The 69,335-nt window shown below is 48.4% G+C and overlaps 5 protein-coding genes across 5 annotated transcripts in view; 4 read left to right on the forward strand and 1 right to left on the reverse strand.

Annotated features, from left to right (window-relative positions):
• Positions 1–3,939: 3,939 nt before the first annotated feature.
• On the reverse strand, positions 3,940–8,303 carry SLC2A10 (solute carrier family 2 member 10). The gene is given in 5 exon segments (XM_054274904.1): positions 3,940–4,220; positions 4,871–5,006; positions 5,516–5,638; positions 6,687–8,165; positions 8,168–8,303. Coding segments are annotated over 5 exon segments (1,971 nt in total). The 3' UTR covers positions 3,940–4,123.
• A 6,763-nt stretch (positions 8,304–15,066) lies between these two features.
• Positions 15,067–16,965, forward strand: TP53RK (TP53 regulating kinase). The gene is made up of 2 exons (XM_054274639.1): positions 15,067–15,463; positions 15,963–16,965. The coding sequence occupies exons 1-2, from the start codon at positions 15,082–15,084 to the stop codon at positions 16,439–16,441; spliced, it is 861 nt and encodes a 286-aa protein (XP_054130614.1). The 5' UTR covers positions 15,067–15,081; the 3' UTR covers positions 16,442–16,965.
• A 5,683-nt stretch (positions 16,966–22,648) lies between these two features.
• On the forward strand, positions 22,649–48,774 carry SLC13A3 (solute carrier family 13 member 3). Its single transcript, XM_054274587.1, has 13 exons — positions 22,649–22,759; positions 31,842–32,107; positions 32,416–32,579; positions 37,054–37,120; positions 37,841–38,026; positions 38,861–38,986; positions 41,388–41,483; positions 43,160–43,264; positions 44,249–44,346; positions 45,555–45,667; positions 45,943–46,104; positions 46,429–46,566; positions 47,154–48,774. The coding sequence occupies exons 1-13, from the start codon at positions 22,649–22,651 to the stop codon at positions 47,337–47,339; spliced, it is 1,818 nt and encodes a 605-aa protein (XP_054130562.1). The 3' UTR covers positions 47,340–48,774.
• Positions 48,775–53,914: 5,140 nt separating this feature from the next.
• Positions 53,915–58,080, forward strand: OCSTAMP (osteoclast stimulatory transmembrane protein). Its single transcript, XM_054274832.1, has 3 exons — positions 53,915–54,022; positions 54,916–55,954; positions 57,598–58,080. Exons 1-3 carry the CDS (start codon positions 53,979–53,981, stop codon positions 58,078–58,080), a joined length of 1,566 nt encoding a protein of 521 aa, XP_054130807.1. The 5' UTR covers positions 53,915–53,978.
• An 8,629-nt stretch (positions 58,081–66,709) lies between these two features.
• Positions 66,710–69,335, forward strand: part of LOC128936073 (thyrotropin-releasing hormone receptor-like) — a 4,221-nt gene continuing 1,595 nt past the window's right edge. The window contains exon 1 of the mRNA XM_054274761.1: positions 66,710–67,492. Within this exon, the coding sequence (XP_054130736.1) occupies positions 66,710–67,492 (783 nt within the window). The remainder of the gene's footprint in view (positions 67,493–69,335) is intronic.

Genomic DNA, 69,335 nt, shown 5'->3' on the forward strand with positions numbered 1-69,335 from the left:
ATTGTTCAAATTATTATTACTCTAATTGTATCACTATTTTTATAACCATTTTATCACTATTAAACTTTTAAAATTTTAAAAACAAGTGATTGGCATTTTTCACAGCCAATCAAATAGAATCTATTGTATCACTATAAAAACTGCACAGTTTTCTAGAATAAAGCCTTCTTTTGCTCTTTCTACAATACTGCCTCCTGCCTGTTCCTGTGCCATTATAAAAACTGCACGGTTCTCTTGAATAAAACCTTTTTTTTTGCTCTTTCTACAATCCTGCCTCCTGACATTCCTGTGTCACTCTCGGCACAGGAGTGACACGTCCCTGCGCCCAACCCGAATCCTCCTGCATCCTTTCCTCTCCATCTCTCCAAGGGATGCTCCGCCGATCTTTCCCTGCCCTCTCTGAGCAGCAGGCGGTGTGTGTGTGTGGGCTGGGCCTGGCGGGGCTCTGTGAGTGCCGTGATTATCCAGCAGCACCTCGGGGGCAGGCAGGGCCGATCCGAGCCGGGCTGGATGCGCGCCTGGACCATTTCAGCACCGCCCGCCCCTCGCACCCGCTCACGGCATCCCTCACCCAAACCTGCCTGCCTGCAAGGCTGTCTGCACAACCGGGGCAAAAAGAAAGGCATGACAGCACAATTAGTGAGAGCAAATGAAAGGCTGTTTGAAGGGGAGGAGGGAGGAAAGGGGAGAGCTGCAGAAATCCCTGGTGGGGTTTTGGGCTTGACATCAAAACCCCTTAACAGTGTATTACTTCAGCCCCCGATGTGGACAGATGTTGAGCTGTGGCTCAAAGGAAGTCAGAAATCTTTCCTTAGAAAAAATTTGGCTAGGAAACTAAAGAAAATATTGTGAAAGAAAAGGAAATAAAAGCCCACTAAAGAAGATTTATCACTGCCTCAAGCATTTCTGTATCCTCTGGTCTTATGAGGTCTCAGCCTCAGGGGAAGGAAGAAGAGAAACAGCCTGTTGCTATATTAATGGGTCAAAATTTGGAGTGGGGACACATTTGTCCAGTTAGATGATGATGGAGGGAGCCAACTCACCCAGGCAAGCCCTCCTGCCATCCATGCTGACCCCAGCCAGCCTTCAGGGGCCTCTGGCACCAGCCTGCAGCATTCCCCAGCACACCCAACCCAGCTGCCCTTTTTGCCACTCATTCCCATTTCTAAGAGTTTTACAGAAACTTTTGTCAATGGCAAAATGTGTTCATTCCTAAAAGAGTTTAGTATCATCCACAAACATGGAGATTTTGCTGTCCATTCCCTTGCCAACACTGAAGATGCTGAATAAAACCAGACCCAACAGAGATTATTGGGCAGTCTGGTTGCTGAATCTCATTTATCTTCAAAAACTGCCTGTTAAAGCTTGGACTTTGCTACCTACAAGACAGGAATATCCTTAAAGAGGTTACAATACATAAAAGAAGCATTGTTTCAATCCCATGGCAATGTAAGTGTTTTTTTTTTTAATAATTTTGACAAAATCTTTCACCTGTTCTGTCTATTGGGTCCTCCCTATTCACGTGAATAATTGATATATTCCTAAAGTCCCAGTATGCTGGCAAGGGAGGCTTTCCCTCTTTGGCATCCCTGTGTGCTGGCTCTGTCCCAGCTGCCCATGTGCTTGCTGCTGGTGCAGACCCAGGGACAGAGGTGACACTGACCCCTGCAGCTCCCAGGTCCCCTTCCAGAGCTTGGTTTGCACCTGAGAGCTGCACTAGAACCTGCCACCCTCTGGTGCTGCAGCCATTTGGGAAGTCACACTGATCCAGTGCCTCTAATTTACTGGCTGTGAGGTTCTTCCAAATTCCTGCAGCATTGCAGACCAACACTCAGTTGTGTCCAAGCTGTCTCATCATGTCTTATCCTCCCTGGCACCCTGGTGCATCTTTGTATTGAGCAATGGCTCCCCAGTCAGTTTCTTCCTTTTGATATAGTTAAATAAAGATTTTTAGAAGATACTCGCAAGATTTTTGCAAAATCTTCATGGTCTTTTTTAGCTGTCTTTTCTGTCTGCTCTTTACTTGGCATGTTTTATGGCTTTTCCTTTTCTCTTCCTGTGGGAAACCTTTTCACTTTTCAAAAACTGACCTTCTCCCTGTGATACCTCCTTAACCTTAGCAGTGAGTCAGGCAGGGTGATTTTTAGGACCTCTTAGTTCTTTTTTGAGTTGTGGCACATGTTTTGCTTAGGCTTTAACAGAGCATTTTTTAATCACCTCCAGACTGCTTGCAGGCTCCCTGCTTTCTGCCTGCTCCTTTTTTGGTTTGTTGTTATTGACTAATCACCTTCTTTTTTCATAGTTCCCTTTCTTGAAATTGTAGAGCCCCAGGCTGGATTTATTTGGTGTGCACTCTCCCACTACAGCATTAAAGGTTGTTTTGTGGTCACTAGCAGAGACCAGCTCTGCCACAAACACCTTGTGAAGCAGGTCCTGTGCACCTCTCCCCACCAAACCCAGAGCAGCAGCCCTCCCTGCACTGTTTGGTCCTGGAGACCCTTTATTGTACCCAAACCCACTTTTTATTCCTTCCTGATGGATCACTGAGCTGACTAACTTCTCCAATCTCACTTTATGTTTACCCTGGCCTCACTGAGCCCCCTTACCAGGAGCTGTCACAGCTTTCTGTACCATCACCCCAGCTTTCTGTACCATCACCCCAGCTCTGGGGCCAGCAGACTGGCACTGTCCTCAGCCCTGTCTGCTGGCCCCAGAGCTAATTTGGGTGTTCTCCCAGCACAGCCAGCCCTGCCTGCTGCCCCTGGTCCCTGTGACACCCCAGCATCCCCATCCTGTGCCTGCCTTGTCCCCTGTGACACCCCAGCATTCCCATCCTCTGCCGTGCCCCTGGTCCAATGTGGGAACCCAGCACATCCCTCTGGCTGTCCAGGATGGCCAGGACCCCTGCCAGGGGGCTCAGAAGCCCTGGCACAGAGCCCAAAACACCTGTGGGTTTGATTATGACCCGTGGAGCAAGTTACCAACCTTGTATGAAGATCTGCAAGCCACAACAGTTTAAGTAAAATATTAGTGAAGTTATCATGGGGTGAAAAAGTAGATTTTGGGGTTTCTAGAATGGGGGTTCAGGGGGCAAGATGGAGGGAACTGGGTGTGTCCAGCCTTTCTCCTTCTTCTTCTTGGCCTCCATCTACTGCTGTGATGGTGGCACTTTTAGATTGGTTTACAGTAGAAGCTCACTGTCTAAGACAGGTGATAGGTATTGGGAAGTAATTGTAAACATTGTATACGTAGTTTTTAGTATAAAGACATAACACTGCCCTGGGGCAGGCAGAGTGCCTGGAACTGTCCTGCTGGACGGACCTCGGCAGGGCAGGAGAAAATTTTTTATAGATAAGGAACAATAAACAACCTTGAGACCGAGAACTGAAGAGCTCCAACTCATTCTTCAAGCACCGGGCTGAGAAAAGAGACTTTTAACATTTCTTGGGGTCACAGCGACCCAGAAAGGCCCCGAGAGTCACCCTGATACCCCAGCATCCCCATCCCCTGCCTGCCCCAGGTCCCTGTGACACCCCAGCATCCCCATCTCTGTCTTGTCCCCTGCCCACCCCAGGCAGGGCACCCCCAATTCCCGCTGGCAAATCCCTCCTGCCCGGCCCCGCCAGGCCCTGGGGAGGCAGGGAAGGGGCTCCGGGGGTGCGGGGCTCTGATTTCGGGCATTGCGGGTCTGACCGGGCGGGCGGTGCCGGCTGCCCACTGGCGGCAGGGCCGGCGCAGTGCGGGGCGCCATCCCCGGCCCCATCCCGGTGTTCCAGAGACCTGGAAAATAACACAGCCTGCTCACAGCCTCAGAGATGGAGAAATTGTCAGCAAAAGCCGTGCTTTAATTGCTGCGTATAAAACCATGAATCTCGTAAATGCTAGGAGACACAAATGATTAAAAATTAAAATATATCAAAGTAAGGATGTGTTCCCTGCCTGGGAACAGAGATTCTCCAAGGACCCAAAGGACATGCTGTTTGTGTGTTCCCAGATCCAGGGCACTGCAGGGAGAATTGTCACTGACCAGAGTCACCAGTTCAAGGCCCCAGAGAAGTGTCCTGGTGGCGCAGCCTGCTCCTCTGTTGGTGCAGCTCCTCACACTCGATGCTGTGGGCAGGTTTCATGTGCTGCTGGAGTGCTCCACTCTCTGGTACAGTGCGTGTGTGCAGCTGGCTCCTCTTCCACGTCTCTGCTTCAACACATTTGCTTCCCACACCCTGCTGGGCAGTGATGAAGGTCAGGAGCTGCAGCAGCAGGAGCTGGGCAGGAGCTGAGCAGGAGCGGAGAGCAGCCACCCCTCCTGCCCCCAGGCCTGACAGCAGCCACCCCTCCTGCCCCAGGTCTGTGTGCTCCCTCCCCTTGGCATCAGCACCATCTCCCCTGCTCCAGCAGGGCCTGCCCTGCCACCTCCATCACAACCAGGATGGCAAAACTACATTTTGATCTTCCCTAGTCCATTACAAACTTTGTGTGAAAATCACCAGGTGGGAACCCATGTTCCAGGGCATGTCTCTGCCTCAGAGGAGAAGGATCAGCTTGGGATTATTCTAAAGTGAAAGGACAGGACCATCCTCCCCTCCTGCCTCCTCCCAGTCCTGACCTTCCTGTCCCATGTTGTGGTCCTGGTCTCCTCTCCTCAACCATGAGTCCTTGTTTTTAACACATTTTTCTTGAGTGTCACTACTGCCCTCCAGCAGCACGGGGCAGTGACTGCTGATGACGGCACTGCAGCTCTCCCACCCTGTCCCACAGCCCTGCGACAAACATGACATTTTCTATTTCCTCAGTAGCAATGGCACAGAGGCCAGGGGCTGGCAGTGGGCAGCCCCCAAAGGCAGCACTCCTGCTGGCACAGCAGCACACCTACCTTTTCCTGGAGAGCTGCTGCTCTATCTCCTCCAGGGACTGTCCTTTTGTTTCAGGCACAAAAAGGTAAATGAACACAACAGCCATCACTCCCATCAGCCCATAGAGGAGAAACATCCAAGAGAATCCAATGGCATCTGCAGAGATTCAGCTGTGTGAGTGTAGGAGTCACATTGTGGGGTACAAAGGAAACTGGTTACTTACTGTGAGGTGGTCACTGGTGCCTGACAGGGGCACCTTATTTTGTGAAGCCTTCAAGAGGGCTGGGAAACTCCTTAACTGCAAGGCTTGGGCTGGAAATTGGCAAAGGGAAAGGCTGGTGCATGGCAGGCTTTGCCAGCAGCAGGGGGAAGAGGGCAGCTGAGGGCCAGGGCCAGCAGTGCCTGCTGTAAAGCTGCTTGTGTGGAAGCTGCAGGCTCTGTGTTTCCTCAAACTGTGGTGCTACAGTGCAGCCCAGTGGGCAATTGGTGATTTTTATAAATGAGAGGCTCTGAGCAGAGCTGCTGGTGCCTGGCTCTCCTGCTCTCAGTAGCAAAGGGTCACACCTATTCCAGCCTCAAGTCCTCACTGTTCAAAATGCCACTTAAATCTCCAAATGCCTTATGGTGGCCTTCCCTAACCAGAGGGAGGGGAAGGGGCTACTTACCAACAAGGTCCAGGAAGGAGAGGCTGATCAGTAAATTAGCAGCCCAGTTAAAGCTGTTACAGAAGGCAAAGGCTCTTCCTCTTATCCCAGCAGGGTAAATCTCACTCAGGACCAGCCAGGTCACTGCACAGACCAGAGAGATCACAAAGACAGCGTGGAGTTAAGCAATTTGTTTGGGAAATGGGCAAGGGGGATTCCAGCAGGGGGTTTAAACTCTGGCTTCACCCAGCACCCACTGCTGCTGGTGTCAAACATTCATCGATCTCAGAGGCTGATCACAGCAGAACCCTTCAAACCTCCTGGGCTCAATGCTTCATGCAGGAATGAAATAGCAATAAACAGGCCCAGGGAGTAAAGGAGAAAGCAGGGTACCTGGTCATTCCATGCACAGGAGATGAAGAGATCTGACAGGCCTGCTGTCAGGTCATGCTCTTTGTAAAGAAATGAGAAAAGGGTGGAATTAGGCAGACAACATTGCATTTGGGCTAAAATCAGAGTTAAAGCAATACATATCTTTAAGTCTCTCTCATCCTAGAGGTTATTTTGCTTGAAATAATTTGCAGGGTGGCTATCAAACCCATGAGACTTGCTCACCTAACATTCTTTTCTTGAGTTAAATGCTGTTTTCTCACATCAAGGCATTTAAATGCCAGAAAATAGTAGAACTTACACGGAAGCAAGAACTAATCTTTAATCTCATCTGATGAAAAAAACCTAAAAATAAATAGAATAAAAGAACCCCAATTGGTATTGAGAAACTTCAAAAGAGGTTCAACTTCCAGTTCTGCACTGACTCTCATAATCACACAGCAGAAGCCCTTCAGTCTCTCTGTCCTCAGCCCTGTATTTTCCTCCTCACCAGGGTGACAGGGAGTTTATGTAGTGCTTGTAGGGTTTGTAGGATGCTCTGATTTTCCATTGAAATTCAGAGAAAAAAAACAGCTTTACAAGGGTAGTGAATAGCATGGAAGAGAAAGTTACCCCAGTGCTATAGCTGACAGAGCTGCAGTGCTAGAAAATGATTGAGGGGACAGGAGGGGACATATTTCCAGCTCCCAGACAGTGAGCTGCTCAGCACAGCAGATACACAAGGAATGGTTCAGGCAGGCAGCTTGCAGACCAGCCCTAGTTTCATTCTCTGGGTTAATGCAAGGATAAACACCACACTTACTTGGCCCAAATCCAATTGAGAAGGCACTCACAAAAGCCATCATGCTCAGCAGTGTAATCCAATTTAAGGCCGTATGTTGTTCCCAGGGAGCAGCACTGAGGGGAGGGCTGGTGCTTTCCAGTGCTCCTTTCCTGGACTGACCTGCCAAGTCCCTTTTCTGAGTGAGGGAAGGATCAGGAACAACCTCTTTGCTTTGGGTGCTGCCAAAAACTTCCGTGAGGCTCCTTGTGGCAGCAAAACCAGGGCCTGCCTGACTTCTGGCAGCACCTGACGCTGGTGGGACGGGTGACACAGCTGGGACAGGTGACACAGCAGCCTGGGGGAGCACAGGTGGGGTCAGGGGGTGCTGGCTGAGGCTCTGGGATGCATTGGGGCCCGTGGCTGCCCTGCAGTCCCTGGCCATGGCCAGCGGAGCCATGCGGCTGGTGAGGCCCAGGGTGGTGACAGACATGGCCATCACCACACAGCCTGCCATGAGCAGTACCCTCCTGCCTGCCTTGTCTGCCAAGGCCATGGCCACCAGCGTGGCCACCACCTTGATGGCTCCCAGCCCAACGGAGGCCAGGATGGCTGAGGAGTTGCTCTGGAACCCCACCGAGTGGAAGATTTTGGAGGCGTAGCCCAGCACATTGGGCTGCCCAGTGAACTGCTGGAACAGCACCAGCCCCAGGCCCACCAGAGTCCTCCTCCTCATGTTGTCTCTGGTCCTAAAGAGATCAAGAAATGAGTAATGCTTCTCCTGATAGGGCTCCCGCTTGGCTGCTGCTCTACCCTCTGTGTCCTGCAATGGGATGAGGCCCTTCTGGCAGTCTGAGTCCCACGAGCTTAATTTAACTGGGTTCACTGGGAGGAAGAGGATGCTGAGGAACTGCATGGCTGCCGGGGCAATGGCCAGCCCAAACATGTACCTCCACCCCTCATCCACGTCTGCAAAGACATAATTCAGTGCATAGGACAGCAGGATGCCCACGGTGATTCCTGCCTCATAGAGAGACACCAGCAGGCCTCGCTGGTGAGCAGCCACCATTTCTGAGACGTAGATGCAGCAGGCCATGGATGAGACAGAGATGGCAAAGCCCACAGTCACTCTCCCAGTGACCAGCACGGTGAGTGACCTGGCCAGAGTGAGGATGAGGCTGCCCACTAGCAGCACTACGTTGCTGACCAGGATTGCTCTCCTGCGGCCATGACGGTCGATGAGGATGCCCCCGGCCAGGGAGGCGAGCAGGGCTCCGATGAGGACGGCGCTCACCAGAACCTCTTGCTGGAAGCAGCTGAGCTGAAAGTCTGCCTGCAGCTGCAGCAGTGCCCCAGAGATTATCCCCAACTCATATCCAAATATCAGCCCGCCCAGGAGAGACACTGTTCCGGACAAGAGGAGGACCAGCAGTGCACGACCTGGAAAACAAGCAAGCAGTGCTAGGTTCAGTTTTCTGATGCTGTAAAACAAGCTGTCAGCATGCACAGGCTGGAAGAACTCTCCCAGGACAACCAGAGTTTTCCATCAACAAAGTCATGATGTGGAATTCCCCCACAGGTCACTAAGTCACATGTATAGAGGCACTTGCAGACAGTCACACAACCCACCAGACTTCCACTAATTGCAGGGGTACTCATTTGGGGTGCAGAACTTTGAAATGAGGACTTTTAAACAGAGTTAAGACTTGTTTTTAAGGGCAGGACAGTGATTTGCAGTGCCTGGAGTTGCACAGTAGGACCCTCTGTGGTATCTCTTGATTGTAACTACAAATTGTGTTCTGGGCAGGAAATGCAGCTTCTGCTTTCTGGTTCTGCATTATCATTTTCACATTTCAGTGCATATGGTACGACCAGCTCTCCCTGCAAGTTTTGCTTTCCTACTTCATATCTTGTGGTTAAAAGCCCTGCTCAAAAAAGTTTATTTTTCCTTTATTTCCTCCTTTAGTTAATCTTGTACCCTCTGTGGGGTGGCCCTGATTTCTTCATTTCTCCTTCCACAGCCCACAGCTCCCACGATCTCCAAATCAATTGCAGTGTCCTCAGGCTGGTCCAGGCCCACAGGACAAACATAACTGTGAGCTGAAAAGTTTACTGTTGCCACCCTCAAACACAAGAAGTGACTCTGTGACCTTGCCCTTCCCACAGAGCTGAGTGTGCCAGTCTCCTAAGTATGCAAATTTAGCTAAAATAAGACAAAAGCAGCAGCAAAAGCAACTCAAACCAACCCACCCCAAGCAACCCTACAAAACCAAGGTGCTGCCTGTGCCCTTCACCATGGGGAGGGGATGAAGGGGTGACCATGTGTGAGCCATGAGCCATGTTCCTCCAGCAGGGATTGCACTGGGGCAAGAACTGATGTCCTCTGAGGACAGAAGTGACACTGACCTCACCTCCAATCACACTTTCGAAGCATAGGTGAAGTGGATTAGTTTTGGGGTTTGTGCTGTTTTGCAGCATGTAATGCTATCTGCATTCTTTCATTTAATTAGAAATACTCACAGTTTTGATAGACTGTACATGGAAAAAATGTGGGCACAACCACCAGACCGTGGAAACTTTTATCACCCCGCTGAAGGACTTTTTTCCTGTCACAAGCTGTGTTTAATGGGAACTGTCTCTGCTTGGCCTTTAACCATAGCTATCAATAAAGGTTATTTCTCAGTGATGGCTGTATATAAATACAATTATTTTTATTTATTCTGCAACCCTCTGCATTTCATTTGTGCTACTTATGCCATCCCAGCTATCCGAGTCCCTCCCACCATGCTCTGTGTGACCATCTGCGCTGCTTTTAGCACTCCTTGTCCATATTATACAGACAATTAGAAAAAATATCTGCTGAGAACATAAGGCACAAGTGGCCATCCCATTAGCTTCAGGCCACAAATTCTATTAGGCACAGACAGTCCCATGGCTGATTTCATCAGCTTTTGCTGCATGTCTTGTTAACTCAATAAGCACTCAGGGCTTATGAACTTTGACTGAAATCCAGTTTGTGTATGGTCTATTCTGACGTAGCTGGGGAATTGGAGGACTCTTCAGATCTCTACAGGAGGTTTGATGGAGCAAGGAGCTGTGCCAGGCGATTTTCTCCCTGCAGCAAAGCGGTGGGAGGACCGTGCTGCAGGGCAGGGCATTGACCCTCTGTCCGGCCGGGCTGGGGCTGGAACCAGCACTGGGCTGAGCCGGGCTCTGCTCACACCAAGGCCAGCAATCGGCACAGCAAACCCAGCTCCCTCCACGCTCCCGAACCCGCTCCCCTCCCGGGACAGCCCCGGGAACGAACCACAGGAAATTCCTTGGCTCCTCTGCTCGCTGTACGCGCTGCCGGGACCGCTAAAAACAGCACGGAAAGAAAGGAAGGGGCGGGGGATGCACCCAAGCCTTTAGGAAAAGTTACAAACTTTTTTATTTTTGGGAAATTCCTCCCCGGGGCAGTGCGTTCCCGTCCCTCCCCGGCTGCCCTCCGTCCCCCCGTCCCGTCCCGTCCCGTCCCGTCCCGTCCCGCACTCACCCATGGCGGGGCCGAGCCCCGGAGCGCCGCGGGGCGGAGCGGGGCCGGAGCGGCGGCCGCAGCCACGTCGCTGTGCCCTGCCCCCGGCCGGGCAGCCTGGGGCTTGTAGGCGCCCTGCCCGCCCCTCTCGGGGGCGGGGGTCCCGGCCCGGGGGCGCTGCACCGCCCCGGAGCGGAGCCGGGAGCGGGGCCGGGTCCCCGGGGATGGGGGAGCCCGGAGGGGTGGCCGGGACACGGAGGTGCGCGGTGATTTGGTGCATGTGAAAAGCGCCAATCGCTTGTTTTTAAAATTTTAAAAGTTTAATATTAATAAAATGTTATAAAAATAGTAATACAGTTAGAGTAATAATAATGTGGACAATTTGGATTAGGGCAATATGAGACAATAGAAACAAAGAGTTATGGACAGTCCGGGTACCTTTTTCTGGGCAGCATAAGCCTGAAAAAGGACAGCCGTTAACAGAGGATTAACCCTTAAAAACAATAACCTGTTGCATATTCATACATCTCATACATAATGCAGAAATTCCATTCAAACACAATCTGGTCATCGTCAGCTTCTTCCTCATAATCCTAATGGTGTCATCCTGCCCAAGAGAGGTGGGAAGAAGTAAGAAGTTTGTTTCTCCTGATAATGGAGCAATAAATTCTCTTTCTCTGAAAGATTCAGGTGTCCTGTGGCTGCTATATCAGTGCGAATCCTTTCTTTAGGAAAAAATATCTTACATAGCATAGCTTCTATTTTAACATTTTGTTATAACCTAAAATTATATTTAACACACTGCTTAAAAGAATACAGCATTACTTTCTAACACAACACATATAATATTCATTTTAATATTTGCAAAAAGCTAATCATAAAATACACATTTTTCACAGTCCAGAAATGAGGATGTGGCTGTGGTGGCTGGAATGTCAGCTCTGTCCCCAGCCTGTCTCACTGGAGGAACAGAAATCTCCTCACTGCCAGCAGAGCTGCTCTTGTGCAGCTGTCTCTAGACAAGGAAGCCTCCAGAAAGTGCACAAGCAATTGACAGTTTATTCATGTTTTTAGGTAGCTTGGCTGGAAAGCCACAGAAACCAGATAAGAACGGGGTGGCCACTTGAAAGCTGAACCAGTTCATGGCAGACAGCAAACACTACATGGTTGTGTCTGGGCTAATGTTCCACATTTGGAGATGCACGGCATGCAGTGATTTTGCCCATGATCTCTGGCCCCCAGAGCTCAAGCCAAGGCACTTTGTGTGAGCTGTGTTAGGAACTGGATGAGATGTCTCTCATTCATTATTCCCCACCGTGCCAGGCAAAAAGCCAGAGAGAACCTGGAGTCCTCATCAGCCTCAGGGCAAACTTACTCTTGGCTACATGATCTCCAATTTGCCTGAACAATCCCTTCTTTCTGAAATTATTTCAGTGCAAGAAGGAATAAATTATATTTTTCTCTATGGTCACTCAGCATTTATTTTTCTGCCACCTGAACATTTTCTGGAGGCTTCTTGGTCTCCGGCAGGACAAGAAATACTATTAGCACTGACAACAAGAAAGTGAGGTCTTGGTGGGCACAGGAAGAGCTTTATGGTGTGTTTACCAAAGGAGGACAAAAAGGTGACATCAGTGTGTACAGAAATGAAGCTGCACATGGACACTGTGGAGGCTGTGGGTTATTGCCCTCTGGAGAAAAGGGTAAAAACATGCTATGATGTGCAACAGGGATTATTTGGGGGGAAAAAAAAATCTTTTTTGGGGTCCTTAAAGTACAGCATTCTTATCACACCTTCTGTAGCCAGTGGGTGTTCTGGGCCTGCTGAAAGAATTCACAGAATTCCCAGAATGACCAGGTTGGAAGAGACCTTCAAGATCATCAACTCCAACCCATGCCCCAACACCTGAACTAAACCATGGCACTGAGTGCCACATCCAATCTTTTTTTAAACACATACAGGGATGGTGACTTAACCACCTCCACAGGCAGACCATTCCAGAGCTTTATCGCTCTTTCAATAAAAAAAACTGGTTTGGTTTTTTTGTTGTTTTGTTTTGGGTTTTTTGTTGTTGTTGTTGTTGGTGGTGGTGTTGTTGTTGGTGGTTTTTTGGGGTTTGTTTTGGGTTTTTTTCCCCAGCACCTTTGTCCCTAAGCTCTACCTGAGAACGCCCGGGGGGGGTTGGATCTACCAATACTTCGTGCCTGCAGGCACGTTCCTGTCCTTGCTTCCTCCTGTGATGCCTTCCTCCTCCTCCTCCACAGTCTGTGTGTCTTGGCAGTGCCTTTTCCCCTCCGATCCTTATCTTGATCCTTATCTCGATCCTGGCTGCCGGGCTTGCGGGGCGCGTTCCTGCCTGGCAGGCGCACAGCTCCTCCCCAGGGCTCAGATATCCATCCCCAGGGCTGACACATCCATCCCAGGTCTGAGCCACAGGAATGTGCTCCCGAGAGCTCTGCCTCGGGAACCGCAGCCTGTGTTTGGCACCACCACCTGCCTGTGATTGCTGGAAATGTTACCTTCTACCTCTGAGCTGCAGCAGCTGAAAGAGGCTGTAAAATCACGAACTGAAATACAAATACAACAGGAGAAAGAATCCTCACCACACTCTCAAGAGTATTTTTTTCTATTATGGTTGACCCTCAGGTAGGGGCTCAGGGGAACAAAGTGACCAAACTCAATTCAGTTCTTGATGGAATGATGGCCCCTGAGCTGGCAGAAGTGTCACAGCTGGCCTGGATGGAGCCAGCTCACAGCAACCTGCATTTATTGCACGTTCATTTACATCCCAGAGAGGTTCTCCTCCTGATGCCAGGCTGCAGGTGTTTTCTGTTAGGATGTCCTAACCCAGGGGTTCCCTGGCAATGCTGATCCCACCAGAAATCTTGTTCCCTTGTACATTTTAGGGATGCCTCCAGCATGGCACCCTGCAACAAATCAAACTCATCCCTTTTTCCATGTGTCCAGCTCAGAGGATGGCAGGCTCCATCCCTAAATAAGCTGGGAGAGCTGCTTCCAGGGCTGAATATGATGCCAAGGGATCTGTGGGACGGCAGGGAGGAGCCCACGAGACCTGTCTTGATTCCCATTAGCTTTGTTTGCTGGGCTGCAATTTTTAACTTAATTACATTGTTTGTGAAAGGAGAGTTTGTAAATGCTTGTCACCAGGAGCACAAAGTTACATAATGAAACCATTTACCAGTCAGAGCAGTTCTCTGGGGTGATTCCATATTCCAATAAAAATACTGGGTGATACCATAAATATTGTAAATGGCTCTAGTTAGTTTCCAAGGGCTATGTCAACTGTTTATTTCTTTAAAAGAGAAAAGAATAAGTGAAATCACAGGGAAGATAAAATTTAAATAAATAAAATAAAGGGGAGAATAAAGCAAAAATATTTTCTTTCATATTTTGAAAGCTCTGGAGAAGGTTTTAGTCAGCATGAGAGAAAACCATCATGTTTGCCAGAATAATGAACCCAAGGCTATGTGTGTGCACTTATAGGCTGTATATGTGTGTTTATGGGGGTATTTGTGCACAGATGCTCTGATAAAATCTGTTCACAACACAGGGAAAACCTTTTGCTTTATTTGAGTGTTTGAGGCATTTGCAAATTCCAGCCACAGAGAATTCACCCAATTCCCTGAGGAAGCCCTGCCACAGCTGCAGGAGGGTGCCACGGGTGGGCAGAATTGCAGGATGGATTATCTGTATCATTGAAACCTCAGGAAGGTTGTTTAAAAGTTGTCACTGAAGCAAGATAAATATTTGCCAGGCATGATCCCACCGTGCAATGACATGTAAGCTGTGTGGAATGTGTTAATAAAATATAAATGTTCTGAAAAGGAAACAAATGCTGTGAGTGAGAAAACAAAGACAAAATGGACTTGAGGCACGTCCAAAAGCAACAATTGAAAACATATTGACATGGACTGGGCTGAATTCTCTTGTATCTTCTGAGGAACATATTTGCAGCATGCACAGGTCACCCAGTGGGGCAGTGGGTTTTCAGGGTGCCATAAAAACCAAAGAACTGCTCCAATGAAGTTGATGAGGATAATGAGGTTTATCCACCTCTTAATAAGATGGCAATGTGGGACTTAGCTGCTGGAGGAAGGAGGAGTGACCCGAATCATGGCATGAGTGGTCCATGGCAGAGCTGGGGCAGGCGCTTTGGTGGTGCCCAGCGTGGGGACCCGAGGTGACAGCACGCCCTGCTGCAGGTGCTGATCCTGTCAGGGATCCTTAGGGGCAAACCCCTTCTCCTTCCCAGCCACACCTGGGCAGCTGCCATGCGTCTGCACGGGCTCCAGCAGAGGCTTTTGGCACATGAAAGACGAAGAGGCGGTGATGGACCATGCTGGTGGTGATGTCCCAGAGGTGGATTCTCCACGGGGACGCTCCAGTGGTGGGGGTGACAGCGTGACTGCGGTGTCCCAGGGATGATGGAACATCCGTGGAACCCTGGAGGGGGGATCCACAGTGATGCTGGGAGAACCTCGGGGGAACCACCAGCTCCCACTTGCCACATCGGGAAGAAACACATCCAACATCTCCCTTGCGGGCCGGCTTCAGGTCTCGCTCCTGCACCGGCAAATCCACGGGAGGGCGCGCCGGCTCGGGGATGCTCGGGATGGAGTCCCACCATGCTGCAGTTACCCAGAGGCAAGGAGAGGGCAGCAGGGCTCCCGGGGGGAAGCACAGGGAGGGGTTTGGAGGTTTGGAAGGAGCAGCGCCGGCAGCCCCAGGAAGAAAGCGGGACAAAGCGCGTTATAGCGGGGGCGGCCGAGCGGTACAGCCGGGCGGCGCTTCGGCACTTCGTAGCTTTCCGTCACCTGTCACCGAGCGCTGCCGAGTATGGCCGGAGATTACCGAGTGCTGCCGAACAGGCGCCCCGCGCATGCGCGGTGTGTGTCGCAGCGATGGCGGCGGCCCAGACGGAGGCGGATGGCGCGCGTTCGGTCATGGCCGGAGCCGCGGGCCCTGCTGCCATGGGCGACGTGGGGCCCGTAAGCGCCGCCACGGCCGAGCTGGGGAACGCGGGCCCCGCCGCGGACGGTGCGGAATGCGGGGCGGGCGACGCCGTGGTGGCGGAGGAGCCGCCGGCGCCGCCGGCGCTGCCGGGGCTGCGGCTGGTGCAGCAGGGCGCTGAGGCGCACGTGTACCGCGGGCTCTTCCTCGGCCGGGCCGCCGTGGCCAAGCTCCGCGTCCCGAAGCGCTACCGACACCCCGCGCTGGAGGAGCGCCTCAGCCGGCGCCGCATGGCCCAGGAGGCGCGCTCGCTGCTGCGGTGCCGGCGGGCAGGTGGGCACGGGGGCGGGCAGGAGCGCCGGGGCTGCCTGGCGGGGCGGACAGACAGACAGACACACCCCGGGGCAGGACACACGGGCTTACAATGTGAGCCCCACCCAGCACCCCGGCTCCTCAGGTCGCTCAGAGCGGATCTCAGGCACTCAGCGCCGTCCTGAAGGATGCGGGGGCTCCTTCCGAGGCCGGGGCGACGCGCTCTGCTCTTTCAGGGTGCCCCTGAAGCTCATCTTGCCCTCGGGTTGTCCCAGAGCGCGTTTTATCGGGGAGGCTCCCCCAGGAGGGGCTGAGCTGCCAAATCCTTGTAAAGCCGCGGGGCTGTGCAGATGGCTTGGATTGAGTGTTGGCCAGGCCACTCCTAGGGGTGCATCACCAGTGGCTGGGTGTGATCTCAACTGGCATTTCTGCTTGAAGCTTTTATCGGTTGTGTTTTGTTAAAATGAAGCTGGGAATTATGTAAATTAACTGCTAGCATTTGATTTGTTCTTTTAAATAGGGATTCCAGCGCCAGCGGTCTACTTTGTGGATTATGTTACCAATTCCATCTATCTTGAAGACATTGTAGACTCAATTACTGTTCAGGATCATATTTATTCTGTACAAAAGAGTGGAAGTGATGCCAGCGGCCTCCATAAGTTAGCAGAGAAGATGGGTGAGCTGTTAGCAAGGATGCACGATGAGGATATTATCCACGGGGACCTCACCACTGCCAATCTCCTCCTGCGGCCACCCACGGAGAACCTGGACCTGGTGTTGATAGACTTTGGACTCAGTTTTATTTCAGGCCTTCCAGAGGATAAAGGAGTTGATTTGTATGTTCTGGAAAAAGCCTTCATTAGCACTCATCCAGATACTGAAGCAATGTTCCAAGCTCTGCTAAAGACCTACGCAGCCACGTCTAAAAAATCAGGTCCTGTGATCAAAAAGCTGGATGAGGTTCGGCTAAGGGGAAGGAAGAGATCCATGATTGGGTAGAAGAGAGTGGGGTTAGGGATGGAGAAATAGTAGGTTTTGCAAAGAGGGTTATTTATATTTCTAGTTGGTTTTATTTCGCAGATCAGTATTTTGATAACTGTGTCTTCAAATAAATAAACTTGAAAGAGTTTTAAGTGTCATCAAGTAACTGAAGTAATTGTGAGATTGGGGCTCAGCCAAGAGAGAAACAATTAGAGGTCACTTCTGTCCTAAATGTTAAATATTTCTAATACAAAGTAGTTCACAGTGTCATTCTATTCATCTGTGTGTGGTTAGAATCATCCAGAGCAATCTTTCTTGGCCTGTAGACCATAAATTTGTGGGAGGTTCTTACTTCAGAGACTACAGAACAGCATCTACAAAAGGTAACTGAGAAAAACAAGTGTGTTGTTTTTCTCAGAAGACTTTACAACAAAGGGTTTAAATCTGTTATAAGCCACTCAACACATCTTGAAAATTTTCAGAACTGAATTCTGGAACATGGGCAATGCTGGAATACACTAATATAAATCGGTTTTATTTTCTTTTGGTAGTAAATTGTCTTTTTTTACTCTCAGTCAATAGCACTGTCTGAAAGAAATATAAAATTGGTTAATCCAGAGTAGTTTTCTACTGAGAAACTTCTGCTTTAGGCAAGAAGTCTGCTGTAAATTTCCTCTTTTGGAGCTTTACAAGGGGGATTGCTGGTATTGCTGTTGCCTGTCCAGGTAGGCTGTTGGCAGAGGTAGGTGGTAATTGTCTTTTTTTATATAATGTTTTCTCTCTATTACTTCATTTTTCCGGTTTACTGTATCTATTAGTGTGAATGGAAGGTGTGCCAGAGGAGAATCTCGCACACCCCACCGTGTGTGGGTTAGGAGATTATCAGCTTTGTGAGCAGGTTGGGGTGTGAATGTGGGAGCATCATTGTCTGCAGGTAATGATGGAAAGAAATGGTGAACTTTATGCTGAGCGATTCGCTGTGCTGGGCAGTCTTTATCCCCTGTTCTCCTGTGCACTCCCACTTCTTGCTGAGCGATTCGCTGTGCTGGGCAGTCTTTATCCATCGGGAAGATCCTCTGTGCTCTTGTGCATTCTCTTGTGCTCTGAAACTGCTCGTGAAAAAGAGGGAGTGGAGTCCCTCGCCTCTGCACAGCCACGGGCCGGTCCCGTACGGATCAGGGGAGAGAGGGCAGCTGTGAGGAGCTGTTCTGGCAGGCAGGGCAGAGGGATGAGAGCTTTTCCTGCCCTCTTGGAGCAGCGCGGCCGAGCAGAGGGGACGGAACGGGCGGCGCCGAGAACCACCATGCACCTCCGCTGCTCCGGCCTCACTCCGCGCGGTGGCGCCGCCGCAGCGCCGCCGCCCCTGGCCGCGCAGGTGGCCGGTTCGCGTCCCGCGCCCGCAAGTGTCCTGGCGCGGCGGGCTGCCCGTGCCCGGCGCGCATTTCACCTCTTGCCAGAAAAGCCGCTGGGCGAGTGCCCGACCCCGGCGTGTGGGGCACGGGTTCCACCGCCCAGCCACAGCTTTGGTACCGCGGCGGGCACCCTCGCTCTCTGCAGCGCCCGTGTAGCTGCTGTGTTTTGTTCAGTGCCTGCGTGCCCCGAACACTCGTCGGCTCTCCTTCCCGTGTCGCGCAAAGGAGAGAATGGAAAAGCCGCTGCTGCTGCTGCATCTTCTCCTCTTCGCTCAGTCCGGAGCGCACACTGACACTCGGATCGCTCCAGCCGGAGCACACACCGACACTCGGATCGGTGCTCCCCGGGTGTCCCGTGGACTGCTGGAGCGTCGTGGCACGGTGGGAGCAGGTGGATGTGAGCTCACGAGTCCCGAAGGAGGGATGTGAGCCCCGAGTGCCGGCCCGCGGAGGTGAGGCAGCAGCCTGACCCCCTTGCCTGCCATCCCCCATCTGTACAAACAGCGCTGTCCCCGCTCCCGGTGATGCCCGGATTGAGTTCTGTTTGCACAGCCCTTTGAAGAAGTGCGTTTCCAGCTATCACGGTGTTTGTTGAAATGCGGCTCTCCCTGCGGGGCAGCGGAGCAGAAACAAAGGCGATCGGCGGGCGGTGCTCAGGGCGGCGCGGTGCCACGAGCCGGGGCGGCAGCCTGTGGTCAGGCCAGTCCTCCCGGGGAGCCGTGCGTGGGACTGCCCTTCGAGCAGGGACTGCTGGACTGGCCTCTGCTGAAATCAGCTCCGGGATGGAGCTGCAAAACAAAGCAGGGCATTACTGGTCATGAAAAGCAAAATGTTTTGTTTTTTCACTGCGTGATAAACCCCTCCTTGTTATATAAGTGTTACTTTCTGCACATCTGTGTTAGGGCTTGTTGATATTTCCTCTTGCTCAGCCTGGCGTGTCAGATGGATTGCTATAGAGAATGCTGAACTGTTGCTGTTTGAAGGTGGAAAAATCTCAGCAGGTTCATGTCCAGCAAAAAGGACACTCTGGACATGCAAAGTGTGCACTCCACATATTCTTGCAGCCTCAGCTGTATCAGCCCCTCAGGAGCTGGACTCAATGATCCTTGGGGGTCCCTTCCAACTCACTGTGTGATTCTGGGATGAGCTGTGTCTGCAGCAGCACCTCCTTGGATGAAAACCACTGGTTCATAGGGCAGGTGGAGGTTCCAGTTTTTCTTGGCTGGGAATAGCTTGACATGCTGCTGTGTTAGCTTTCTGTGCATCTCTGTGCTCATAAGCACAGAGATTTGAATTACTGTTATTGTTGTTATTGAAATAATTTGCCATTGCATTATTAACACTCAGGCTTTATGTCTGTACATGTCTGTTCTTGTAAGATAAGTAGGACTCCTAGTTTCTTTCTTAGTTTCTTTTTTTTTTTCTTCCTGAATAGTTTATCTGCTGCAAATCCACTTTTGAGCCCCCAATATTCTTCCAGAGTTTGCCTGACTTTTGGCAAAATCCTTGCAACCCACACTGGTGGAAGTGGTGACGTCCTGTCCAGAAAGGCTGTTCTCCCAAAGGCTGAGTTGTCCTTCAGCTCACCCAAAACCTTCTTGCTTGCCTGTTGGGGGGACCCTGAGATTGTGGGATGTGACAAGTGGTGGCTGGTGGTGCACAAAGCCACTGGGGGTCTCTCTGCCACCATCACTAGCAACAGGAAAATCTGTATGTTCAGGGAAAACTTTTGAGCAGAATGTGTTTACAGCTGTGTGCTGGATGTGCAGATGATCACTTTGGGTCTTTCTACTACTTGAATCTTTTTGCTTTTAAAAGTGAATTGTTGTCTCAGGGCGTCAACTCCAGGCCTGCTGGGAACAGCTTCATTTCCAGAGGCTTCCCAGCATCTCCTTGACCTTGCTCTACACCTGGATATCACTCAAAAATGCCATGCATACAAAGAGGTGCAGATAAGATGTGGCAAGAGGAATGAAAGGAAAGAGGGAAAGACAAATTAAATGGAAATAGAGATGTTTTGTCAGCACAAAGTGCAGTGTAGTATTTCTGAGGAAAATGCTGATTATTGATGGCATTACCTTTTCTGTTTATTTTGGTATCTGACATCATCAGTGGTTTCTGTGGTGGGAATTGGGAGCTCTTGGTAACTAGCCTGACTTGAGGTTGGCAATAAGACCAAGTTCTGTTTTGCCCACTGATGCCATGGAGGCAGAACTGAACTAAGGGGATTTTTTGACATAAATATGAGTTGGAGACCTAGAGGAGCACTAAGAGGAAAAAGAAACATTAAAAAAAAAAAACCATACAAGCAAGGAACAGGGATGGAGACACTGTTGAATAATCTGGGAATGCTGTTGCCACGAATTTTGGACAGTGGCTGCTCTGTGATGGCAGTTACTGTGTGTATATGTAAAAATTATGCATACAAGATATATGGTGTAGCTTTTTTCAGTGAGCTTTTTTATAGTCTAAGCCTTGATGTCTGCAGGAAATAGATATTTTCCAGTTTTTCAAGATGCAGAACGCTGATAACCTTTCGCAAACCTCTTCTCCCATCACTGCTGATAGAAAACCAAGTTAGTGCAATAAAAGCATAAAAGCTCATTTGTAACCCAGGGTTCACTCTGTGAGGGTCCTACAGATAAATAAAGCCCCTCCCTGGCCCAAGCACAAGCTGTGTCCCACAGTGGTACCTTTGGGCACTTCACAGCACCTTTCTTTTGCCAATAAACTAAACTTAGTTTAAGTAATAGCCCAGGAGTGGTCTGAGCCCAGTGATGGAGAGAAGGCACAGGGCAGCTGCAGCTGCTGCTGTCACTGGAAATGGGTGTGGTAGAGATGGAGTTTACAAGAAAACAAACTAATTAAATCTTAATTCCCCTCTGAAGGCCAGGAGAAGCAGCGTGCAGCCCCTGCACAATGGGCTGGGGAGCTCTGCAGGCTGAGCCAGCACCTGCCCCACTGAGCTGAGAGGGGCTGGGGAAGGGGCTGGGGCTGTCCCGGCCTGAGCCACCACTTGCAGGGATCATGCTGTCCATCCCCTGACCCTGCACACTGCCAGAAATGGGTATCCTTATAAGGGAAAGAACAAACTGTGCTCGTTGTTATTGTTTTGAAGCTTTTTTTAACTTTCAAGGTTGATTTTGAGAGGTTTTGTAGAGCTCCTTTGGTCCGGCATGTGGCACACACTCAAACACAGGCTCCCAGTCTCTGCCTGATGGGTATTTCGGGTAAGCTGAACCTGTTTTAAGCAGTTGCATTGTTTTACTGGTCTGAATTTTGCTTTCACTCATCCCTCTGTCCATCCTCTCCATCATGCACCACCACCCGAGTCATGAAGCAACTTCTCCTCCCACAGCCTGCTGTGGCATCGAGCCAGCACAGCAATCTCCTCCTCATTTATTTGGCCATGAAAACTTTGTATTCATGTTGTTGAGCAGTTCAGGGGAAGCAAGATAAAAAATCCTCCTGGATTTCTCTCTGGGCCAGCCCTGTGCTCTCTGCTGGGCCCCGCAGAAGGTGCATTTGCCAGCGGGGCAGGGCAGCGGGGCCGGCGCCAGGCGGATGCCGGATCCTCGCCTTGCCAGCGGCCCCCGGCAGTGCCCGGCAAAAGCTTTTGTGTCCGTTCTGCTGTTTGAAAGGAGCCGCAGCGGTGATGTCGCCACCCTTTAGCCCCTGCCCGGGATGGCTGTGGGCATTAACTGATTTGTTACTGTTTGTGCAAGATTGCATTTATGATGTTAAGGAGAGGGAGGAGGTGGATGCAGACCAGCAGCACAGTCCTGTCCCTATTGCTGATTGTCCTACCACATTCTGATTTCTTGTTCTCTGTGTGCTAGTGATTCACGGGTTGTGTAAGGGGGATGAGGTTTTCTCACATCTGCTTTTTAAATCAATGCATTTGACTCCAACTTCCTTGATGATCTAGGGAATGGTGTCAAGGAGGAGTAACTCTCCAGAGAGCTGATTACTTGTGAAACAGTCTGTCATATATGGCACTCAGAGTATGCTCCTGAGGTACTGAGGGTGTTACTTTACTTTCCCATTTTTCTCTCCACCACTCAGCTTTGTTTAGCCTTCAATTGCAAGAATCCAGGCTGCGCAAAAAGCAGCTCCCTTGGCTTTGATCTCTTGCTCATCTTGATAGTGGAGCAGCTCGGTTTCCTGGGCTGTTTGCCTCTCACTGCACTCAGACAAGACCAGCAGCTTCTGCAGCACTTGCTGAGGTTCACTGTGGTCAGGAGAGGGGATCCTGTCCTGCCCCACTATTCCCCCATCTTCTTTCTGATGGCCCCTATACAGGGCAGAGCTGGCAAGAAAATACGCCCTCGGAGTTGAAATTGGGCAGCTTTTGTGTTTTCTTTTTGACTCGTGAAGCATCCTTAAGGTCCAGCCCGACAGGACACCCAGGGTACAGTCAAGGCTCATCGCTTGCCTGCTGGAGCTCACTCTTGTGTGAGCCAAGACTTCTCCTCTTGCTTTTCCGCTATTTCCCATGGCTCTATCCCGCTCCGCGCCGCTGACCTTTTGTTTTAGATGTTGCTTATTTTTAATAAGAAAAAAAAAAAGAAAAAAGGCTGGGAAATGGCAAGATGGGGGGAAGGAGGGGGATCTAGGGGCCGTATAAAGGGCGGGTACCGGGGGTAGGGGGCGGTATAGCGGGGCGCAGCGCCGTGGGGCGGTGCGGGGCCCCTCCCGGTGGGCGAGGCGGGGCGGGGAAGGGCGGGGGGTCCCGGGGGGGTGCCGCCCACCGGGAGGGCCGATCCCGGGGGATAAAGCGGGGGCGCGGGGTGGCCGCGGCGATGGGCGCGGGATGGCGGCGCTGGGGGCGCTGGTGAAGAAGGCGTGGAGCGTGCGGAGGTTCGTGGTGCTGCTGTGCGCGCCGCTGGCGCTGGTGCCCATCCTGCTCAGCCTCCCCCCTAAGGTACCGCCGGGGCACCCCGGGTGGGCACTGCGGGTTGGGGAGCCCGCTGCGGGACGGGGGGCACGGGCACTGACACAGAGTGCGGGGCACGGAGCGGGGCACGGGCATAGACAGACTGCGGGGCACAGAGTGGGGCACGGGCACAGACAGACTGCGGGGCACTGACACAGACAGACTGCGGGACACGGGCACAGACAGACTGCGGGGCACTGACACAGACAGACTGCGGGACACGGGCACAGACAGACTGCGGGACGCGGAGCGGGAGAACGCACCGGGGATGCTGCACCAGGAGCTCCGGGTGCGAGGAGCGGCGTTCCGCCCTGGGAGGATCGGGGACACGGCCTGGGGGCTCCGTGCCACCGCTTGCCTCATCACCAGCAGAATCCGCCTCTCCAGAGGGTCACCCTGCTGCCTGACCATGGAGCAGAGTGGGCTGCACAGCTCCTCACATTTTTCCAACAACTTAAAGTGCGAATGGATGGGGTGTCCTGCGGTGATGTCGGGCTTGTGGGGAGAAGAAGGGATAGATACCGTGAATTCTGTTTGATGTTTCTTATATAGACATTGGGAGGTGGGAGGATCGTATCCACTCAAGCTCAGTGGCAACGATCAGTGCTTCTTGCTGGTACCCAAGCGCCCTGTAGCTTTTATCAGTAGTGCCCAAATGGCATCTGGGGAAGCTGAGGCAAGACCAGCCTCACCCAGAGCTGGGGTAGAACTGAGTGCTGGGTGCTGGGAGTCTGCCTGGCATCGCTGGCACATCCCCTGAGCCACGGGAGTGGCGGTGGGACAGGGACCCGCGGAGCTGTGCTCAGTTCGTGCTGCAGGACTGCTCCGGAGTGCCCGCCCCGCTGTGGGTGACACTCAGGGGGACTTTGGTGCTGTATCTGAAAAGGCTTTGCGAGTAAGATAAGTGGTGTTTTGTAAAGGTGGAAACTGGTCTCCTCTGAAGGTTTGTGCTTTAGCATGTGATGAGCTGCACATAAAGCAATCTGCGGCAAGGCTTTGGGGGCTGGAGGATTTTTTTGCACGGCTCTTGTGCACCAGGAACCTCTGAGCCTTGGGTGCAAGTCCAGAGGGCAGTGAAGACATTGTGGATGTCTTCACTGCCCTGTGGACTTTTTTTGCACCATTGACTTCAGCGTGAGCCGGATTTCACCCTCATGTTCTGACTCAGATCCATTTGAGAATGACCTAAAATAAGTAATGGTCAGTATGTAGTGAACATAGAATAGTTTAGGAACTGTAAGAACACAAAGCTGGCACTTAGTTCTGCCTGTTCAGTGCTTGTTAGGTGAAACCTTCTCCTTTGAGATACAAAATACACCTGTTAAATTTAAAAATAATATAGATTGACCATTGCTTTATTTAGTGACACTATATATTAAAAGAGACATTTCTTTGAATTGAATGTCACTTTTTTCCTCTGTTTTATATTGTTGGCTGAGCTATGAATGGGACTGTGTTAAATGTCTGCCTCAAGGAGCAGAAAACACATTGCACACAACAGGTACTAAATTCCCTTGCGGATTCATAACTGAAGAGTTACAGTTCTACATTAATTTTCAATAGCTGAACAAACGACTTCCAGTGTATTTAATATCATCCTGTTTGACTTTGGCACTGGGTAAAATTGTGAGATAGGATTAGAGAGGGAGGAGATGCACTGTATGCTAAGTGCAAGTTCATGTCTGGTCTGTGCAGGAGTTACTAGTGAGAAAAAATCACAGATTAGCCCAGTGCTGTGGGAAGGGCCTTGATTTCAGTGTTCTGTGTGCTGGTAGAAGTGTGTAGTGTCACACAGGCTGTACAAGGATTTGGATGTTCAGGAAAGGGATTTCTGTATGTGTACAGAACTAAAAAATGTCTCTGTGGTGTAATGGTGCTGCTCTCTCCTGCTCAGCTCCCAGAGTGAGCTGGTAGCCCACTCTAGGGTGCAGTCCATGGAGGACCTCATGGATAGGGTGATCTGATCAATGCTGTTTTATTGAAGAAAAAAATGATGTTGGGAAAGTGGAAATGTTTGCAGCTGAGCAGGTGGCAAAGCAGGGATATAGCTGTGGTGATGGAAGGAGACCCTGGCAGAGCTTGCTGCTCAGCTTGGGGATCTTTTCTTCATTCTACATGGATTTTAAATCATCACAGATGGTAGCAGTGTCACTGGCTGGTGCCTGTCAAAACCTGGATGCTCACATGAGTATTTCAAGCAAGTCCAAACTGCAGCTTCCCTACGTTCTCCCAAGGTTTGGCATGGGGGGAACCTGTAGCTGCTAACTCCTGTACACAGTTGTATCTGTTCATGTTCAGGGGTCAATGATTCATCCAGGGTTTCAACACTAAACTCTCTCACTTGTTCAACAAGAAAAGAAACTTGCTGTTGCATCAACAGGGGATTAAGTTCTGACGTCTGGAGCTCGCCTGACCCCTGTCTGCAGCCCGAGCCACGAGGGGCTGTGGGAGGGGAAGGAGCAGGTTATGCTTTTAACCACACTGTGAGAGCAGCAAGGGGCAGGAGCAGGGTCAGCAGGCAGGGGATCAGGGGTGGCAGAGTGTGGAAGTTGTCCTGGCACGTGATGGTAAGGGCTGTGTGCCCTCACTGCACCGCCTGGTCAGGCGTCTGTCTGTCCTGCCACGGGACTGCAGGACAGCCTGGCCTCTCCTGGGCAGGCAGCTCGTGAGAGCTGCTGCAGGTGGCCAGCGAGAACTCGACTGACTGGGCTGTGCTGGAGTCACTGGGAGCCTGTCCCAGGCAGGGAGGGCACGCAGGGACAGCAGGCTGGGGCAGGAGGAGCCCTGTGTGATGTGCAGTCACTGGAACAGCCAGGATGCTGCCGAGTCCTGTGCATCTGGAACACGGGGCTGTTGGACAAGCTGGAGAGAGCCCTGTGCTCCTGCTGGGGTGGTGGAATGCTGCCTGGCAGGGTGCAACAGGAACTGGTAGGAGAGGAGAGGCAGTGAGGCTCAGCCTCTGCTGGGCTCAGGATGAGCCTTCCCTTGTGAGAATGTGTCTAACATTTCCTCTCTGTCGATGTTAAAAATTTGTTCTCACGTCATGTCACCATTTACTCCCTGCTAGGATGATCTGCAATTTAATCACCCAAAGGATTTCTACCATAAAATGCCACCTTACCTTTGGTTTCAAGGACAGCATTTCACTTGGATCTGGAGACCAAGACCTCATGCCTTAAAGCTGATAGAACACACCAGGCTGTGGCACCTTGGATTAGTTTCTCCTTTCTGAGTGATACCCTGTGATGTGGGTGCAGTGGGTTTTCCCTACACTTAAGTGGCATCCCTCTGGAAACACAAAAGAGACAAATCATCCATCAGGGCTGCTCTTGCTCACTGGTGATGGACTCCAGCATCCACATCTTCAAGCTGTGATTAGAGCTCTTGCCAGCTGTCACTCTGCAGTGGTTTTTCTCCAGATCCTTATGTGAGTCCCTTCACAGAGGAATGGTGACAGAGCTGCCACTGCTGCTGTTATGTTAATTGCCCTTGTTTTTAATTGATGGCCTGTGTAGGTGGTGGTTGTGTAGAGGGAGGCTGGTGTAAATGGTTTTATCTACAGCCTCCTTTCTGCTGAATAGAAAAATGAAATTTCTGCTTTGTGGGTGTTTGCTGAGACCTCAGGGTGTGCAGCCCAAGCTGTGTGTGGAACAGTGCTTTGTGTCCACCACATCAGGCAGCAGAAGGAAATGCTCTGTGTATAGCCAGTTGTCTGCACAGGGCTCTGTGTGTCACCTCCTGCTCTGGTCGCTGCTGAAATGGCTGAATATTTGTCTCGTGAGTGGAAGTGCCTGTGACCCCCCTGCTCGGAGGGCTGTGAATGATTGCAAAGAGCTGGGGCAGGGCAGGAGGGGCTGGAGGAACTGTTCTGCTGGAAGGGGCATGGGGGCACTTTTAATGAGCTGTGCAAAGAGCTTGTTCCAACAGCTTCTAATGAACTCAATGTCTACAGCCTCTTGGCTTGGTAACAGCTGAGGCAGCCAAATCTGCTAAAAGGAGCTCTGGGCAGGCAAATAGGGCCCAGTGCCTTCAGAAAACTGACTTGACTTCCTCAGTGGCCATGGAGCAATTTAAAATTAACTTGGACGTGATGGGTTCTCCTGGTTAGTACCAGGAGACTTTAAGATCTTCCAGAAGAAAAATGACACTGCTTGCACTGGAGAGCAAAGGGCATGAAGGGTGTCTTTGTGGGCAGAGGGGGGATGCAAATGTAGACAAAGGGGATGGGAGTGGGCTGTCCTGCATGCTGGAGGAACTGGATCCTGGCTGGAGAGCAGAGCAGGAGCATGGACAGGCAGGGAACAGTCCAGAGAGCAGCCTGGCAGGAGAAATAAGTGATTGTAGCCTGGTTTTACATTTCATACACAAAGTCCATCTCTGCAGTGTTTGTGTGTGGTGGTTTGGGAAGGCCAGTTTCACAGAACTAGAAGCAATGGTCAGTTAAAAGATGAGAGCAAGGACTTGAGTGGGGAAAGAGGGGGATAACTGAAGGTACAGTGACAACATTTTACCACATCCTCTGTGAGCTTCAGCCCAGAGAGAGGGCCTGGCAAAGAGCAAGCTGGCACTGGGAGAGTGTGAAAGCAGCAACACTTGGGTTGGGGAAAATGGAAGTCTTTAGTCTTTATTGGCAGGAGTTAGTATTAATTGGAAAACACAACTGCATATAAAACATATCTACCTGATTCCTGCCTGTGTCTGCAATGGTTGACTCAGTGATTGTCAAGGTCTTTTCCAAACTAATTGTTTCTGTGGTTCTATGAAAAGAGATATGGAAGAAATCCCTGGACAGGATGTTGAGGGTGATGAACACAAATGTTGTCATCTGTTGCCAGAGGGACAATGCAGAAAAAGCCACATTCAGTGAAGCATTTTTGTTGTATGCTGAGCAAAGTTCTGATAGTGCAGTCCTACAGCATAAGAAACTGACTGATAATTTTTTTGCTGTGACAGTAATTAAATGGAAATTTAAAATTTCATACATCTAACCCTGGCTGCTTTAAAATCTATAAGTTCAGACAGCTTCCATACAATAATTTTTCAGGAGCCTGAAGAGTTTATCGTGTACCAATAAAGTGGGTGCATTTCTACAAGCACCAGTACAGATGGAGATCACTGGGGATGCTGACCACATGCCAGGCTGATCTGTAGCCTCTCTTGGGAAGTATTTAAAATAAAAAAAAAGGTAGGAGATCATAATATGTAATTAGCTCAACACAGCCACAGGACTGCCTACCCACAGCCAAGGTAGTAAATGTGGTATTTGTGTGTATGGGATGTGTGAAAGTTATAACAGCAGTGGAGAGTCTACCAGGCTGCTGTTTGATGAGTTGGTGACTTTTTGCCACACACTCAATTTGCCCCCTTTATCTGAGCTTCAGCTGTCTCATTTTAAAACAGATTTTTTTTTTGCCAACTACAAAATACCTCATGGAGTTTAAATAAAAATGTTTAAGCTTTATGTTATTTTAGCAGAGGAAAATAGATTCCCTGAAGCTCTTGCAGCTTTGTGGCCTGTGTTACTGGCCCCTTTCTAGCCACTCTGCAAATAGCCAGCAGGAGCAAAAGGACTGCACTGGCAGGGGGGCTGGTAAACAGGGCTTGGGCTGAGTCCAGATTACATAATGCTTGCAGGAGCTGGGTTAGTGGAAATCAGATTCCCAGCTCCATCCTGCTGGAGAACAGGCCCTGGGCACAGTGGGGCTGGTGGCACAGTGACAGCTGTGCCATGAGAGCACTCAGAGCTTGTTTTCTGCTCCAGGTGATTCTGTATATCACAGGTAGGATGTTTCTTTGTGATAGCAGAGGGATAAAGGGGCTTGAAAAGCTCCAAACCAGCCAAAATCTCTCTTGGTGCTGCTATCAAGGTCCTGGAGGAGCCCTGTCTGCCCCTCTTTTACCTGGTTAGAGGTTGGGGGAAGCCTGTGTGGCTGATGGGGCTGTGATGACCATGCAGCATTCAGGGGGTGATGGAGAAAACCCAGAATTTGGCAGTGCCAAGGCAGGGCTGCTTTGAGCACTGAATCTACCTCGTGGGGAAGCTGTGGGCACTGGGTCTGGTGGGGAACAAGGTCCAGCTGCAGGTCCTGGTGTCCCTCTCAGGCTGTGCCTGGGCGAGCCAGCTCGCCTCCCCTGACCCACATTCCCTGCCAGAGCCTCCTTTCCCTGGGGCGCCTGATCTGCCCTGCCCTGAGACTGCAGGACACAGCCTCGTGCCTTGGCCTCCTCTGCCACAGCCCAGCAGGTCCCCAGGGTGGAAAATCCCCAGTGCTGGAGTGTGGCAAAGACAGCATCTGTGTCTGGAGGGGCAGAGGTCGATCCCAAGGCTCTTGAGCAACAGGAAGAAGAGCTGCTGCAGTCCAGAGCCACAAGTGCTTTCCTGGAAATCATTAAATGGCTGTAAAATTAACCTGATCACAAGATCCATTTTACAGTTCATATGTGCCACCATGAACTTTGATAGAATTCTGTTGAAAAATGTAAATACAAAGCTATAGGAAGATTCAAGAAGTAGGAGTCCTGACAAGGCTGCAGCCAAGGGATGGAAGGATGAAGATCATGTGGAGGTGATGGTGCCACATAGAGCAGCGAGTTCAGCCCAGCCTGTCCAGGACCATTCTCATGACATTTGTTAGCATTTATTGCTTGTGTACTAACCAAACATACCAAACACTGGGGACATCAATTAATTAACATTTGCAAAATATCTTGAAATCAAAAAGCTTTCAATTTCATATAGAGTTTGGTTCAATTTTATTGATGGCTTTTTTTTTTTCATTCTGGGGAGCGCTTGGTTGAAATTGAAGTTATTGTGGATTGGTCTTGTTCCTGTTTTGTTCAATGGTGGTTCTATCTTAAAAACCAATATAGCTGCTATTTGTCCTCTTTTAGGGTAGAATAAATTGGATAAACAACACTACTGTTTTTTTCAAGTGGTTTCCTGTTGATCCATATAGGTTTCAAAAATTCAGGGAAGCCTTTCATATAGCAGTTCCTTGTGCCCTGTTTCGTTTTTACCCCTTGGCTTTTGATCTTGCAGTGAAGACGAGTTATTAGATTGATGCTGTGTCTCATTGCAGTGTTTTCCAGAACATTTTCCATACACTGGAGAATAAATATCCATTACTTATAATTAGTTTTCTAAATTGTACATCATCTATTTTGTAAAGTCAATTAAAGCTATCACTGATATACTCTTGTATCATTGTTAAATATTTTCAGTTGCTCTACTCCAGTAAGGGCTAAAGTGTCTTTATTTTGAAGCTGACTTTGGTGCAACTTTCCTTGTGGGAAACTGAAGAATATTTTGCCAGTGAGAGAAAAAAATTATCCATATGGCCTTTGGAAATCAAATGGAAGAGAGCTTAATGAGAGCAAAGCTATTTATTTGGCATATAAAAAGAACCATAGTAAAGAGGAATTATCAGTTGGCACAGGAATTGAATCACTAATCTAGTGGCAAACACTTGAAAACATGATTCTTTATTTTTGTGAAGTTTAGCACTGCCAGGTTTACTGCTCTGGTCCTGCTGGTTTGGGGGAAATGAAGAGCAGGAAGCCCATGAGAGCTGCCAGAGCTGGGCTGAGCCTGAGGGTTTTGCTTCACACACTCTCATATGTCATTTTACTGGCATCTAAAATTAGGTCTGAAAGTGATCTTGAAATCCAGATCTTGGACACTTCATATGAGGCACTGACACTGCTACAATTAACGTATAAAAAAAAATCAGTTACGCTCAATTCTGCTGTGCTCATGTTTCTACATTCACTGGGGCCTTGCTAGCAGGACCCCTTGTCAATGCAAATCCTGGGTGCTAAAATAAAATCAGAAATTCTATCATTTTGTCCACCTTTCAAGCCCTCACTTGCAGATGTACATAAATGAACATAAATCCATGTTGGTTTTGACCTCCTTCAGTTGAGGCCTGCAGCAAATTGTTCGTAGGTGAACAGGCATGTGTTGGCTGTGCTGTACCTGCTCTGGTGCCTGGCTGAACCTTCAAATGATGGGGCTGGGACCACATTATCCCCAAAATGGAGCTCCCCACAGTCCCCAGACCATGCTGTTCCCAACCTTGGCAGGGAGCAGAGCCATCATCTCCCCTCAGAAACCCAGAGGAGGAAGGTCCCAGCAGAGGCACAGAGGTGCCTTTGAGTAGCAATTCAACCTGCACAACAAGCTGGAAAAGTGATAAAATAAATAGCTCTGTGGCTTCCAAGTGATGCTCAGCAGTTATTTATAGTGCAGTGGGCACTCTGCCTGTGCTTGCTGACAATGTCCCTGTTGAGGCCTGCTGTGACCCAGCTCAGCTCTGCCCTGGGCTCTCCCGTCTTGGGCTCGGGGCCGCTCTCCCGACTTCCTCCCATTGCTCATTGTTTTGGCTGTGGCTGTGGTGACAAATGGCTTTGGTCTAGTTTGTGCCTCCTGGGTGGATGGGTGAATTCATGCTGTAGTGTGGGGGCCCTGGGTTTCTGCCAGCCTTGGCCAAGGCTGGGGTGATGCCTGCAGGAAGTGCTGTGACACCGGGGTGCTTGATTTACTGATTTCCATAGGGACTGGGATCCCTTCCCATGGAATGGGCTCTCATAAATCTCTTGGGAGACTCTGATCCAAGAAAAGAAGCCTTTCTGAGGGCTGCCTATTGCAAATGTGGGGGACATACATCTCCCAAGGCTGTTTTTGCATAGCTGTGCAGAGCACGGTCTGCGGAAGTTGGAGGGAAAGCACAAACATTAAATGGGTCACACACCTGAGCATGTCAGCAGCAATGCCAGCCCTAATTCAACACTGTGGGGCAGTTCCTGCTCTCCAAAGATTCCTTGATTGATGCCTGCAAGCACGTGGGAAGATCAGGCAACCAAGGAGGATTTTGGTTTTGCTGTGGTCTCCGATCAGTGCTGAACCCCTTACACAATGCAGGGGGGAAGATGTTGTACTTGATGGAAATTATTTAGGAGAAGTACTGTATCCTTAAGGGAGTAACTGGAGCATTTTGCTTCTCTAAGTGTCTCCAAGTGACAAGATGTCTCTGTAATGGCACATCTCACTTTTCCTCTCCTCCTTTTGCAGGAAGGAAGATGCCTCTATGTGATCCTGCTGATGGCCCTGTACTGGTGCACTGAGGCCCTGCCCTTGGCTGTGACAGCCCTGCTGCCCATCGTCCTCTTTCCCTTCCTGGGGATCCTCCCATCTAACAAAGTTTGCCCACAATACTTTTTAGACACCAATTTCCTGTTCCTCAGTGGTTTAATCATGGCCTCAGCCATCGAGGAGTGGAATTTACACCGCAGGATTGCCCTCCGGGTGCTCATGCTGGTGGGAGTCCAGCCAGCCAGGTGACTATGGGGGCTCTGCCTGGGGGATGTGAGCTGCAGGGGCTTGGGAAGAGGCTCTGCTGTGCTGCTCCAATAGTGGGGGCTGTCCACACTCCCTTTTCTCCATTTGTTCAGCTGTTTGCCCCAGGGCCAGTGCAGCAGATAATTTGGTTCAGCCCCATGCTTGTGCTCCATCCAGATTCAGGAGAGTCACAGAAATCCTTTTTGGTATTGGTTTTGTTATCTCTGCACATGAGCTTTTCCTCCCAATGTGTCAGAGAACTTGCCAAACTGAAGAAATTCAGCTTTTCCTTTTTTCTCTCTTTCAGACTAATCTTAGGGATGATGTTGACAACGTCTTTCCTGTCCATGTGGTTAAGTAACACTGCCTCCACTGCTATGATGCTTCCAATTGCAAATGCAATTTTAAAAAGCCTCTTTGGGGAGAAAGACACATCTAAGGATATGAACAGGGAAAATGAAGAAAACCAAGGTAATTGAGACAGGGCAGTAGTATAAGCCAGCTGAGGTCTGCCCTGCTGCCCTCAAATCTGCCCCATTTTATTGACTTCACTGGCACAAATGCCATGTTCATTAGCTTGCAGCTCAATCTCAGGGCTGGTCCCACTTTACTGCACACTTTATTCCCATGGTGGAAGAATATTGGCAGAAAGAATTCCATTTTATCTGCCCTTTCCTCATGCCATGCAATGCTTATGAGTGGCCTGGAAAACCAAAAAGGTGATGCCCAGCCAACCTGCTCCATAAAGCTGCAGCTGGCACAGGTTAAAGTCCAGATCTGTGGCACAGTGGTGGTGGGTTTGTAGGGGTGCTGTGGGGATGGCTGGAGCCAGGGAGGACTGTAGATAGGGCAGGTGATGAGTGGGGTCCCTCCCTGTAGCACACAGAGCTGTTGGTTGTGCACTTGGGACAGCTGTGTTCTCTTGTTTTCCTGCTTGTTCACCCATGGAACTGGAGCCTGAGCTGGAGGAGAAAGCAAGGACTCAGGGGAAGGCTGGCAGGTTAAATATCTGTCTGTAAAGTGCTTTGTGATTTTTCCCATCTCCATGTTGCTGTTTGGTGTTGTTGCTGTGCAGGTTGAGGATAGGTCAGGGGTATGTGGCCAGGTAAGGCCTTTCTGCAGCCCTTTCTTCACAAGCCATTCACCAGAACTTTGGGCTTCTGGCAGACAGTGATGAGAAACAGCAAACCAGAAATGACATCCTGACATCCCCTTTGCAGCTATTGCTGGTAGCTGGAGCAGTAGTCACAGCTTCTTCTTCTGCTTCTTCTGCTTCTTCTCGCACTAATTAGTAATTCATCTGCGTATGTGATTTAGAAGCAATGGCTTCTTAGTTCCTGCTGAGTCCTAAGGCAGATAAAGGAGTCCCCAGAAGAAAGCTCAAACATGTGCACATCTAATAAAGATATGTTAATCATTCATCACTGATGTTAAGCAATTATGAGATATTTGCACTCCAGGTTGCTTTATCATTTTTGCTTTATGAGTTTTTGACTATTCGCATCTATTAAAATCAACATCACTGATTTCCTTTCTATAATTTCCTGTTCTGTGTTTTGTCAGTCTGCTTTGAACATTTTGTCCCCAGCCTCTGAATCTGACTGTGTAGTTGTGGCTGTAAGTACAGTAGAGTTTGGGAACACATGAAAGGAAGATTCCCTACCTTGTCCTAGACACTGTTAAGAACAGAATTGCCATCCTTGACTCACACTTGCAGTGGTAAGAGAAACCAGAAAAGGCAAAGGAAGGGCATGCAGGTAGAAGAATTAATAAAGTGATGCTTTCCAAATAGCATGTGATGGTGTGATTATGTTTGTGGTTTTTTGTGTGGTTTTTTTTGAGATAAAGGCTTTCAAAAGTTATTTATGATACAAGCAAAGGAGGAATCACCTGTAAAATGTTCATTTTGTACATCAAAATCTGTATTTTTATGTAGACTTTTTATTTGAACTTTAGTGTCCCAAGTTAGACTCACTCTTTTCTGTAATCTTTCTGAATGGTTGAGCAAAGCTGAGTTCCTTGAAGGAAGCCCTAAACCTAAAGTCAGTCAAAAGTGATGAATCTGATGTTACACTTAGGAGTGGAAATGTGCAGATGAGAAAAAGGTATACTCATTTCACAGTTTATTAAATGTTTATAATTTCTCTGAATTGTGATCTGTGCTCCAAAAAAGGACAGATTCATTTGTGAAGGAAGCTGTATGTGCAAGAAAACTTGTACAATGGCAGGTGATAAAATCCATTTGCCAATTGACTTGGTTTCATAACACTGTGGCAGAGTCCATGAGGCAAAAAGAATATTTGGGTAGTTAAAAATAACAATTTAAAATATAATAAAGAAGATGTAAAATTTCAAAGCATTTGACTCACAGCAAAAAAATCTCAACAAGTCTTGAAACCAGTTTTGTGTAGGACTTTGCTTACACACATGGAGCCTGAAATTAAGTGATCTCTGATCAATTGGTGACACTTTTTTCCTGATGAGAGAATCTCAAGATTTTGGTCACTTATGTCCGTGCTCAACCATGTGTGCAGCATGTTACAGATCAGCAAATATTTACATTCTTGTGTCATTGAACAAATCATTGCACTCAGTTTCAGCTGTCATTTTCACACTCTTGGCCTCTGATGCAGGAGAGCAGGCAGTGAGGTTGGGTGGCTGAAGTCCCACCTGGTTCTGGTGGATCAAAGCAGGGTTATAAATTTAACACCAACAGACATTTTTCAGCTTCTAGAACTTTCTTTTTGGAGGTGAGCCCTGCAGTTCTGCTGACATCTCCAGCAACAGGTGTGTGACAAGCTGGAAGCTGCTGTTCCTGTGAACCTGACCCCTCTCTGCTTCTGCCCCCTAACCCCTCATTGGCAATATTTCATTTCTCTGAGCAGCTTAAACATCTCCAGGGAAAAATCACAAGAAAATATCTCCATTCTTTTTTCCTTCACAGAGAATATTCTGCAAATTCAAGATAAACTGCATTCAGTGCTTGAGGTGTAAATGAGTAACAGACCTGGGAATTTTGTTTCCAGAGGTGTAATTGGGAAATGTGCATTTTTGGACAGTGCTGCCTGGTTTGACTGCCTAATGCCAGGCAGTGCTGGCAGGGTGCGGCCACAGCACTGCTGCCTCTATCTCTCAGTGGAAATAGTCCTTTTCGGGTCTTTTCAACCTTTTAGAAACAGCAAAAAATGTAATTAAAGCAAAAATTATCTAGGAAAAGCATTTCTGCCTCTAAGGTATATGAGATATTTTGGTGAACTGGCCACAGAATGCTCACACAGCTCTGTGAGAGGTGTGCACAGCTGGGTCCAAACTCTGTTATCTTTGGCCTTTTCTGACTTATGGACCTGTAATAATTTTCAATTCCTACTTTATAAATTTCATAGGAAAATCTCTGCAGTCTGCCTGGCTTTCCTTTGCATGGTTACCTTTGCAATCCTTCCTTGAAAAATCACTCACAGATAGTCCTCAGATGGGCTGGTAGTCTGAGCTAAGCAGGGGGAAAAAAAATTAAAATGTTGAAGTAGAATAAATGTTTTTGCAGAGCCAGGACTGGGATTCAGTGGGACAGAAGTGTAAGAGCCTTTGGGCTAAATCCATTGAGGGACCAACAGTCAACCATGGGTTAATGTTCATCCTTCTAATTACATCCCTTCATCATGACAAGGTTGGGGTGAAAGCTCAGCATGTGTGTGTGTCCAAGCCAATTACCTCCAATTCAGTAAATTAGCCATGTGTAAAACATGACATTGCAGAAATCCTTGGTTCACTGAGCTGGAACGAGCACAGTGTCTTGGTGCACATGTGAGTGAGTCCAGAGACTTTGACCACTGCCTTCCCTCCATGCTTTTGATCTCTAGGTCACATTGGGTGGAAGGGGATTGGGTTTGGGCTAAGAAGGGGTGCAGGGAAATTTGGGGATTGCTTGGGTGGCAGTAGCAGGAGTTGGGCTCTGTATGTAGCTGTCTGCAGAGCACAGGGAAGTGCAGCACACAAGCCTCTGCACCCAAAACCACGCAGAGAGGACAAAGAAAGGCAGCAGAGCCAGCAGGGGTGGGGAAGGGCCACGTGGGCTGAAGGGGGATAAAACTCACAAGTGCTGCAGTCCTGTGAGGAGCATGGAAAATGAGGTTTGTAGCACATCTCCCAACCTCAGGAGGCCAAGCCATGGCCACAAATGCCACGAGCCTTAATGTCAGGTCTGGTAACAGAGAGTGATTGTATTGCATTTCTATTTTTTGATTTCTGAGTTCACCCATGGGTTGGTGTGGTCAAGGGGTGTGCAGCTCCCAGAGTACTGGGACTGGCTGCTCAGTCTGCAGGCTCTGGCATTTGTGGAGAGGATGATGGGTTTGGAATGGTCCTTGCTGTCAGGGTGGCTTTGGAGGAGCTGGTACAAAACCTAATCCCCAAATATTTCTCACTCTTGTCTTTAAAGAAGGAATCGCAGCATTATGGTGGCTGCACTAGATGTCTGCAGGGTGTAAAATTCTCACCCTATGGGAATGAAGCTCAGTGACAGGAAATGCTCCTGCTGTGCCTTGGGGAACCTGCCTAACAGATACAACAAAGCCCAACAGTGTTCCTTCCTAAGAATGATTGAAGTTAATCCTCCCCCAAGAAAACCCACCCCAAACCCTTGACTTCGTAAGGGATACCCTCGAAGTCTGGGCTGTGTTAGAAGATCCCAAAGGCCAACCTTCTGTGGCAGAAGCTGTGAAGGGACGAAGTGCCTGGGTGTTGGAGGAGAAGCTGGGTGCTGTGGTGGGGCTGGAGCAGTGGCAGGAGGAGGAGGAGGGCTCCTTCCTCCCTGCCAGGTGTGAGCTCACCCTTCATTTGCACAGCCCCTCCTCTAACATGGTAGCTGTTTCCTCTGTCCCTCTGTTGGTTCAAGGAGAATTTTCTAGATGCTTTGAACTGTTTTAAAGTCCTCATCTTTCTTTTTCAGCATCTTTACAGCAGAATAAACTTTACACTGTACCAACTGAGATGCAGTTTCTGGCAAGTACTGAGGAGTAAGTTAACTATAAAGTTTGTATTAGACTTGAGAAAGAACTATCCCCTGAGCTAGACCAAGTGTTAGGAATTTGAAATTCAATCACTGCAATGTTTTGATTATACCAAACATCCCGGTCACTGATGATAAATCCCTGCTCTGTGTGTCCAGCATCCCTCTGCATGTCCAAATCATTACAGAGAATTTTTTCAGCCACTCCGAAATCACAGTCAGAGGTGTCTCCTGCTGGGGATTTGTGCTTGGTTTTCTCAGGAGCATCAAATGTGTGAAGCCAATGATGTAAAACCCCCCAGGATTTACACACTGGTGATGGTCCTGCTTTGATAACAAGGACGGGGAGGAAACATCTTTTCAGGAATATAGGACCAGATGTTTCTTCCCTCAAATCTATCAAATTTTAGTTCTTTTTCCTTTTGGCTGTCCTGTGGACTTTATGCTCAGTGTTAGAAACTGCTGAGGGGCTGAGCAAGGCACAGGCACCCTCAGCTCCTGTGGATGGGTTTGGGGGTGCTCTGTCCTCTGCAAGGCTGACAGTCCCACCTGGCACTTCACCAAGCAGACCCCTCTGCAGCACTGAGCTGCTAAGGTGTCCTTGAGCACCACACTGGTAGCTCAGATTTCTAAAAACTGGGAACTTTCCTTCTGTCAAGGCTCTGAAGTGGTTGCGCTGTATTTAAACCAGGGCTTTCACCGGATTCTCTTTTGGACTGTTTTAAAGCAAAGATCTGGCGGAGGAAAAGGAGCTCTCCAGTGATGCTCTCTCAGACTTAAAGAAGGAGGAGGAATACAAAACAAACATATGGAAAGGTTTCCTCATCTCAATCCCATATGCAGCCAGCATTGGAGGCACAGCAACACTGACAGGAACTGCACCAAACCTCATCCTTCTGGGCCAGCTGAAGAGGTATGGGAGGCTGTCCTGGGGATCCCTGTGAGTCCTGCAGGACACAGACATGTTCTTCATCCCTGCAGGAAATTCCTTTCTGTGCTAAGTGCTGGTTTGGAAAATTCATGCCCTTCCGGAGTGTTTTGGGAAATGAAAGCAGGGAGGGCACCAGCCTTAGATTTAATGAGCAGGATTCCAGCCTAGGCAGGCAGGCTGTCAGCCAGACTGGAGCATGTCTGCTTCACCTCCCTGATGCTTTTAATCCCGTTGAATTTAATGGGACTTGACTCCACACCTACAATTAATCTGGTAACCGTTTTGATGTAGTGCTTTGTGAGCAATTATAGCTGCTGCTGTATGGGAGAAAGAAAAATAATGAACACACCACTTCTTAGTCATAAAATGTTCTTCCTATGTCTAAAGGAGCAGAGATTTACGCCAGCCCAGGTGCCCACAGGTATTTCTTTTGCTGAGTACATATGGCCTGTCCTGGGCACTGCAGCATCCCTGCAAGGTTCATGTCCAGACTGCCCAGCAGTTTCTGTAGCAGATTTAATCCTGGGTGTTCAGGAGGATCTTTGCATGAAGGTATTGTCCAGCTGGAGGGAGATTTCCAGAACTTTCCTTGCCCAGCTGGGCTGGGTGAGATGGGGGTGCCAGGGTGTCCTGGGAGTTGTCCCAACACAACACTCCCACATTTCCTTATGTCGAGATAACTCACAGGGGTAGTTTTTAAACGCACAGGGGCAGGTCTGTGGGATATTGCACTGCTGATTTCAGATGCTTGTTTACCCGTGCATGGAAGGGTTGCTTTCCCATCTTGCATTAACTTGATTTTTCCCGTTTGCTTAGTTATTTTCCAGAATGTGATGTGGTGAACTTTGGTTCTTGGTTTATGTTTGCATTTCCTTTAATGCTGATTTTTCTTCTCATGGGATGGCTATGGATCTCTATCCTGTATGGAGGAATTAACCTGAGGTATGTTGATATTTACTATACATATAAGTAGTCTGGTTATATTAACATTATGAAATATGTTTTCCTCATGCTTTTCATTCTAAATCTACTGATATCACCCAGGATCATCTCCGGGAAAGTGGGGGAATTTACAACTAACTTTAGCAGGCCCATCCCATAAAGTGTCATCTATTTTAAAAAGTTGATATAGAACAGGAAGGTTTTAAAGATATCTCATAGTTACATATACTTTATCCTACTGAAATACATGTAAGAGTATGTATTATATTCATTCATTTAAATGCATAATTTTTAAAGGTAGTTTTACTGCCTGACCTTGGCCTGTGGAGGGTAAATGGCCGATTTTTAATGACAAAAGGAAAAGCAGATTTAGCTTTGAAGACTGTGATAAAATCTTGGTTGCCCATGAAAGAAACAGGATTTCTTCCTGGGGCAAAAACCTGGGTTTGGAGCAGATTACTTCACAACAGGGCTTAATTTTACAACAAGGTGTTAATCTGTAACTGAGAATAACATGTTTTTCCAGTAAATCTTTGCTGGACACATGCAACCCCTCAGTGTGCACAGCCCACAGTGATTGCAGCTCTGCTCTGCTGCTCATGTGGAGCCTTTTTCCCCCTCCACACTCTCACAAGTGATGGTAACAAAGTCAGAGTCTTGCTTCCTCCAGGGACCATACAGAATTCGTGATATTTAGAAAAGCCTTTAATTGTTGTTTTGACTTTAAAATGCAGATGTGGGGAGAGGGGAAAAAGAAGAACAGGTGTCCAAATATTTACATTATCTCAGACATAGGGGGAAAAAAAGATCAATGGGAAAGTTTTAATCCAGAGAATGCCAAGGGCTTGTCCTTGACTTGCTGGTGGGGTTTCTCAGGAGGCTCTGGGTGCTGCTGTGTGGTGCTTGGCCAGCTCACTGCTGAGGGCTGGGCTGCTCTCACCGTGTGCCAGGGCTTGTGCAGAGCTGAGTTCCCGTGTCCCTGGGCATGGCACATGGCACATGGCACATGCCCAGCCTCAGGTGAGGGAAGAGGCCAAAGCCAGGGAGAGGCAGGGCTGCTGTGGAGCTCAGGGACGTGATGCTCTGTGTTTGCTTTGGCTCATCCCCTGAGCTCTATTGGGATAGCTGGGCCAGCACGGATGCCAGAATTCCCCCGTGGTGGAGGGAACACTGCAAAGCTCCTCAAGTACAGCCAGGGCTCCACAGGAACCTTGCTTGGGCTGTAACTGCCTGGGGACGGTGGCTGGAGCTCCCTGTGGGCAGGTCCTGGGTGTCTGCAGCCCAGGGGGACACCTGGGCTTTGCTTGGATCCAAAAGGCATTAAAAGGCTGAGGTGATAGAGAAGGACTATCAGAAACTGGGTCCAACAAAGTGAGCTGTAAAGCTGGGATAGAAATGAGAAAGAGTTGTAAAGCTGGGATAGAAATCAGAAAGAAATGAAGTGGGTTTGGAAATGTCCTGTTTTAAGAGTGGAGGGCTGTGGGGAATGGAGCTGAGATGAGGCTGCTGTTAATACCACCTCCCAAAACTCAAGAAATTAAAGAGCCAGGAACTTGAAATGCACGAGCTTCTGAATGATCAACCATTCATCTCTATAGAACATCAAGCCACTCTTTGAAACAGTAAATGGATGAAGGAAGGGCAGGGACCATGGGGATGGGCAGATGTGTCTGACACAGAAATTTGGGATTGCAGTTTTAATCAAGGTCACAGTGTTAGAAACCAAGTTCAGTGTCATGAGATGTGATGGGAGATGAAGTGCAAGATGTGAATATATAATTTGTATGCACATGCTACAAAGGAGCAAACTGTGAGCAGTCAGTGCAGCCAGGCTAAGAGGCTTAGCCAGGAGCACATTAACATTCCCGGCCACTTAGAAATTCCTCACATTTTTTGTTGATCCCCAGCAGCATCCTGGGATCACCCAGGAAATTACAAGTGACTTGAAAAATGAAGGGACAGATTAATTTTCTGTGTCACCCTATTTGTAGTCATCCTGTCCAAGTAGGTAACTTGCTTGGAAGGAAGACAAGGAAATCCTGCAATGTTGGGACTTTCATTTGGCAATCCCAGCCCATGCTGGAGGAAACAGTTCAGAATATAAATGAGAGTAAACTTCCTCACCTCTGCAGGGACTCCTTTGTATGAATGCAGAGACAAAGGATATATAAAATAAAGATTTATAACCTTTATCTCAGCAGAGATTTTCATTGTTGTTCTTCATAATCTGAAGATAACACAAACTGAGCTGCCAGAGACGTGCAGCTCTTTGAACCTTGAAGAGCAGGTGCTGGAGAGAAGGACACTGAGTCTTGTATAAAAAATGCATTATTTCCTGTGTGTCACTTAGGTCAGAGGCATGTAAAAATGCATGTAAAAATATAATTGTGTTTCTTGGCAGGGGCTGGAAAACAAAAAAGTCAAATATAAGAGTGGATGCAGAAGCCCGAGCCAAGGAGGTGATAAAGGAGGACTACCAGAAACTGGGTCCAACAAAGTGAGTTGTAAAGCTGGGATAGAAATGAGAAAGAAATTAAGTGGGTTTGGAAATATCCTGTTTTAAGAGTGGAGAGCTGTGGGGAATGGAGCTTTTTGAAGAAAATTATATCTATGTTTCTATTCAGTCTGTTTGTAACCTGCTGAACTTTGCTTTTTGCACGCTCCAGCCCCCTCACCTTTGCTAGCATGAATAATTGCAAATTGCAGCTTGCACTCAAATCTTCTGAAGAACAACATTCCTGGTATAGAGGGAATTCATGCTGGGTTGTTTAATTACTCCTTATGATTTTTCTGCTCCAGGAACAAACCCAGTTCTGTGTGACTTAGGTGCTAACCAACACAAGCTGGATTTCAAGGGTTTGTGCATACAGGAGGCATTTGCTGAATCAAATTATGGACATGAATCATATGGATTGTGGATGTACTTAAAGAAATCTTAAAGCTCAGGGAAAATATACAGAAAGAAATCAGATCCATGCCATGGAACAAATTATTTTTCTGAATAATTCCCTCAACTATGCTAGTCAAGTGAGGAAAGTAAAAGCTGGTACAAACTGCAATGATGGGGATTATATTTTTGGAGTAAGGCACCAGCAGAAAGAAACATGAGTTTTAGACTGAGAAATGCCAAGAAAAAGGGGAGGGCAGGAAAAGCTGAAATCCAACCCTGCATATGTCCAACCATCCACTGATATTCTGGGCAGCCAAGACTACTGAAGACTGTTGAAACTGTAGGGTTTTTCCCTAAATGGTGTGTGCTTCCCCATCTGTAAAATAACATTTTCATACTCAGGGCAGTGAATATCCAGTGATGTTTGTGTCATGCTATTGACATTGTAATTATTTCTGTTGTGTGGAACATGGAGTGGTTCTTCAAAGGCAGCTCTCTGTGCCTGCACTGTAAATGAAAGCAATTGGTTTATTTGTTCCATGCAGTTCATTATCGAGCAGCCTGCAAAATGTCTCTGAAAGAATCAAAGTCCCACTTTGAGATCTAGGAGTGGGAAAGTCCATTAAGCTGAGCTCTACCAATTTGATTAGCAACCCCATAACTAAAAATCAGCTGAAGCAGCCTCATCCAAAGGGCTTGTGAGCCCTTGCCTGTGCTCAGAGAGATTTTAAATAGAATTTTAAGGCATCATCTTAAACCTTGGTTAAACCTTAACTCCACTAGATACTTAGTGAATGCTATTGCCTTTTACCCTGCTGTTTGTCATGTGTCTAAGGGACAGTGTTTAGATTTTGACCTTGGAGGAATTTGTTCCTGCTGTCTCATGTATGATTTGAATCTCAATCATCCTTTTGTGCGGCTTGAGCTGCAGTGCCACCATGCCTGGCTGGTGTCCTGGAGGGACATGGTCAGAGGGGTGACCATGAGGAGCTGCTTGGCCCTTCCACACCCAGAGGGTCAGGTCAGCCTCGCATCCCACTGCTGGGACATTCCTGATCCCCATCTTGCCTCTCCTTGACGTCTGCCAATGAGAGACTATTGCTGGCAAACACCAGTATTTGCAAATAGATTTACAGTCTGTCCCAATGTGTCACGGTAGCTGGTTTTAGAAAATCAGCCTCACTTCCCAGCCAAGATGCTGCAGCAGGAGCTGGATACTTGTCCCAGCTTGGATCCACCCCTTTAGCACATCAGCATTTTAACCTCATTTCTTTTCATTTCAGGTTTGCAGAACAGGCAATTTTCTTCTTCTTCTGCATGTTTGCAATCATGCTGTTCTCCAGAGACCCCAAATTCATTCCAGGCTGGGCAAGCTTGTTTGCACCAGGGTAAGACTTTTTATTTTCCTTTCACCCTGCCATTTTGCAGTAACATTTCCAATTCATTGACATTCCTGAGTTTCTGATTGTGTTGCTTAACACATTTATATTACTCAGATTTCCTGGAATAAATTAACTGAGCATCAAGTAGCAGAGCCAAATTTGCATTTTCTGTCTCCTAGAGGAGGTGCATGAAGCTGGTGGAAGTTGTGATGTGTCTGAGGCCACCCCTAGGATTTGATGTTGGGAATGCTGTTTATAGGTATATTTACAGTGAAATACTGAGTTCTTTAGGCAATCCACTGATTGCACCAGTGGTCTGAAGACTGAAGAGAGATGGCAGGAGCTGATTCTGAGTGCTATCCTGTCTGTTTCCCAAGTTTGTGTCCCCTGTGACAACCATACCTTGTGAAGATGAATAGATACAGCAGTTAGGGGATGCTAGAGCTCAGAGGGTGTTGTTATTGCTTAAAAGAAGAGATCTTCATAGTTTGGTGGGTTTTTTCAAATAAAATCCTAATTTGGTAAATGTTTCCTTAATATAGCAAAGTAGTTTGGACCTTTTCCTCATCAGTTAATAACTCCTTAAATGTAACACATGCTTAAGGTTTTTACTGGATGGAGCCTGCCTTTTACCTGACTGAGCATTTTGCAAAGAGCTCATGTAAATAAGATGGTTTGGGCTCTGTCTCTCTTCCTCCCTGCGACAGGCTCAGGAAACTTGTCCTTACAACTCTGCAATCAGAAAACCAAAACATCAGCGTGGGGGGGATTAGACCTTGGTTTTTACTTTTGTAGGGCAGCTTTTCTGGGGAGTTCACAGCCCATGGTAGAAAATTAGCTCGACAGGGAATTAAAAAACAACTCTGAACAACAAGCATTGTTCAAACCTGATGGAAACTTGTAATCTTCTTTGGTAAATCCCTGTTCTCATAAACTTTGTAATTCTACAGGCTTGTGCTTCTTACAAGTGTTTCTGCTGATTTTGGACAGGTTTATCACAGATGCAGTTACAGGAATCACCATTGTGATTATTCTGTTCTTCTTCCCTTCACAAAAACCTTCCCTCAGGTGGTGGTTTGACTTGAAAGGTGAGTAGGAGACCCTCCAGGCAGGGACTGTGTGCTTGCCTGTGTCCTGGCAGGGCAGGCATGGGGCAAGGAGCAGTGCTGTCCCCCCTTGGAGCTGCAGGGTGGAGCAGGGAGGCTTCAAGAGGCCATTTCATCCTAGAGAGGCTTTTTTTAAAAATCTGAAGTACCAGCAGAGGCTTAGCAGTCACTGCCCTGCTGCTGATGGCAGGAATCATCAGCTGCTCATGTTAATGTCAGGGTTAATGCCATGGTGGGATGAAGTGACCTGAAATGGGTGTTCATTTACCCATGGTGTTCATTTACACAGCAGGTCTGATGGTGGAACACAGGTTTGGTGTCTGACTTCCCAAAGGCTCCTGCCTTTCGAGGAGAGCATGGATCTCTGAGAGGGCAGAGCTGGGCTAGCTGCCCATTCTCACACATAGGTGCTCTTCCTCAGTTTCTGGAATAATTTGAATTCCTAAACCTCAAACTCTGCACCAGGTTTTGAAGTCTTGGGTCGTTCCTCTTGAGGAGCAGTGAAATACAAATTTCAATTCATAAGAGGTGATCTGAATGGGGAAAAGTAGATGAAGGCCTTTTGTGGATGATGGAGAATCGCCTGGGGTCTGTGGGAACAAAGTAGCAGCTGCTCTGAGTTATGCACATTTGTTGTGCTGTCCATACACAGGAAGATGTTTAATCAGGCCTCCTGTGGATAAAATATGTGCCCTTTTTCAACAGAAAATTTTAGTCCCATTAGTGAATCCTTCCATACAACAGAGCTCACTTTATCACGTATTAAGAAATGGCTTTTAGGGGAGATGAGCTCTCTGCTGTAAAACTCACTGGCTGTTGAATGACAAATGGAAAATTAATAACATCTTTAATTCAAATGGCAGAAAATTTCCTCCTTCTATGGACCCTCATCTGTTGAAGGCAATGTTTATGTCTGTTACAGAGAGAAAATTAACCCCATATTAAATATTAAATCAAGAAAGCTTCAAAGAAAACTTTATTGTTAGAATGCTATTTTTTAAAATATCTGATACTAAGTTAAATGTTCCTTTAGCTGGCTAACTCAGGACACTCCATATGTGTATTTGATAAGCAACTCATGCTCAGTGAGCTTCAGCACTGCTGTCAGACTCGTGCTGTCATTCAGTCAGGCCGTGACTGATGCTCCTCTTTGGGTGGGTGTTTGACACAGGCCTCTCCTCTTTGTCCAGCACCAAACACAGAGACCCAGCCCTTGCTGACTTGGAGGAAGGCCCAGGAGACAGTGCCCTGGAACATCATCCTGCTGCTTGGAGGAGGCTTTGCCATGGCCAAGGGCTGTGAGGTGAGGCACCATCCTGCCCAGCAGGCTTGGATCACATCAGGGGGTCACTTGGTGTTCCTGTTTAGCTTTGGAAAACTTGCATCAATGGAGTCATCACACTCAAAGGACATATTTGTCAACTCCAAGTGACAACAATGAACAGCAGATATTTAAGGAGGCTACAACTCCTTGCAAGCTTCTTGCTGTGAGACACCCTGAGGACACGTTCTAGGAGGGGACCAGTTCCCTGCAGGGGTGCAGGAGGATGACTCCTGTTTTCTCTCTCCCTTCTGCAGGAGTCTGGCCTGTCTGTGTGGATAGGAGGCCGTCTGCATCCCCTGGAGGGTGTGCCACCTCCCGTGGCCGTCATCCTCATCACGGTTGTCATCGCCTTGTTCACGGAGTTTGCCAGCAACACTGCCACTATCATCATCTTCCTGCCTGTCTTGGCAGAGCTGGTAAGGTCATCCCATGGCAAGAGCAGCTCCTGCTCTGCCCCCTCCTTGCCCTGTCCCTTGGGTCTGTGCTGGGACAGGCACTGGGGAATTTTCCTGCTCCTGGGCTTCAGGCTTTTCAAAACCCTTGGGAGCAACAAGTCCTGTAGCATAACGTGGGCACTGAAGGATAATAACCCTTCAGATTTTGTTGAGAGAGATGTGGTTATTTATTACAGAGTGTGGAATAGGGCTGTGCACAGCACACTGGCTATTTGCATCCTTTGGTTCATCTCTTGGCAGCTCAAATCCCCAAGGTCCAATTTCTGTTCCCTTCTGGTTTTCCAGGCCATTCGTCTGAAAGTGAATCCCCTCTATTTAATGATACCAGGAACTATAGGATGCTCCTATGCATTCATGCTGCCAGTCTCAACACCTCCCAACTCAATTGCCTTTTCCTCTGGACATTTGATGGTCAAGGATATGGTAAGTTCCTTTAGATATATGAAATGATGAAAACAATGAGCCTGAGTGTTTAAAGAAGGGGGTTTTTTCTGTATTGTTAATACTCAATATGTAGTAAAATGAGAAGACAGAAGTCTGATACTGTTCTCAACAGTCTTTGAAGGTACAGGATGGAAGGAGCTTGCATGAAGTTGAAATTTGGAGCCACCATGGCTCCAAATGGTGACAAAAATGGTCTTGAGTGTGGTCAGCATCCCCCAGCCCCTTGTCCTGTTTCTCTAGTGTCAACAGCTCAACTTTCATAGATTTCTGGATGCAGGAAAATTTCCCCAGCTCAGTGAAACAAAGCTTATGAGTAAAATTAGGCTTAGTCCCAGTTCCTGCTCACATTCCTGAGGCTAAACAGATGTTAATGTTTTTGATGGATCAAAGCTTGGTAAGCAGCTGCAGAATGGCCTTTGTGGCTTTAAGCCTGCTTAAAATATTACTAATATTAACAGCAATTAAACCTTCCATTTTTATGATGTTTGCATTCAAATAGCTTCGTGCTTCACATGCTGTAGATGTCCAGTCTAAACTCAACAGCTGTCTTTGTATTTCTTTTGTAGGCCAGAACTGGGTTGCTCATGAATCTTATGGGAGTTCTCCTTCTTAGCCTGGCTATGAACACATGGGCCAAGAGCATCTTCCAGCTGGGGACCTTCCCTGCATGGGCCAACATCCATGCAGAAAATGCCACCTCACTTGTGACAGCTGTAGAAAATGCCACTTTAAGTGCACTAAATAAAATATGAACAAAGCCACCCCTGGGGAAGGACTCACTCACTTAGGACTGGGGCACTGGAATCGTCAGAGTTTGCACAAGAGGAAAAGCCACGTGGCCGCTCACACTGTGTGGGACCTTCTGGTTTAATTTTATTTCTAGAAATTCTGGTCAGTGTCACAACATCCATTGGTTATTTTCTCTGGAGATCTTTCCCCACCTTTTGCAGGTACAAATACGACTCTCCCAGAGTCCTTCTGCCACAGGTGGTTGTTAACTGGACAACCTGTAAGCATGGAGCATCTTTGGGTAGATAGATGCCTGTCCCCCCATGAGAGCTGACGAGCCTTGCTGCTCCAGTTTCTGATACCCTACCTCGTTTTGGAAAGCAGCCCTGGCATCAGGGTGGAGGCAACTGGATTATTGATGTGCAGCCCAACGTGAGTGAGTGTATCAGAATCTGGCAGGGGAGAGGGCGGCGTGGCCGGGTGCTTGTGGCAGGGTGTAGGGCTGGGGTCTCGTTGCCATCTCATGAGTAATTCTCTCATGGAGGATGAGGAGCATTTCCTCAGGTTTGTGTGTGGAGGGATGACTCAGGAGATGTGTGGGTAGGACTCGGTGCATTGCTCCATGCTTTGGAAACTGGAAGGCCACGGTTTGTTTCCAAACATGTTCAATGTTGTGAAAACCTGGGGCAGCGACTGCTGCCTGGTTCTTTGCACGGAGTGCACGGATGGGGGCTTGGGACCAAATTAATTCCTGGCATAACTTTGGACATCAGTGGTGTCTCACTGCGGTAACTGTGGCCAGTCTTAGGCTGTGAGATTGACTCACTCACAAATGACCCGCTGAGTCACAGGTCAGTGGACAAGTTGCATTGGAATATTATTGACGTTTCTTAAAAAATAGGCTTTGATTCTTAACGTCTTTTTAAATCAGATGGCTTGGGTACTTTCAATGAAAGCATTGCAAATTGACTGTGATTTTAATCACCATTTTATCCAATTATTTTTATTTTATTTTCTGTAAGAATATAAAATATTAAACTCAAATCATCAGTCATTGAAATAGATGATTGAATGATAAAGGATCTGATTCTTGTTTTGTGGAAGGTGAGTGACTGGATCTCTGTGCTGGGACCAGTTTCTCTGACAATGTAAACTGGTGGAGCTGACAAGATGAACTGGCCTGAGGTAGGGATCCCGTGCATCCCCCTAATCCTGTGCTGCTGAAAACCCCCAGGGCCAGGTAGGAGGGCTGGCAGGGAGATGTTCACCAGCTGCTGCTGCAGGGGTTACCCTGTGGGGGTCCCCTTGGGGTGATGTGGCAGGTGGGAACTCGAGGGGGATGAACTGAAATCGCCAAAACCAATTGAATGTGGAACTTTGATCCATCAAGTTTTAAAAAAATCCTCAGTGTTCAAACAAAATCCTTAATAATGATTGTGGAAAACTTAAAATAAAGCACATTGGTTAGCACATCACATGGTCCTGTTTGCTCTGTAGTTTGAGGGGAGAAAAACAAAGCCTGAGCCTCTCCTTGCTCCAGCTTCATCCCTGATTTGGGCAGTGGCTCCCCAGGAGGAGCAGGAGGGCAGTGCTGTCCTGTTGAACACCGGAGCAATGGGAAAACCTGGCCCAGCACCTCAGGGCTGCTCTGCTCAAGAGCCTTTGAGCACACCCCAAATCCTGCTTGGCTGTGCTGGGTTTGGGCACTGTCGCTCTGCGCGGATGCTCCTCGTCATGCCTTAGCAAAGATGGGCTGAATGGGAAGGGAAAATTGCTCCCTGCAGTTTGCTTTCTCAGCCAGCTGTCTGTGAACAGCACAGGATTGCTGTCCCGGGCCAGGGAACAGGAACAAACTGGGAACAAACAGGGAACAGGAACAGGCTGTGCCTGCAGGAAGGAGCTCCGCGGTCCCACTGCCCTGAGCCACTCCTGCTGCTGCTGCTGCTGCTGCTGCAGGAGATGCTGTCAGCCACGGGCGCAGAGCTGCCGGCAGGACAGGCAGCAAGGGCTTTGGGATCACCCAGTTCCAAAGGGTAACATCCAGTCCAGCTCCCTCTCAGGTGCTGGGGTCACCTTTGGGATCAGTTTTGTTCATGGTCTCAGCTCTGACTTGGTGCATCCCAGGTGATCGAATCCAGGATGGTTTTCTTTGGCTTGAAAGCAGAGCTGAAACCACAGAGTTTGTGTAGTAGTCTCCAAAAATCACCTTCAGTGTGCTGACATGCCTGTGGCATTGTCTATCCAGGGATCAGGAGGAATTTCACAAATGAAGCCAGGGCAGGGTTGTGATCTCTGTGCCAATGGGAGAAACTGAGGCAGAGAGAGAACCAGTGATTTACCCAAGGTCCACAATGAGGCCTTGGCCACCTGGGAAAGGTGTAAGGAGCACCTGGATCCTAAACCTCTTTAGTCCAAGACCTGTTTGCCAGTTCTGTCAGCAGCCCCTGTGTTTCCCAGGGCTCCCCAGAGGACCTGATTTAAGGCATGTGGACAACAGCATTACCTAATTCTGCTCTTTTATACCCAGGCCTCTGTGAGAGTAGAACTAGTCTGGCATGCTTGAGTTTTAATTATTTTTTTTTAAGCAGAGATTTTAAGATTTAGTATTTCTGGAGTTCAAAGGTGAACAGGCCTGCATGAATAATTTCTGATTCCATTTGCTGCTGCTAGTACTAAGTTTTGCCAAAAGCAGCTTTTAATGGCAAGTCAACCCCATCAGTCTTGAAGGGTCTGTGATATGTGTAGAGATATGAAAATTCCCAGGAAAGGGTATTTCAAGTGCTGTAGTAACCTTCTGTAACTTTGACTGTGTTATTTTAATGGAACTTTGCTTGCCTATGCACCATTTCTCTAGGAATGTAAAAATCCAACAACCATCACAAAAGCCATTCACATTAGCAGCCTCCTTGTGAATTTTAATTAACAGGAAATGCCACTCATTGAAATTCAACATCCAGAATATCTCTGCTTTACTCCTTTGATGTTCCCCATCAAGTCCTGGACTAACATCCATATGTTCTCCTGAGACACTCGGAAGAAAATAAGTTTGGTTTATTTGTAGTAGGAAAGCATTTCATCGTTGTCTTTTATCCCAGAAGCATTCGAGTTGCTTTACAAACTGTTCACACGGAGGAGCTGCTCTGTGGGTCCTTACAGCAGGGAGTGAGTCCAAAGCTGTGCTCATCAGTTTGCACTCAGCAGCAATGCTGGAATCTCAGGAGAGGCAGGGTAAGAGTGGTGAAACAAGCGGAAGTCCAGCACGATAGGGAATTCAGCTATTACAGGTCAGACAGCTTTGATTCCCTTATCACATTTATCCCTTATAAAGGATGGTGCTGGGATTTTCCTATATTTCTACAATAGTTACCTAAGAAGACATGATCTGGCTCTCTGTTACTGTAAGTTGTTCATTTGCAAGTGATTTTAACAAACAAAGAGCCACCCCTAATTAATTAACCTTTCCTACACCCTCAATTTCTCAAATGGGCAGAATAATGTGATCAACAGATGATACTGCCATGGGGAATTATCTTCAGACTTAAATAATTCTATTTTAGCCCTTCATTCATCTTCTTTCTCAAGCTGTATAGTTCCTTTACCCCACCCTCTGCCTGGGGTACAGCCTTGCACCCCCTCCCATCCCTGTCACCATGACAAGGTGACACTGTCACCACAGATTGAACCTTCAGGTGGCACAGGCCCACCCCAGTCTGCACGCAGAACTGAGTTGAAAACCTCTGTCCTGGTGGGTACAAGCTCAGTGCTCATCCTTTATCCAGGTAAATCCAGGCTCTGCTTCCTGGCAATGACACCAAAGGAATCCTCTGCTGTCTCACAGTTCCAGCAAGCTGCTCACAGGCATGTGGGGCTCAGGCTCCTAAACCTAGTGCTAAAAGGTCAAAATTGGTGATGTTATAAAATTTTAGAGCTTGGGCTCTACAGAGACTGGAGCTTGTCAAGAAAGCAAATTCCTTTTATATCATCTGGAAATGACAAAGGGTGGGAAAAGGCACCTTGTAGCATCCCAGGAGGACACAGCATTGCTCCTTATCTTAGAACTCTCCCAGCCACAGAGTGGTTTTTTGCAGAACCAAAATGATCCCAGCCTCAGGGTCCCTGAGCAGAGCGTGACCACAAGATGTCACAGTTGCTTTGCTGCAATGCGTGGTCCTGCCCTTCCCGCGTCTCAGTCCTGCCCCTTTCTCACTCCCAGCCTTCAACCCCAGGTATCCCTATGAACACACACGCTGGTACTTGGGGGTTTTGCTGCTGTGTTTTTTTGTTGGATTTTTTTTGGCAAAACAAGCTTCTTCATTGTATTCTGGGCAAGGTTAGGCATTTAGGTTTCTAGCTCATATACAGGCCATTCATGGTACATAAAATCAAAGTTTCCCCAGGTTTATGCCCTTGCTGTAGGTCCAGCTGGCAGACAACAATTTTGAGTAGATCCAGAGGAAAAAAATCTAAGTATTTTCTTACTTACAAACAAACAGTTCTTGGTGCTGCCAGAGTTACTGCTCAGTGTCCCCCCAGACTTCAGGTGCCTTTGCCAGACGGTGTAGCAAACTCAGAAAATACCACAATGTTGTGGACTTGAGAGGTTTTTGTTCTTCATAGCCTATTGCTAAATGTATTTCTTTTTCTGCCCCAGAAAGCTGCCTGCATAGCCTGGATGGGGTCCCAGGGGCTGGTGCTAATACCAGTTCACTCTGAAGCAGAGCAAAAAAGGAGTTCAGCTGTAGAAGAAGCTGATGAGCCTTGCAGGATCCAGCTATGGGTCTTTTGGGGTTAGTCCCTTCTAGTGTGCACATTGAATTAAAGACCTAATTCATGGCCTGAGCAAGCAATTGCTATGGATGCTCCAAACAAACAGCACTTTCTTTCCTGCCCGCCTGGCTGGTGCCTCTGCCCGGCTGAAGCCAGGCAGAGTTTCTCATCTGGCCCCTGTGCTCCAGGGCACCAGGAGGAAAGCTTTGCTCCACCAGCCACACAGGAAAAATGAAACCCTCAGCTGCAAAGTGGAGCTGTGGAGTGGAGCAGCGAGGGCACAAGGGCAGAGGTTTGCTCTGCCTGCTGTGCTCCTCATTCCCAGTCCTTCAATTCCTGCCACTGCCATGGGATCCAGCCACAGTGCTGCTGTCCCACCTTTCTCTGGAGGGCAGAGCCCCACGTGCTTTGTCCCCAGGGTGGCTGGGACAGGGCTGACCTTGAGCCCTTTGCCCTTTCCCACCCAGGGGAGCATGAGAACATCCCGGGGGCCCAGCGGCTCCCAGCTGGCCTGGTTGGGACAGCAGGGGATGGGGTCCCACAGGGGATGGGCTCAGGGGCAGCTGGGGGAGCTGTGTCACCTCTGCCCACAAATGGTGGCTTAGCATGAGAGACTCTGGCCAAGGGGCAGGGGAGGCTCCTGTAACCCCTGAGCTCATAAATGAGGAGCAAACACTGTGGTTGTTGCTCATCTCCAGGTGAGCAGGTTTGGTGGCTGGAGCTCTGCTGGGCACATCCTGGGGCCTGGCAAGTTGGGGACTGCACATCCTGGCCTATGACCGTGTCCACAGGGGTCTTATGTTGAGGGAAGAGACGAGGATCTGATTTCATGTTTCAGAAGGCTGATTTATTATTTTATGATATATATTACATTAAAACTATACTAAAAGAATAGAAGAAAAATTTTCATCAGAAAGCTAGCTAAGCTAAGAATAGAAAGAATGATAACAAAAGTTTGTGGCTCAGACAAAGAGCCCGAGCCAGCTCACTGTGATTGGCCATTAATTACAAACAACTCTATAAGACCAATCCCAGATGCACCTGTTGCATTCCACAGCAGCAGACAATCAATGCTTACATTTCGTTCCTGAGGTCTCTCAGCTTCTCAGGAGGAAAAATCATAAGGAAAGGATTTTTCATTAAAAGATGTCTGCCACGCTGGCCTGTACATCTGGGAGCTTCTCAACAGTTTGGGAATCCTGACTGTGGCTGGGTTTTCTCTGCAGTGGATTTGATGGCTATCAGGAATTCAGAAAGGCTCAACATGAAAACTTCCTCTGCTAGGACTGTGAGATGAGCCTTGGAGCCGTTTGTGAACCCCACACACAGTTTCAGCAGGGAGCAGCAGCCTGTCAGAACAGATGAGCAGTTACCAGCTGGGTTGCTGGATCCTGCTGTGCCTTTTGTGCCCATATAGGGCATACATATAGAATATCTGAAAGAGGAAAAGGTCCCTTCCACCCTGAGAGAGATGCCAGCCCTGCTCACTGCTTGCTGGTGGGCAGTGGGAGGAGTAGTCATCTGATTTCCTCACATGGAATGATGACACCACAGGTTCCAGGATCCTTGTTCCATCTTTGTCAGCCCATGTGTCATTGTCTCTTTTTTTTTTCACCTATGTGTCATTAAAATAAGCCTTCTCTGCAATAAGGGTGAGACCAGAAAAAGTGTGAAGCCCAAGCAGTGCTGTGCATCCTGGCACTGTTCTGTAGTGCTGTTATTATTCTCCAGGCTTCACTCACCAGGTTTTGCACACTTCAGGGATTGCTGATCTGAATTGCCTTAAAACATCGTGGGTTTTGAGTCCTGCTTCTGTGGTGCTGCCTTGGTTTCCTACCCTGCCTCTCCCCACAGCCACACCGGGATCCTCTCTCAGAGCAGCAAGGCACTGGAACATGGAGAGTCCTTGGGCAAGTCTGGGGCACCTCACTGCCATTGGGTATGTAGAGAAAGCTTTATTCCCTCTCTTTCTCTCTGTCTTGATAGCTATTGTATGTCTTTTTCACAGAAAACCCCCTTTCCTAGCTAAAATTGTCCCTCAAGGGATAGCTGCGGCTGCTGTCCAGCAGTGGGACACAGGGATTGCCTGGCTGGGTTTAACCTCAGGACAGGCTCTTCTCCCCTCCAGGTTTTCTGGTTTCTGGAGAGTCACTCCAGATGTGAGGCCTGAGAAATTATATTCTTTCCCAAATGTTTGTTTCCATTAGACTTTTGAATAGCTTTATGAGACATTTCATCCAGTCTGTAGTGGCCAAATTCTTGTCCTTGGACACTTCCTCTGGCACTGCAGCTTCAGTGTAAAACTGTTCTCTTGTTTGTCACCCTTAAACATATGGATTTGTGTTTGGCCTCCTCTTAAGAGGCAGGGAGAGCACCACTCAACTGCCTCTTGTCCATGTTAAACCTTTGAAATACAGAGCTGGTCTAACAGTTTCCACAGAAGCCAGTGGCCTCCTCTTTCTCCCCCCAACATCCTCTAAATAAGCATTAAAGCTCCAACCACTGCCAATGAGGTGACCCCTCAGAATGAGTCTATTATGGTTTTTATAGAATAACACAATGTTTTCCTGTGCTTGCATTAATAGAGGAGCAGTTGCTCCTCTGCTATTAGTATTTATTTTTCAATAAACGCCTTGAACTTCCCTGTCCTGCTGCTTCCAGGGGAGATCTCAGCCCCAGCTACTCAGGGGAGTTAGCAGGGAAGCAGAGAAGGGTGAGACCTGAGGCATCCAGAGGAGGACAGTATAAAACCCCATAAATTATCATCTCATAAAGCCCCCAATCAGTGTTTATGAACTTCCTCTGCTAACACACAGGCACTTGTTTTTCCAGGATGAGAGCTCGTGTTTACTGTGAAGACTTTCTGTTCCCAAAGGTACACAGAACTATGGCAGAGCTATGGGGGATTTACTCCAAACCTGTCCCAGCAGACAGCAGAGAGCTATGCACCTTGTTCCTGCAGTGCTCCTGCATTACAGCAGTGATAGGGGGCCTCTTTTACAACTGGATGTTTGCTTCCCTGGAGTACTCCTGGCACCTCTCCATTGCCATGGCCATCTCCCTCAGCCTGCTGCTTCTCCTGACTCTCTTTCTGGTGCATCCTGCCCGTTGTGTCTTCACCATGATCATGCCCACCTTAGGCACCAAGCAGGGCCGGAAGCTTCTCTTCTCCACCTGCATCATGATTGCAGTGGTGAACATAACACCCAACATCATAAGCAACATTAAAACCATACTGCAGGTCATTCAGTGCATCTGCAAGAACTCCTCTAACAGCCTTCTGAACTCAACTGCCCTGCTACAGAAAGTTTCCTGGGAGTTTGCAGATGCAGTCCAAGAAGCCACTCATCCCATTTATAAGCCTATGAATGGACATGTTCGCTTTTCATTGTTGCAGAACAGCTCCTTGATTTACCAAAAAATGCACCTTGCTGGTGAGAAAATTAGCAGAGAGTTCTTGTCTGTTGAGGTGCTGGTCAAAGACTCAGTACGAGCAGCCAACAGACTGGCTGCTGGATTCCTCATGCTCTATCTCTGCTTTGAGTCCAGCTGGTATTTGAAAAATTATCTCACCAATGTTCGCTTTGACAATTTTTACATCACCAAGAAGCTGGAACGTTTAGCCATGGACAGAAGAGCAGCTCATCTCCTGGTGGGCTCATCAAAAAAACTCATCAGACCAACAGGCTTGAAGCTGACCAGGGAAGAGGTGGTGCTGTGCGTCGTGCAGGCCATGCTGGTCACCGTGGCCCTGATGCTGATGCTGGTGCTGGTGGCCATGGACCACTTTGCCTTCAGCGTGGCAGACACAGCGGTGAGAAAGGCAGCGCAGTTCTCTGCAGTGCCTGTCACTCTCAGCATCAAATACAGGGTGAGTCCTGGGGTGTCCTGCCCTGTGTGGGGACCCTGTGTCCCTTCAGGGAGGGGATGGTGGGGATTGTAGCCTTTGTACTCTTATTTACACAATCCTGACTTCCCTTCCCAGCAGCCAGCAGGATGAGCAACAGGCTTTGGGGAAGGAGGCAGTGGCACAACCTCAGCTGCTCCTCCCAGTGCATCAAATAGCAGCAGACACTCTGAAAGTTACAGCCCCTTGGGAGCTTGGAGGGGAGCAAATAGTGCCTCATGCTGCAAAGGCACTGCTACACCAGGCAGCCAGATGTCCCTGTGTCTCCATGTGATAGTGGTCACAGAGGTCTTCAGGTGAAGTGAGAATGTTGACTCCATGTTCAGAAGGCTTGATTTATTATTTTATGATATATATATTACATTGTAACTATACTAAAAAGAAAAAGAAGGAAAGGTTTCCTCAGAAGGCTAAGCTAAGAATTGAACAGAATGAATAACAAAGATCTGTGTCTCGGACAGAGAGTCCAAGCTATCTGGTCTGTGGTTGGCCATTAATTGTAAACATTCAAGATGGCCCAATCACAGACAAAACCTGATGCATTCCACAGCAGCAGATAACCATTGTTTACATCTTGTTGCCGAAACTGCAGCTTCTCAGAAGGAAAAATCCTAAGAAAGGATTTTTCATAAAAGATGTCTGCGACGTCTCCATGCCCCTTCCCTAAGCTAGGTGGAGGAATGGGAGTCCCTTGGACACTGTCCCCCCACTGCAGAGGGGGTGCAAGTCCAAAAGGAAGGGGGCAGCTGATGAACACACATCCTATTGCATGGGCTGTTTCTTCAGTAGAAATCCCTGCTTGCTGGCTTTGTCCTTGTCCTCTTCAATCCTTCCCACAAACCTTCCCAGTTTCTAACTCAATATTCTTTGGCTTGATGTTTGAACTTTCCTCTTCTGCCACACAGCCTGCCTCCTTCCCAAGCCCGGGATCCTTACTGCAGATACCTTCTTATGATGGATTTACAGGAAAAGAGTCAAGGCTTAGAAAAAGCCTCTAATATTCAGATATTTAGCCACTGATACCATGGTCTGTGTGGTGTCTTTCACCATAAATTTCACACATGTTATGATGTCTGTTCCAATGGATGAAGATGACACATAGGACTTGTTCTCAGCCTGCCCATTGCTCAGTGCCTGCACTTTGCACTGTTACTCAGCCTGAGGTGATCACATGTCACTACAGGACACGAAACAACACGACACACACTGCTGTGAAAAAAAAGGGAAGTTTATTTTTTGACTCTAACATTTATAGATTTCTAAATGTGACATAGGATTGGAGAATGAAAGTGCCACTTCTCCAATGACACTGGACAAATTAACAGTCTATCAAATTTCTTTTCTTCTATAAAAGAATGCAAAACAATAATTTATTTACAGAAAGTGTGTGAGAAAGTTTGTTACAAGAATGTAAACATCAGAAGGCTTGGAAAATCTTAAAATTTCAGGGCAACAATCACATCCTTCAGTGTCCTTCTCTTAGTGCTGTAACACTGATTCCAGCCCCCCAGATGTTTTTGTAGTAACCAATTGATTTTGTTTTCTTCATACCCCAAATGGTTTCTTCATACCAAAATGGATTTACATTTCAACTCTCCTTTTTTCAGGCTGAAATGGGAATCGTGCCCTTTCTATACAAACTTTTCTGGCGTCCTCCTGAGTCCTTGCTGCTCAGGGACTTCGACAAGACCTACCACCACCAGCTGATCTTCAGCTCTGCCCAGTGCAGGATCAGCCCCCCCGGGCCCCCCAGCCCCTCAGTGCTGCTGGTTGTGGGGCTGCTCTTCTGCATCCTCTACAGCTCCGCGCTGCTGGAGCCCTTCGCGCGCCGCCTGTGCCGCGGCATCGCCGCCTCCTTCTTCCAGGGCCGCGAGGACCAGAGAGTGCTGCACCTCTACGGGAAACTGGCCAGGAGGCACGGCAGGGAGCAAAGCCCTGCCAAGGGTGCCTGGGGAAGCCAGGGGGATGGCTGCATGGCTGGTATCACGGCACAGGCTTCCGCCGCGGGATCGCGCGGTTCATTTTCCAGAGTTCGGGAAGTGTTCGGAGCTTGGGAAAAAATAGTAAAGAAAACCCCAACAAAGCCTTAAAAAATCTCAACCCTAAAAAAGAAAAAAAAACCTGTTGAAATGTCACATTTTTACGTTAATTTGAGGAAAATGGGCTACATTTCCATTTTAATATCTATAAGAAGGTCTGAAGGGAGCTGTTGCATATCTGCAGCACTAGGCAAGGCTAACTGAGAAATAGATGGGAGTTGGGGTCAGGGAGGAGCTCATTTACCTTCTCCACCACATCTGTGCTGGAAGAAGTACATACTTCCTTTCTTTCATAAGTTATACCTTCAGGCAACAAAAATTGAAAGTCATCTGACTTGATACATTTAATTTTCAATGACTTTTTCTTTCAGGTTTTGTGCACAGAAACCTGGGTACACCAGATAGATTTAGTAGTTTATTCACCAAAGAAAGTGCCATTCCAACCTGCTGAAGTAAATTCAAGATCAATATGACCATGAGAGGCGCACCCTGGGCATGGGTGGTGGAAATCAGCACATGAGAGCTTTACAAAATCTCTTCAAAATGGCTGTTCAAAATAAAATAGAAACAAAATAGCTGCAGGACCTCAGAAGAGAATGAGAACAGTCAGTAAAGGTCAATTTGGGTGTCAATCTCTTTTCCCAAGTAAGAAGTGATAGGATGAGAGGAAACAGCCTCAAGTTGTGCCAGGAGAGATTTAGATTTTATACTAAGAAAAAAATTCTTCAAGGTTTACCAAGCACTGGCACAGGCTGCCCAGAGCAGTGGTAGGGTCACCATCCCTGAAAGGATTTAAATGACACAAAGATGTGGAATTGGGGACATGTATTAATGGTCCCCTTGGCAGTGGGTTAATGGTTGGACTTCATGGTTTTAAATGTTGGGCTGTTTCAAGCAGAGAAAATACATTATTGTATCTGAATTAATAAATGCATCACTTGGGCACCATCTGAAATGTGTTATTTTTCCTAGAGAGGCAGATTGGACACCTCTTTAGGAACCAAAGAAGAGATAAATCCCTGCCAGGTTAAAAACTAAACGACTTCACAGCTTAATTTCTTCGAAGCATATCTATTATTTTCCTCCCTTCTTCCATTAAAGTCTTCATTAAGGTAATTATTTGACATAATGCACCTCAATGAGATTAAATGACAGAAATGAAGTGGTAGCTGCTGCCAGATGCACTGAATTTTCTCATCTTCTGAGGTACCTGAAACAAGTATGTTTGGATTATATTTTTTAAGCATCTATCTTACAAAACCCTGGTGAATTCATCTCCCCAGGGTTTTCAATGCCCTGTTGTTCTGATGATTAATCCAAGCATCTTTGTGCCTCTGCAGCAGCTGGGGGCTTTGTCATGGTGTTTCTGTAGAAAATGCCTTGTGCTCTATGGTTTGGGTGAAAGTAAAAAGATTTCCACTAAATACCTAAAATTATCTGGAGCTGGGGTTCAAACAGCCGGGAGGAGAGAAGCCTTCAGACAGCAAACCATCCCAGCAGCATGCTGTCTTCCAACAAGAACAATTTGAAAAGGAGTTTTTCCTCAGGAAGACCAATCTTTTTGACATCAGCCATGTTGTCCCTGGTGCTGAATTGGGCTGTATTTAATGTTTTCCCCAGACAGGGGAACTGGCAGGAGGCAGAGCTGCTGGAAATTGCTCTGCCCTCCTGAGAGGCATTGTTCCTCAGCCAGATAAAGGTGTGACAAAACAGAAAACATTGCCATTATAAAGCTGTATTGCCCACTGGAGGGGTGAGCTGCCTTGCCAAGGTTTGCTTGATGGTGCAAGAGAGAAACGCTGAGCAGATTAACCAGCAGGAAACGTTAATTTAATCACATATTTTTTATTAAGTAGAACCAATGTACAAGTCTGGTTATTTGCTGAGGGATTTTCATCCCTCAGAGCCCTTCTACACTGACACCCTCACTCTTGCTCATCAGGGCTCTCATTGCCTTTGTTTTCAAGCCCCTGAAGCCCTTGATTCCCTTGGAATTTTGTTGCGTGTTTTAGTGAAGGGATGGAGGTGAACTGACTCCATTTCCTCAGCCTCAGGTATATTAGGTAAAATAAATGCTAAATTCTTTTTATGGCTGGCTGTAAGGCAAGAATGAATGGCCTTAATATACTGAGGTGCAAGTGTAAATAATCCAGCTCAGACAGATTCTAAGAAATATCTCATTCATAGCCACAAATCTGCATCTATCACAGCAGACAGGCAAGCAAACAAAAAACCTTTCTCCAGAAGTATTTTCTGATTTTTAAGCAAACCCCATTTTTATTTTGTTTATCCTATCTATATTATTTGCACTGTAATTGCAATGGAGAAGAGACACTTCCGTGCACCAAATTTTAGAAAAGGAAATATTACTGAACATTAATAAAAGCAAGAAAGTACTTCATCAGGTGTGCAGAATGTGCTGTACCAAGTGCTTGTTGTTACAGAGTTATGGTGTTGACATTCAGATGTCACAGAATATGAAATAACCCATAATTACAGTCTAATTGTTCTGCCAGAGTTTTTATTCCTTTGTAATATCACACCAAGAGCTTTTATCTCCTCTCAGCATTATTGTGGCTGTTATCCCCCCAGGATGCCCCTCCAGCATTCATCCACCCAGATGAGTGTTCTGGGAGCTGCCAATCTCTGTCCTGGCTACAGGCACATCCTCCCCTGCACGCTGGGATGGGAGATTGAGGTGGGATGTGTCACAGACACTGCCCCAAAAGCACATCAGAAGATGTGTCATTTCCACAGCACACCTCCAAGCCTTGCTGCTTCTGGCAAAGGCTCAGCTTTGGCTGCCCAAACCACTATTTCCTCTTACAGACATCAAAACTCCAGAAAGAGTGGAGCTCCCAGTGCTTCCATTTCTTTGTGCAGCCCTGAAAGCCAACACTTCCGCCTGCTTCTCTCCATTTGCTTATCCAGGCAGATTTCCTGGAGGATTGAGCACACTGGAGCAGGTGGCAGAGTTTATTGGTGAACCCTGGCCTGATGCTGTGGCTGATGCCCAGGTCCTGCAGGGCTGTGGGGTGTGCAGGTGATGCCATCCCTGCATGTTGGGCACCTCCAAGCTCCCACAGCCAGCCCAGAGCAGCACTGCTGGTGGCACAGGGTGAGGAATCCCCTGGGATGACAATGTTTGTTTTCACAGGCTGTATAAAATACACTGTGTCCCACACACACTGAAACCTGCACAGAGCATCCTTTCCCATTCTGGTATTCTCTGCAGAGCTAGATAAATGCCCAGTGGTTTTGGTTCATTGACTCCATTGAGTTCACTGGACTCAAATCAGTCCAGTGCATGTTGCTGCAGATTTATTATTTTGGGGTTTTTTTACTATTCAGGCTGCTCAGCCCTTCCAGGAGCCACCTGGAGCAAGCAGAGTTTGAAGGATGCACTTATCAAAATATTAGTAGGGACATACTCAGAAATGAGAGGCTTGTGAATGGCTGGCCCAGGCCAAGCCCCTCATTTGCAATATCTGTTTTCATCTGTTTGGTAACTCTGGGGCAGTGAGAGGCTTTTTCCTTGAGGTCTCAGGCTGCAAACATAGTAAGGAAGCAAGGGAAGGGTGAAGGGATAATTTTCCTGTTTGTGAAATGGCCTCACTTGACTTTCTTTAAAAGCTCAAATTACAGTTATTAACTGAAGAAAAATCACCAGTTCCTTTGTGTCCTGAAGGCATTTGCAAGACACAGTGCATCACAGATTGAACAGCAACAGATCTTTAAAAGAGATTATTCAAACCAGAGAGGAAGGTACACAGAACCAGGAGGAAACTCTGCCAGTGAGACAGGGAAGAGAGGATCCTGAGAGGACCCACAGAGCTGCCTGTGCTCCCTGAACCTGGAATTAACAAACTCTGTCCTCATATGAGCATGGGGAAGCATCCTTTCCCTGGGACAGCTCTTCCCAGGCTCCATGTTCCAATGAGAGGTTGGAGCCCCTGGCACCTCCAGGTCCATCAGGCACCCCCTGGCCCCCAGGAAATGCTGCCTGTGTTGGTACCTGAGAGGAGAGCCTGAGGATATTCTCAGCTTCAAACCTGGAATGGTTTCACCCACAGAAATCCACATCACTGCCTCCCTCTTGATTGTTTTCCATTCCTTCAGTCTTCAGCATCTTCCATAAAGGTGCTCCCTTCCACATTGCTGGCACGGATGTGATGCCACCAGGTCTGTGAGCTGCTCCCTCTAGGGCTGTTCACAGAAACCAGTAGAAAACCACCAGAGTTTGAGATTTTTTTTTTTTTTCACATTTTTGTGTTCATGAAGCACAAACCCAGATCAATTTTGCACCTGTTTAATTCCTTGACAGCTGCCTTTTTTGCTTGATCTCTGAGGGCAATAACCCAGAAAGCCCCAGAGCAATTTACTTATTACCTGTGACTCTGAAACAGTGAAGGTGATTTTGACAGAACTTCTCTCTCCTTTGTCTTTCTGACTGAACAATCCCTGCTGCTTTTACCAGACTGGCCCATTCCCCATCTCCATTGGCACCTGTCAGCCCTCAGGCTGCTCAGCAGAGCCACCAGCACCCTCCTGCCTGCTCCCTGCTGAGCTGCAGGAGTGCACAAGTGGGAATCACTTCCCCACCACCACTCACAACTCAAAATTTGGCCATTGCCTAAACCCTGTCACCAGTGTTTCAAAATCACTTGTGGTTTCTGTAATTGCACTTCTCCACATTCACTGGCACCACATGGACACTGCCACCTCTGTGTCCCAGCTCTAGCAGCAGAAGTTTTATGGGTTTAATATTTGTAGCAATGAAGCCCAAGGGAACAGAAAGAAGTTTTTTGCAGATTTAGGTAGGAGGATCACTTTCTTTTAGCTCTGTTTGTTTAATATACGAAACCTCAGAGTTTTTTCTGTTCATAGGACTAAGGGAGCTGCCCAGTGAGGCTGTGTGAGAGGGATGAGCTGCAAGAAAACTTCATGGACATCCTGAAGGCAGTAAGGAGCTGCCTGAGCACCCAGCCTGGGCACAGTGCTGCTCACCTGGCCACGGAGCTGCACAGACACCTGTCACACACATCTTTTATGAAAAATCCTTTCTTTAGGAATTTTCCTCCTGAGAAGCTGAGAGGCCTCAGGAACAAAATGTAAACATTGATTATCTGCTGCTGTGGAATGCAACAGGTGCATCTGTGATTGGCCCATATTGGATGTTTCTAATTAATGGCCAATCACAGTCAGCTGGCTTGGACAGAGAGTCCAAGCCACAAGCCTTTGTTATGATTCTTTCCTGTTCTATTCTTAACTAGCCTTCTGATGAAATCCTTTCTTCTATTCTTTTAGTATAGTTTTAATGTAATATATATAATAAAATAATAAATCAAGCTATCTGAAACATGGAGTCAGATCCTCGTCTCTTCCCTCATCCAAAAACCCCTGTGAACACCACCATAGACCACCCCTTTCCAAAAACAGCCCTACAAGCACCCAGGGACATGGCCATTCCCATTTGGGGACCTCAGGAAAATGAAGATTTCCCTTTGCTGATGTTTCAGAGAGTGGATGGTGGCAGGTATTCATAAAGGATGGCAGTGCCAGGTGATGCCAGCAGAGAAGGAAATGCTGATGTGTGCTAAAAGAACAAAACGTGGAATTTTGGTTAAAAAAATCAATGTCTTTGGCCATCAAAACATTTACATTTAAGTCAACCTGGAAGAAAATATTTTTGCAAGTGTCAAGCTGGGTAGCCTCTTAAATACATGCCTCAGTCACATCCTGAACATCACAGTTACTGAAGGAGTCTGTAAAAGGAATATTAACCAGACATCAGAGCAAACCTCACAATTTGGACACAGAATCCCCCAGTGAGTGCATGGGGCAGGCACACCTTCCCCCAGCCCAGCCCCAGCCTGGGGATGGGCACAGAGCAGCTCAGGCACAGGCAGGAGGAGCTGCTGCAGTGGGCTGCTCTAATGCTGCTGTTATCTGCACTAATAACTGCTGGATTGTCTGTGCCACAGAGCAAAGCAGCCAGGGAAATAATTACCTGCAATTATGCTGCACAGTGTTCCAGGTCTGAACCAAAACAAAGCTTTTTCCACTACTTGTAGGAGTCTGTCTTGATTTTGCTTCCTGATCCCACAAAGCCAATTCCTGGAATGGGTTTGAGGAAGCAAATGAACCCCAACCCCCTCTCAGGACATTTGAGCCAGATTTGTCCCTTCTCCTCCTCCTCCACACACAGCTCTGTGACACAGTCCCCATCCTGAGGATGTGCAGCATTACTGTGAGACAGCAGCAGTGGGATGAAGTGCTGCAATTGTGTCTGGTTTTGAGTCACTCCAGAGCACCAAAATAGACAAGCCCTTGGCTTGTGTGAGCAAACACTCGTGCCCACACTGCCAGTCCTTCCCACAGAAGGGCAGTGAGGGACAGGACCTGCCATGCCCCAAACCTGGGGCCATAGAGAGTGTGAGGCTGCTGGGACACAGAGGACCTGGTGCAGGCTGCCAGGGGAGCCCTAAGGAAACCAAATGGAAAGAGAAGAGAATAATTGTCCTTTAAAATTGACCCATAGGTGAAAGAAATATCATGGGAAGTAGTAAAAACCTACATGGATTATTGTCTGCCAAAGAGCAGCATAAAGTTTCCCAAAGCAAAGGGGAGAATGCTATTTGCCACAGCATGTCAAAGCCTGGGGACAGAGTGCTGCTCCTTGGGCTGAGGCAAAAGGCATTTCTTCCACCTAGGTTTGTGCAGCCCAGGTTTAAAAATTTGCCTGTGAAATGCTGGACTTGAATAACTCAGCATCAGAATGATCCTTCACACTTGGAATATGTGCCTCAGTGTTTGGGATTAACAGCACACTTCTGCCTTTAATTGAAATCAAATTAATAAAAGGAGAGTTCTCCCCTTGTCCTTTCCTCCACTCCACAGGTTACGGGCCCCTTAGCACAATTGCTCTTTCAATTTGAAAGTGCATTTTCTGACAGATTGCAGAGATGTCAGGAGCAAGCATAGAGCTGGCAGCAAATTGTGTTTCCTGCTGACCACCAGGGAGACACCGGATCTCCCAACCTGACCACCAGGGAGATACCAGATACCCCAGGCTCGTTGCTGGAAAGATTTGGAATCTCTCAGTCCAGGACTGGTTAAGCCTTCTCCCTCAGAGGTGACACTGTGCTTGTTTGGGACTGTGGTGGTGTTCACAAGGGTCCCAGGATGAGGGAAGAGATGAGAATCTTGACTCCATGCTTCAGAAGGCTGATTTATTATTTTATGATGTATATTATATTAAAAGAAAATGATATATTATAACTATACTAAGAGAATAGAAGAAAGGATTTCATCAGAAGGCTAGCAAGGAATAGAATGGAATGATAATAAAATCTTGTGACTGAGCAGAGTCCGAGACAGCTGGACTGTGATTGGCCATTAATTAAAAACAACTGTATGAGACTAATCAAAGATGCACCTGTTGCATTCCACAGCGGCAGATAATTCTTGTTTACATTTCGTTTCTGAGGCCTCTCAGCTTTTCAGGAGAAAAATCCTGGCAAAGGGATTTTTAAGAAAATATCATGGCGACATGGGACAGGGATGGCTACACGAAAGACAGCACGAGGAGGTCACTGCCTCATGTTCAGGGGTGCCATGTCTCTGCCCCAGCCCCAGGCAAACGGGAAAGGCTGTGGATCTCACTGGCATCTCTACTCCCATCCTCCTGAGGATGACAAATAAAGGATTCCTCACCCTCAGCTCCACTTGCCCTGGGGTGTCACAGACACATTTTCTGAAAAATCCTTTCCTTAGGATTTTTTCTCCTGAGAAGCTGAGGCTTTAAGAACAAAATGTAAACAATGGTTATCTGCCGCTGTGGAATGCAACAGGTGCATCTGTGATTGGCCCATGTTGGTTGTTTCTAATTAATGGCCAATCACAGTCAGCTGGCTCGGACTCTGTCCGAGACAGAAGCTTTTGTTATCATTTTTTCTTTTTCTATTCTTAGCTAGCCTTCTGATGAAATCCTTTCTTCTATTATTTTAGTATAGTTTTAATATAATATATATAATAAAATAATAAATCAAGCCTTCTGAAACACGGAGTCAGATCCTCGTCTCTTACCTCGTCCTGGGACCCCTGTGAACACGGTCACACTGGGGGACAGCGAATCCTCGGCTGGGGACAAAGGCACCCACACTCCGGAGTCCCACTCACTGCTGGGCTGCTTTCAGCCTGTGCTCCACCCCACCCTGGGATCTCTCACCTGCGCTCCCATCCCCTGCCTGGGCTCCTCTCCTCCTCCTCCCGCTCCGGCTCCGGGCGCGCTGGGACCCGGCGGGCTGAGACGGGGGATGCGGGCGGGAGGTGATGCGGGGTCCCGGGCACCGAGGTAGCCCTGGGGGGCTGCGGGCTGTCCTGGAGAAGGGCTGGTTCCTCCCGGGGGTCCCGGCGGCTGAGGGGAGCGCTGGAGAGCCCCGGGAGCCTGGCGAGTCCGGACAGTCCCGGCCGGAGGGTCCCGGGGAGCCGCTCCCTGCCCCTGCAGGCTGAGAGTTTGCAGGGAAGGGGGATGCAAGGAGCAGGGAGGCTGCAAGACCTAGGGTGAATCGTGGAGAAAAAAGGAGGAGGGAGGAGCCGGGGTGGGCGGGAATGCGGGGAGGGGGCTCGGGGCAGCCCCGGTCCCCGCTGCCGCCGCAGGGTGCGCGGGGCTCCGCCGATGGATACGGGCACGATGGAGAACGGCTCTGCCAGCGGCAACCAGAGCCTGGGCAGGATGCCCCGGCAGCCCCTGGAGCTGCAGGTGGTCACCATCCTGCTGGTGCTGCTCATCTGCGGCGTGGGCATCGCGGGCAACGCCATGGTGGTGCTGGTGGTGCTGCGCACCAAGCACATGGTGACCCCCACCAACTGCTACCTGGTGAGCCTGGCCGTGGCCGACCTCATCGTGCTGCTGGCGGCCGGGCTGCCCAACATCTCCGAAGTGGTGGCTTCTTGGGTGTACGGCTACGCCGGCTGCCTCTGCATCACCTACCTGCAGTACCTGGGCATCAACATCTCGGCCTGGTCCATCGCCGCCTTCACGGTGGAGCGGTACATCGCCATCTGCCACGCCATCAAGGCGCAGCTCCTGTGCACCGTGTCCCGCGCCCGCCGCATCATCGCCTCGCTGTGGCTCTTCACCTCCCTCTATTGCCTCATGTGGTTCTTCCTGGTGGACACCACCCAGGTCACCTTCTCGGACGGGGCGCAGGTCATCTGCGGCTACCGGGTCTCCAGAAACCTTTACATGCCCATTTACTTCTTGGATTTTGCCGTCTTCTATGTCATCCCGCTGGGGCTGGCCACTGTCCTGTACGGCCTCATTGCCCGCATCCTGTTCGTGAGCCCCCTGCCCGGCGCCCCGCAGCAGCAGCACTCCTTCCTGGGCTCCGTGCACCTGGGCAGCTCCCTCCGGCTCTCCTGCCGGGGCACCAGGGGCGCCCTGAGCTCCCGCAGGCAGGTAGGGGCTGGGTGTGCCCAGCTCGGGGCTTTGAGGGGCGTTCTGGCAGGGAGAGAGGTGCCACAGTGCTTTGTTTGCCTTGCTGGAGGGAGTGGGGAGGGTTGGTTTGCTGCAAAGGAGCCCCTCAAGCCCTGCTGGGGTCTGGCAGCATAGATGGGCTGTCCCTGTTTTGGTTGGGCTTGGTAGAGCAGGACAGGGCTTCAGCTGGGGAGAGGCAGGAGTGCAGGCACTTCTGCTGGCTAATTAATTATTGATTGCCACCCTAAGGAGGAGAGGGCTGGGTCACCTCTCAGACAGTGTCCTGTGCATGTGAACTCAGATTTAAAGGAGCAAAGAGAAGGGACAGCTGTCTTGCCTCAGAGCCCAGCCCTGGCTGCAGCCAGCTAGGTGAGTCACCTTGGTGTCACAATGGTGTGCTGGCATTTTGGTGATTCCTGTGTCTCTCAGCTGCCTCCTTCTCCCCATGTCCTTCTCCTTCCACCTCCTTCTGTCCTCACTGCTCTGTTCACATGGACAATCTCAGCCTCGTGTCCCATCCCTTTGGACAGGTCAGTATCTAGACAAGGGACAGTCCCATTCAGAATAGGCAGGGCCCATTCAGCTTTCCTTTTAAAGGAAAGGGTTAAATCTGGGAGATTGGCTCGAGTCCTTGAAATCACTACTTCTGTTGTGATTTGCAGATAGCCCAAAGTAGACTTCAGCCTGTCCTGTTTCCAGCTCAGTAACTTGTTGCCTGCCTTGCAGAGGAACCTCCATTCCCAGGAGAGATGAATCAGGGTCACAAAGGGGAAGCAAACAGCTCAGAGAACGTGTGTTTCTTCATGAACTTCTAAGTCTTTCCAGTCCAGATTTTCCTTCCTTTTTTTCTGAAAGGTTTAAAGCAAGTGCTGACTTCTTCTAAAGCATTTGCCTGCTCTCCCATGACCACTGGCTGCTGCAGGAGCCTCGGGCAGGGTGTTTGGCAGCGAGGGCTCTTGGCTGGTTGATGGATTTCTCCTTCCAGAGCAGCTGCTGGAGGGGCTGTGCTGCTCCCCCTGCAGTGCTGTGCCATGGCGGGGCACAGTGTGCCCCAGCACCATTAGGACAAGTGGCTGCTGAGGCGTTCCAGCTCCTGGAAACATCTTGTGCTCTCTTCACTGTTACACCAGGAGTTTACTGGAGATTCTCATTACCTCCCAAAATATCCTAGCATGCAAAGACTTCCCCTGAGTGGCCTGACATAACAGTGCTGCTATCATAAGGAATAAAGATGGCACTTATTTTTTGAACTGTAAAGCAGTTTTCCAGGGTTTCCAGCTGGTGTGTGTGTGTAGCTCTGGAGGTGCCTCTGAACAGAGGACAGGCACTCACATCAGCATTCCTGCTCTGGCCTCTCTTTATAGGGGAACTGGCTCTTCCAGACCCCATGCCCAGAGTTCCCTGGGAAAGGTCCTAAAGGGGCTCTCTCAGAGGTGCCCATTTTCTCCCCTGCCTGGATGGCTGAGACAGATTTTCTGTGACTGTGCTTCTACACAGCCCCTGTGCAGAACTGCACTGCTTTTGGGGTATGAAGATGTTGTTCTCCCACTGGGGCTTCAAAAGTACCTGAATCCTGAGCAGGACAACACAAGGTGTTTGTATCTATCACTTCAACGAACACCTCCAAGTCCGTATTTCTCCTCCCGGAGAGGGACCACTAGAGGGAGTGGGATTCCTAAAAAAGGGATGTACAATAGAATGATGGAGCAGGAGCAAGGAGGGAGGATACTGGCTGGGGAGAAGCATCTGTGGCTCCCTGGACAGGGGCAGAGGCTGGACAGAGCTTTGTGAGACACCACTTGTACGTTCTCTCATATCTTTCCCA

Source organism: Melozone crissalis, unplaced genomic scaffold, assembly GCF_028551555.1.
Source record: "Melozone crissalis strain CALT ecotype California unplaced genomic scaffold, PUWL_Pcris_2 ptg000017l_1, whole genome shotgun sequence".
Lineage (NCBI taxonomy): Eukaryota > Metazoa > Chordata > Aves > Passeriformes > Passerellidae > Melozone > Melozone crissalis.

Excerpts from the sequence above, each read along its gene's own strand:
- TP53RK (XM_054274639.1), top strand. The coding sequence starts at position 15,082 with ATGGCGGCGGCCCAGACGGAGGCGGATGGCGCGCGTTCGGTCATGGCC. Across the intron at positions 15,464-15,962 it reads GCTGCGGTGCCGGCGGGCAG|GGATTCCAGCGCCAGCGGTC; the intron begins GTGGGCACGGGG and ends TCTTTTAAATAG.
- OCSTAMP (XM_054274832.1), top strand. The coding sequence starts at position 53,979 with ATGGAGAGTCCTTGGGCAAGTCTGGGGCACCTCACTGCCATTGG. Across the intron at positions 54,023-54,915 it reads GGGCACCTCACTGCCATTGG|GATGAGAGCTCGTGTTTACT; the intron begins GTATGTAGAGAA and ends TTGTTTTTCCAG. Across the intron at positions 55,955-57,597 it reads CTCTCAGCATCAAATACAGG|GCTGAAATGGGAATCGTGCC; the intron begins GTGAGTCCTGGG and ends TCCTTTTTTCAG.
- SLC13A3 (XM_054274587.1), top strand. The coding sequence starts at position 22,649 with ATGGCGGCGCTGGGGGCGCTGGTGAAGAAGGCGTGGAGCGTGCGGAGG. Across the intron at positions 32,580-37,053 it reads GGAAAATGAAGAAAACCAAG|CATCTTTACAGCAGAATAAA; the intron begins GTAATTGAGACA and ends TTTCTTTTTCAG. Across the intron at positions 46,105-46,428 it reads TGCCTGTCTTGGCAGAGCTG|GCCATTCGTCTGAAAGTGAA; the intron begins GTAAGGTCATCC and ends CTGGTTTTCCAG.